We start from the raw sequence: 71,200 nt of genomic DNA on the forward strand, positions 1-71,200 counted from the left end.
AGGGTGACCAGATGTCCCATTTTTGGGGACTTTTTCTTATATAGGCACTTATACTCCCCACCCCGTCCCGTTTTTTCACAGTTGCTATCTGGTAACCCTACCACTAGCTCTTCTTCTACCTGCCTCTGTGGGTGTCAGGCCCAGGCAGGGATCCTGACCCTGGAGGCCTCCTCCCTGATCCTGGTCTTGACTTGCTAGGAAAGCAGTCTGGATGTGCCTGCTGAAGAAAGCCAGGCAGGAGGAACCATCTAGCCGGACTGATGTCTGCTGGTGGAGTCTCTCAGGAGACAGACTAGAGACTTGTAGGAGAAGACGGCTCATCTGCAAAGCACCCAGGACCACGAGGACTTCAGTGACAGGATGCATACAGAGACATCTGGGCTTGAGGAAGCGAGCCAGTGAGAGAGGACTGCAGCAGCAGGAGGGGAGGGAGAAGAACCCCCAGCTGCTCAGGAGGGGACTGGCTGCTGGCCACCTGGGGCAGTGGTGTTTGGAGATGCTCTTCTGTGGGGATGGAAGCATGCTGGCCTGGCCTGACCTGGAGATGTGCTGCCTGCCTAGAACCCAAATCGGACATAGCTCAGTGGTTTGAGCATTGGCCTGCTAAACCCAGGGTTATGAGTTCAATCCTTGAGGGGGCCATTTAGGGATGTGGGCCAAAAAAATTGGATGATTTAGTTGGGGTTGGTCCTGCTTTGAGCAGGGGGTTGGACTAGAACCTCCTGAGGTCCCTTCCAACCCTGATATTCTATGAGTCTATGACACATTAGCAAAAGCTGGCTGATTTTTCAGCCACTCTGGCCACTGCTCGCCCCCCCGGGGCCTGGCTCCATAGCTCAGGGGGTTGAAGGTCACCCACGGGGCACCCCGGCGCAGGCAGCTCCTTGGCCAGCCCACGAGCTGCCGCGCAGGACCCCTGCGTCTCCAAGGCGCCCGCGCTGGCTCACAAGGCGGGGCGGCGCCCTCTAGCCTGCTAGGCGGGGGAGGGGCTGGCGCGTGCGCCACAGACAGACGGCGCCGCGCACCAATGGGCGGCCAGGGCCGGCCGGCGGGAGGCCAATGGGGCGGGCGGGCAGGCCCACGTGGGAGGGGTGGGCGGCGCGCGCCAGCGGTTAACCTCTCGGTAGGCGGCGGGGCTGGGGCCGGGTCTGAGGCGGTGGGTGCGGGGGCGGGTTCCTGCCCGGGCGGGGCTTGGCGGCGGCGGGGCGCCTTGGTAACGGCGGCCGGACGTGGCCCGCCGGCTCGAGGGGCCCGCGCGGAGCCGGGGAGGCCGCGTGGTAACGGGCTCTGCGCTGCTCTCTCGCGCTAGGACGCCGCGCGGCTCGGCCGGGATGTTCCACCCGCTGCAGTGGAGGCCGCCCGCCAGCATCTATTCCTACTGCGCCCGCTCGGCCCCCTGGGAGGGCCGGCCGGGGCCCGCGCCGGCCCTGCGGAGCCGCTACCAGTGGCTGCTGGGCTGGTTCCAGAAGGAGCCCGGGAAATGCCCCGGCCCGAAGAGCCTCCTGTCGCTCCTGGCCAGTCAGTGCAGCTACGTGACCGGCCAGCGGGTGCGGCGGGCCCAGCAGATCGGGCAGCTCTACGGGAACATCTACTCGGAGCGGGCGCGCTGGAGCCTCTTCAGCGGCCTGTGGCGCAGGTTCCAGTCCCGGCACGCCAGCGCCTGTAAGCTGATGGCCGCCTTCACCGGGGTCTTCCTGTGGGAAGAGGAGCGGATCCAAGAGGAGGAGTTGCGAAGGTGGGTCTTTCTGGGGGTCCCCCCGGGGCACTAGCAGCCCCTGGTCCCGGGGGTGGGGTTACAGCGATCGGGAAGAGGAACCTGTGATCTCATGTTCCTTAGAATAAGTATCAACAGGAACCCTGCATTAATGCACCTTAATGTAGTGTTCCCCCCGTGCAGAGGCGTTTCAGGGGCTCCATCAACTGACCTAGAGATTTGCCAAGTTTTACAACAGGCCACATTAAAAGTGCTCGCGAAGTCCATACAAACTAAAATGTCAGACAATGACTTGTTTATTCTGCTCTATATACTATACACTGAAATGTGGTTACAATAGTTATATTCCAGTTGGTTTATTTTATAATTATGATAAAAATGAGGAAGTAAATTTTTGGTACTAGTGTGCTGTGACACTTTTTTGTATTTTTATGTCTGATTTTGTAAGCAAGTAGGTTTTAAGTGAGGTGAAACTTGGGGGTACACAAGACAAATCAGACTCCTGAAAGGGGGACAGTTGTCTGGAAAGGTTAAGAGCAAATGTCTTAATGCACTAGAAAATCAAGGCCATAATTCTGTGATGGATGGGTGAGATGGCTGGCTAGGGCCTTTCCATCTCTAGCCTCTGATCCAAAATATATCCATTATTTAATAACAAGAGTTGGGGCAGTTCATATTTTAAATATCTGATTAATGGTTTTGTGATTGGTTGGGCCTCAGAAACACAGATGAGAGGTGATATGTCATACTTTAGCTTGAAACTGCCTGTAGGATGAAGGATTTGAGGGAGGTACAGAGATTGTAGGCTATTCCTGTCTTGGTGCCGTCTTATCCAGATGTTTAAACTTGTTTGCATCTTTTCTTAGAGGTTAAACACATTATATTATGCAATCTATTAAATCACAGAAACTCTTAGAAGTGAAATAACCCTTGCATTTGCACCCATCTTTGCTACTTTATCTATTATAGGTTAAACAAAACCCTTCATGGCTTTGTATATATTTGAAATACCGAGAATGTTGTCTGTTTTTTCCTATTTCTTTTTGACGGGCTCAAGTGTGTATCATGAGTTCTCTTAGGACCCAATGTTGTAAACAGGTAGGCAGGTGGGGCCTGATCCAATGCCCAGTGAAGTAATAAGAATTTTTCCATTGACTTAGATGGGTGTTGGATCAGGCTTACCATCAAGGCTACTCATGGGACCGTACAGTAGTTATTAACATGCTTAAATATTTATGGGATTTGGCTTTTTAAAATTAATTGAAGGGCTGAGGCTGAATCTAACAGACAGATCCATTTTCATATTTATTAACAGATCCATTCTTTTGTATCAGAAAGCTCATGAAACTTTGTGTGTGTGTTTAAAAAAAATACGCAACTATAAATTAGCTTATGGAAGTCCCTAAAGCTGTATTGGTGAGACCAGCTACCACTCATTTTCTTCAGCTTTGTGGTATTAATCACACATTATGGTTGATGCTTTTCTACTCTGTCTTCCTCTTCTGTCTTGTCAGTTGAATTCTGTTATCACTTTTTTTTTTTTTTTTTTACATTTAGATGCATAACCTGTTGGCTCATTAAAACTCTGTGATAGTCAGCTTTTCTACTTCTACTTCATATCTATTTTCCTTATTTTAATATCTTAATATTTAGTTTAATGTTGATTGTTGAAGGGGCTTTTCCCTTCCTTAGTTTTAAAAACGTGGTTTTTTAACTACTATCAGGTGTGGTAGCAGGAAATAAACTGCTCCAGTAAACTCCAGAAAGTTCCACCACATTTCTAAGTAGTTATGTTTTTTCCTTCTCTGTAGAACTGACTTGATTAAGTTTTTTCTAGTACCAAAATTTCCCACCAGAGTGGATAAAAATCCATTATTTTGTTAAATAAAAAAATCTGTTTTTATTTTTTTTAAATTTTGTTTAAATTGTTTTCTTTTTAAAAATAAACCGGTTGAAAATAACATATTTTGTATTCAGATAAGGCCTAAATTTACTATAATTTCTTAACATTTAAATAAAAAATAAATATGCTGAGTCCATGAGCCTCTATCAAAAACTTTGAGTTAAAGGCGGCTTTTCTATATAAGGACAGATGTGTTTTCCCCCTGATTCTAACTTTTAAGGTCACGCTGTATAAATGTGGCACAGTAGGTCAGCCTAAGTAATTTAGGAGACTTCCATTTTCGAGAGACTTGGGCTCCAGTGACTTTCACGTAAGCATATTTGAAAAATTTCCCAGGCTAATCTAAAATAATCAGTTTAATTCACTAACTACAGTTTATCCCTCTGTTTAATAAATGATTTTTTGTCGATGTGAAACATGTTTTAGATACATAAATGTTTTGATAAGAGAAGTTTAAAGTTATTTTATTTAATAAAAATAAATTTTATATGCTGTTGTTGGCATATAGGTTTTGTTTTGTTTTTTTAATCCAGGGGATCTTGAGAAGTTTGATTCCACAAGTTTGATACTGTTAGCCAGTACATCAAGTTTTTAATGTGACTAGCTTGGTATAATAATGCTTAATGTCTGGTTAAGCCAAGCCTCCCTATTACCATGGCTCCCTTTGTAAAGTAGATTGCTTAAACCTTGAGTTTCTTATTTCCCCAAATGAATTGGTTTATCATGGATTGCCATTGACCCAAGAGGCTTCCTAGAACTAAAATGGGGAGTGTTTGGAAAAAGAAATTAATTCGGAGTCATATCTCCTTTTTAACTCTCTAGAGTGAGTTGAATATGTTGTTCAACGCTATTTGCGTTTGTTTAAAAAAAAATCTGCATTTCTCTCTATCATGGTTCAGTTGCTTGAGGTCTGTGATGTCATCTTTTTACTAGTTGTTGTAGATGAGGTAGACAAGACCTGAATTTTTAAGTGTAGAAAGAAATTGAAGTTTTTTTCACATCGTAAAGAAGTGCCAAAACAACGGAGTAGTGGGCAGGGCAAAAACCCTTTTTTGGGGTTCCTTTGCAGGCCACCTTTAAAGCCAGTTTCTAGTACTGTAAAAATTACTAATGGCTCTGCCCTTTCTTGTGGTGGGGGAGTAATTCTTCAATAAAATCAGCTGCATACAGACTTCCTTGCACAGTGTTTGTTTCACTTAATTTTAACTGGGAATTGTAGGAGCTTTAAAAAGCAGATTAAAAAACTAGCTTATTTAACTGTATGGTATCTACTTCTGAAATGCTGTTCAACCACCAGCACACACAGAGCTGGGATTTTTTCATCTGAGACCTCAAAGCACTTGACAATGGTGTGAATGTGTCATTCCCATTTTACAGATAAATTGAGGTCAAATAGGAAGGCTGACAAAATCAGGAGAGGAACCTGGGAATCAGGGTGCATTGACTTAAATCAAATGTGATTTATAATCATGGTTCAGCAAGAAGAGAACCTGGATTTAAATAATCAATTTTAATCTTCTTTTGCATTTGTAAATCTTAATTCTTTTCCTAAAGAAAGATTAATTCCCATTCATTGGTAACCATTAAAACCTGTTGTTTTTGCAACATAGTATAGTCTTCTGTAACTGGTTTATTAAACCAAGGAATATTATCTGTAGTAAATGAAATGAAGGAATTGTTTCTGGTCACCATGTCCTTCAAGATTTCAGAACTTGTACTTCTCATCCTCATGTCACATTTTTATTCATGCACTGGAAGAGGAGAACAAGCTCTCTTGCTTTTTCAACTCTATTCAAAGTTGAGAAACTGATTTCAACTATTAATTGACCTGAACTACTTGAATAAACTGAAATGAAGCAAACATTCACTTTGCATGTGCAGAAGAGTCTACTGCTGACAAAAGCTGGGTTAGCACGTCAAACTCTGGTTCCAAGTGCTTAGCCAGTGACTTGCACCAGCTCAGTAGTTTGACTTTCTTTAAAACTTCAGCAGCAAACATGTGCCATTCGAATATTTTTATTTAAATGATTATAATAAATTCAGACCTTAATATAAACAAATTTCAAATTAAATTTGATGTTATAAAAAAGAAAACTGCATTGGATTTAAATAAAAATCTGATTTAAATTAAAAAACAAAGCACTTTTTATTTGGCTCCCAGCAGCCCTCTTCTAGTTCTGTGCTGAGATTGCACTTTTACTAGCTGGTCCTACATGTACCCTTCCAAATGCTACAATTTTAACTCTCAGCCCTCTGTCAGTTGAATACTGTTATGTGAATGTGCTCCTCTGCATAATCCTGTTTTACTGTCACGTTTCTCATGAAGTTATAGAGCAGCTTAAATAAAGATCTATTCATTAGTAACTGATCTAAAACATTTAAATGCGTGTCTGACGTTATAGTATCAAATCTAAATAAAGATCTCGGACAATGTAGTTGCATTTTAAGACTGTTATCCTTTGGCAACTTCTGAAAAGGGTCAATTTAAGGGTCTCAATATGCAGTGATTATCATTTTAGGAAGAAATGTAAAGAACATAGGGGTTTATTCTGTGTACAGTACAGCACTAAGCTATATATAAAATTATTTTTAAATGAGCAAGCAATCCAAAATTACTACAAATTCTATAGGCAGAGGCAGATTAGAGATTTGTGGGGCCCTGGGCCAGAGCAAGTGGGGACCCCTCCCCACCCTTTCTGCCTGCAGACCCCCTCTCTGTGTGCCTCTTGCAGGTGCTCTGTGGACCGTCACTTGGGAACTGGTGGGCTAGAGTGGCAGGCTTCGTCCTGAGTGTCCTTGGTTCTAGAACTCCGCCTTTAATACTAACTTAGTACTGAATGTGAGGCCTTTTATAGAGAATAAATGACTGGCTGGAAAAGAGCCTGAGTTGAGGTGTTATATAAAAAAACTTAAGTAGATCTGTACTGAATATTCATTAGAAATCATGTTTCTCCTCCCTTCTACTCCCCTTCCCCCCCATGTTGTCCCTCTACAGTAGCATCTGATTATCTTCTTGCATACTTTTTCTAAATAGACTGTTTGGGAATAGTGACAGACCTTAGCCACAGCTGAGGATGTAATGGAGGGAGATGAACATGGCGTACAGATGATCTGATCTATATTCAGAGTGAAAGATGGTGAGAGTGACGTCATCTGCTACATACAGGGAATCCTCAGACTTACGACACAATTCGTTCCTCAGAATTGTGTTAAGTTGAAACCGCTTTTCTCATAGGAATCAATGGTATGAAGGGGCTGAACCAAGGCTTGATACACTATTTTCACCACGATAGCCCAGATTTTTGTACTAAATGAATTATAGATGACTAATGTTGGAACATCAATGTATTTACTGTACACTGTATTTTGTAAACAGCATTCAAATAAACATATAAACTCACATACGCTGCTCAGAATTCCAGCAACACAGGCTAAGAAAGCCGCAGCCAATCACTGTTCAAGCTTTCTGATTGGCTCCCGGTCCTGGGCTCAGCCAATCAAAAACAAGTGTCAATAAGCTACCCTGCTGTCTCGAAGCCAATCAGAAGCGACCCCTTCCATCTCAATACCAGTATAACTCAACCAGGAAGTGATTTCAAGCAAACTATGCAAATCGAGCGTCAAATCAAGTGTCGTAAGGGCAAAATGGGCAGTAAAATTGAAAAGCATCTGATATAAGTTGGGCATTGTAAGTCCGTAGACTCCCTATACTTGGGAGCTTCCACTGCTGAGTCTTCAGATACTTGAAGCATCAAGTCTTGAAACCTGACTAGCCCCAAGTTAGCTGCCCATCAGGTCATGTGGGATGTGCTGTAGGAAATACTATATGCTGGAGATGAGTGCTTCACTGATGGTACTATCTATGGAGTGATAGATGAAAAGTGTCTGCAAAAATTGTCCAGGGAATTTGTCGTCGTGTCTCCCCCTCCTCCCCCCACCACCAGGGGACCAGAAATTCCCAACCAAGCAATGCAGAACTCCTGGAATTTTTGTTTGGAAGCTCGTAAGATTTACATGTCTGCTGTACTCGTGGGTTTATTTTTAGGTTGTAAATGCTGCAATAGGGACTGGCTCATTCTGCGTCCTGTTTGCTGGGCACCTTAGCAATGCAGCCAGAGCATTTATTTGCCAACCAGAAGTTACTTTAGCACAGGTTCGGTATAGGGGAATGTAGGCAGCTGCCTCACGTTGGTAATTTGTGCACTTTGATTGACCTTTGCAGGTTGCTACAAGGCAAACAGTGATCTGGGGAGGGAGGGGCCTGGTTTGAGAACCTTCTAAACTGATTCTGCCAAGTTGCTTTTGTGGACTCTTTATCTGTTCCAGGTGCCTGCTGAAGTCTGGTGCCAAGGTCAGAAGTGACTTACATGATTATAGAAATACAAACTGCAGCCAGGCTTTTCCCCTCCCTCCAAAATAAAAAACAAATGAAAAGGGAATTTTTAAGGCAACTTAGTCTCCCTGCTGTCCTGGCTAAACTTTGTTCTGGGTAACTGCATCCTGCCTATCTACAACTCTCCCTTCAATTGAATAAGATTCATCGATTCCAAGCCAGGAGGGATCATTATGATCATCTAGTCTGACCTCCTGTATAACACAGGCCAGAGAGCTTCCCTGAATTAATTTCTAGAGCAGAACTCTTAGAAAAACATCCTGTCTTGATTTTAAAATTGTCAGAGATTGAAAATCTACTGCGACTCTTGGTGAATTGTTCCACTGGTTAATTACCTTCACTATTTAAAATGTACACCTTATTTCTAGTCTGTATTTGTCTAGCTTCAAATTCCAGCCATTGGAGTATCGTGTTATACCTTTCTCTGTTAGACTGAAGAGCCCATTATCAAATATTCATTCCTCATGTAGATACTTAAACTAATGACATCACCCCTTAACCTTCTCTTTGTTGAGCTAAACATACTGAGCTCTTCAAGACTATCACTTGTAAGGCAGGTTTTCTAATCCTTTCGTCATTCTTGTGGCTCTTCTCTCCAATTTGTCAACATCCTTCTTGAACTGTGGACACCAGAACTGGACACAGTATTCCAGCAGCAGTCATACCAGTGCCAAATGCAGAAGTGGAATAATCTGTCTACTCCTACTCAAGAGTCCCCTGTTTGTTGATTGCATTAGCTCTTCTGGCCACCACATAAGATTGGAAGCTCACGTTCAACTGATTATCCACCATGACCCCCAAATATTTTGCTAGTCGTTGCTTCCCAGGATAGTCCCCCGTCCTGTAAGTGTGGCCTACATTTTTTTGTTCCTAGATGTTCCATTGACATTTAGCCATATTAAAATGTGTATGGTTTGCTTGCACCCAGTTTACCAAGCAACGCTGAAACCGTTAGCTGTCGTCTTCATTACTTACCTCTCCCCTACGTTTTGTCATCTGCCAATTTTATCACTGATAATTTTGTTTTCTTCTAGGTCATTGATAAAAATTTAGTTAAACCATGCAGGAACTGATCCCTGCAGGACTCTACTGGAAATATATCCTTTTGAAGACAATTCCCCATTTAGATACATTTTTGAGACTTATCAGTTAGGCAGTTTTTAATCCATTTAATTTGTGTCAAGTTAATTTTATATCATTCAAGCTTTTTAATCAAAGTGTCATGGAGTACCAAGTCAAACACCTTACAGAAGGTCCATAAACACTAACCTTTTTCAGCCAAACTTGTAATCTCATCAAAAGATATCAAGTTAGTTTGTGATCTATTTTATATAAACTCATGTTGATTGGCATTAATTATGTTTCCTGTCTTTAATGCTTTATTAATCGTGGGTTGACGCCTTTGTCAAAACTGATATGTAGTGTCTGCTCTGCTTAGGTACTTGTATCGCACCAATCATCTGGGGAATCTGAGCATCTTCCAGAGGTACATAAATTCATGTGTCTGGCCTCTGTCGCACATGGTGCCTTTTCCATTCCTCTCCTCTCCCCAAGGGGAAAATTGAGTGTTGCACAATGCTTTTATTAGTCAAAGCAGGCAGTGTGTGCCTTGCTTTTACAATGGGAAGTGAGGCTTGCAATAGTTGTTAAATCAAGTGGCAGTGAGTTCCATAGTCTTGCACTGGTCTTTGAGATTGTGCAGGAGACTACCTCTCTCCTTGTAATGTGCAGGGCTACTGTGCCATGGGAGGGAGAGGATGACCATGGTCATGATCTGATTGTGACTATCCCATTCCCAAACTATTACGGCCTTTGAAGATAAGGACCAAGATCCTGAACCAGTGTATAGTGTACAGGACAGGTTTGATGTCACTATGTGATGTTAAACCCCAGAGCTGGCTGCCAGTTGATGTTGGAGTGAGGAATGGCGTGGAGCTGCGCCACAGCAGGTAGGGTAGCTGCCTTAGCAGCAGCCCCGCTACACTGCTGGAGATGGCAATCGACTGGGGGAGTCCCCAGGATCGACCAGTTGCTCGTGATCAATGGGTTGGTGACCACTGCCTTAGAAGAAGGTGCAAGGAACCCTAGGCCTTGTTTTCATTAGGGCTTTTTGCAAACATTTCACCCTGGTGTAGTAGCACTAGTAGCAGCAGTGCAAGTGTTGGCATTGATAGGGCCCACGTCACCTCAGGTTTAGAGCCGCTCTGAGCATAGTTAAGGGGTGAAAATGGTTCACTTGCAGGAAGTGACTGGATTAGTCAGACAGCTCGTGAGCTACTGGCATGGCAGACGCAGCTGAAATGACTCCTAGTGTGTACTTGAAGGAAATGGCAAGGTTGGCTGCACAGTACAGTGAATGGACCTTTGGAAGTGTTATTGTACCACTGCAGTAGTATGAATGTACCAAAATTAAACACTTAGTGCAACTTTAGCAGATAAGAGAGAGACAAACACTTCTGTAGTACACCTCTACCCCGATATAACACGAATCCGGATATAACGCGGTAAAGCAGTGCTCCGGGGGGGCAGGGCTGCACATTCCGGTGAATCAAAGCAAGTTCGATATAACGCGGTTTCACCTATAACGCGGTAAGACTTTTTTTGGCTCCCGAGGACAGCGTTATATCGGGGTAGAGGTGTATTTGGCTACCATAGACACTGCCATCAGGGAAGCACCATCCCCCTACTGCTGGCTCTAATAAGACAACTTGCAGGGGCCAGCCTGGGCAGCTTTCTGGTGGCTTTCTGCATAATGAATACATGAGGAGACTTAGGGCAAGTCTACACTGCAAAATTAAGTCAACCTAAGTACGTTGACATACAGCCACTGCAGTAATTAAAATCACTCTTGCATGTCTACATTACGCTTTTTGTGTCAGCAGTGCACATCCTCACTAGCAGCGCTTGCATCGATGCAAAGAGCAGTGCATTTTGGGTAGCTATCCCACTGTGTAACTTGCCACCACCTAGTGCAGGGTGTTTTGGGAAGAGTTTCCAATGCCTTATGGAGGCAAACGAGTCATGCAGGGTTGATTGAAACCATGTTCCCAATGTCCCTTGAGGCAATTTTCTCCCTCCCATAATTTTATCTGCATCCTGTAATGTTCTGTGCTTCTTTTCAATAGCCCCATATGTCCGCCATATCTGTGAGAAGCATGAATCTGACACAGCTTTGCACTATTGTGATGAGTGTTCCAAGCACAGTTTGTCCGACCCTCAGTATTTGCAGAGCTGCCAGAGAAGTCATGGGGAACAAGACGATTCCTTGAAGGTCAGATTGCTGTGGGACATAAAAAGATACAATTCAAGGTTATTGTTAACATTCACGGAGCAGCCACAGATGGTGGAGCGTCAGTTCTGGGCCTGAGAAACAAGCACTCATTGACTGGGATTGCATCATTGTGCAGGTATGGGGTGACGAACAGTGGCTGCAGAACTTCTGAATGCACAAGGCCACATTCCTGGAAGTGTGTGTGGAGCTTGCCCCAGCCCTCCAGCGTAGTGACACCAAAATGAAAGCTGCACTAACAATGGAGAAGCAAGTGACATCGCTGTGTGGAAGCTTGCAATGACAGATTGCTATCAATCGGTCAAGAATCAATTTGGTGTTGGGGAAATAGACCATGAGGGTTGCTGTGATACAAGTGTGCAAGGCCATTAATCACATTCTGCTATGAAGGACTGTGATTGTGGGCAGTGTGCAGGATATAGTGGATAGTATTACAGCAATGGGGTTCCCAAACTTGGGGCAGGAGGGGAAGGGAGGCAATAGATGGAATGCATATCCCTATTTTGGCACTGGACCACCTTGCCACAGAGTACATCAACAGAAAGGGCTACTTTTCTATGGTATCGCAAGTTTGGTGGATCACTGGGGACATTTTACCAATATCAACGCAGGCTGGTCAGGGAAGGTGCATGATGCACGATTTAAGAATACAGGCCTGTTCAGAAAGCTGCAAGCCAGGGACTTTCTTTCGAGACCAAAAGATTACCGTTGGGAATGTTGAAATGCCAATAGTGATCCTGGGAGACCCAGACTACCTCTTACTCGTGTGGCTCATCAAACTATCCACCTCGACAGCAGCAAGGAGTGTTTCAGCTACAGGCTCAGCAGGTGTAGAATGATAGTTGAATGTGCCTTTGCCGTTTGAAAGGCAGCTGGCGCGGTCTACTCACGAGACTAGACCTCATTTAAAAAAAAAAAAAAATCCCAATGGTTATAGCTGCCTGCTGTGTGCTTCATAGTATCTGTGAAGCAAAGGGGGAAACGTTCCCGTGGAGGTGGAACGTCTGTCTGCTGATTTTGAGCAGCCAGATACCAGGGCTATAAGAAGAGCTCAATGGGGAGCTATATGGCTCAGGGAGGCTTTGAAAGACCATTGTAATAGTGACCCAGAGTAGTGTGTGTGCTGTAGTGTGCTCTGCCTGGCATTTCCCCCCCCCCCCCCCGTATGAACCTTGTAATGGAGGGGGGGGGGGGGTGTGTTAATATAACATTGCAAATGCACCTATTGCTATTATCTGTGAATGATGTTGGCCCCAGCCAGCATATGCTGTGAATTAATAAAGATGAATTAGGTTTCCATAAACTTTTATTTCAAACCTATGCAAACAAAATATTTATAACTGAATGAAACTTCATTAATACAGGGAAAAGAACCTCTAAAGGGGAAAAGTCATTTTCATTTCACAAACACACTGACCTCTGAGAGAGAGGGTTGGCATATGTGTGGCTTTGATTATCTGTACTCTTACCCAGGGTGAAGTGTCAGGGGTAGTGCAGTGGCCGCAGATGCCACGTGGAATGGGGAGGGAGGGTTGTGTAGGGAGTTCCGGAATGCAATTCTTTATGGGCTACAGAGGGAGATGAGCATGGGTCTGTTGAATCTGAAGGTCAACAAGAGTCTCCAGCATGTCTGCTTACTGCTTGCAGTGCTAGCATCTCCTGCTGCACATCTCTCTCCTTTTCTTGTGCTTTTCTCCTCTCCACACTACCCCTGTCCGTTCTGTCCATGAGGGTGAGCCTCCAGGCCATGTGCTCGACAGCTGAAGCACCAGAGGCTTGCAGGATCTCTGGAAACGGGTCATCCCAAATCCTTTTTCTTCTCCTTATCTGGCTGAGCCGTGCCGCTGGCGTGGATGGAGTCTCATGAAGAGACCCTGCAGGCCACATTTCCAGCTGCAAAAGATACAGTGCACAGATGTACTATTGTGAGTGTATTCACAAACTAAATGGAAAGTTGGCATACTGAACTCACTCCCTTTCATCCACACAAGTTACAAGCACTGACTTCTGCTTGGGATTCCTAGACCATGGCGGCAGTCCCAGCCATGGTGAGTATGGTCCGGGGGAGAGGGCGAGTTGAGACAGTAAGCCGGGGGTAGCTCATGGGCAAGAGTATATGCAGATAGGGCAACTGAACTGAATACTGACACAGTTTTCCACAGGCGGTGGTGATTTTAGCTGAAAGGGAACCGCTTCTGCACAAGTCTGGCTGCAAACTGGGCCCCGTATGCTGCTAGCCTGGGTGCTGCAATTGTGCCTGCTGAAGTAATTGCTGAGTGGCATGGGAAAGTGTCCTAACGTGGCGGAAGAAATAAAGCAGCCCTCCCCAGAAACCTTTGGCAGAGGAATGCAGATTACCTTCAGGATCTCCATGGAGGATTTGCAGGACATCCCGGTGCACATGAGCAAACTGTTCTGCAGGGCCCCCTCTGCCTAAATGTACAGGGGAATGAGAAGCAGATAACCAACACAGGCAGAGTCACTATCTCATTTTCTTCTAGCATGATTAAAGAAGAGTAAATGAACAGATGTGTCCCTGCAATGTCGAAGCAAACTGCATACTTATCAGCAGTTCCTTCCCCTGTATCAGGCTCGCCAGTGCTGGACTGCAGAGACTGGCTCTACTGCTCCAGTGTCAGAAAGAGGTCCTGGCTAATCACGCCACTGGATCCCCTGGTCGCCTGCCCCCCTACTCTTCCTCCTCCTCTCTCTCCCCTAACACCACCTTTCTGTTCACTTAGGGGGCCTGGGACTCCAGCTCCCCCGAAGTATCCAGGGTGGTTGTGGGGTCTCTGCCGAGGATGGCATGCAGCTTTTTGTAAAAGCGCCATATCTGTGGCTCCGTACCAGAGAGATTGTTAGCCTCCTTTCCCTTCTGGTATGCCTGCTGCAGCTCCTTGGCTTTCACACAGCACTGCTGCAGGTCCCTCTTGTAGCCCTTCTCCCCCATGCCCCAAGCAATCTGCTTGTAGATATCGACGTTTCTGCAGCTGGATTGGAGCTGTGCCTGCATAGCCTCTTCTCACAGACCCATCACCTCCTGTGTACTCCAGGCAGGAGCGTGGAGCCAGCATGGTCAGCTGCACAGTTGCTAGGTGAGTTCTCCACGCTGAGCAAACAGGAAATAGAATTTCAAAAATGTGCAGGGCTTATATATCTAGCCACCGGGCAGCAGAGTTCAAAACGGTGACCAGAGCAGTCATGGCGGGGCATTGTGGGACACCTGGTTGCCACTAAAGTCCATGTAAATAATGCAGTGTCCTAACTCCGTCGACCTAAGTGCTACGCCTCTCAAGGAGGAGTAGTTATTAAGTCGGCGTAGCAGGTGCGTTATATCAGCGGGAGCGACATTTTAGTGTAAACGCTTACAGAGTTAGGCCAACGTAAGCTGCCTTGCAACGACCTAGCTCTGTAGTGTTTCAGTAATCAGTTTGGCTGTTAGTTACTGAACAGCCCAAGTACTTAACTCTGGAACTACATCGGTCATGTACAGGGCTATTGCTTGAAAAGTGTGGTGGTGGTATGGGACAGATTGTGATATGGGAAGCAGGGAGCCATCAAATTCTCATCTGCTATTTTAGCTTCACGTCTCTGGTCATTGTACAGGTTCATGTGTACTTTTGCAAACAAATCCATCCTCTAAAATAGGATGTGTGGAGACAAATCCAAAATATATATAAAAAATGGTCAAGTGTGGGTGTGACGGGTTGTCACCCCTGAGGTGCAATCTAGGAGCCCGTGGGAACAGCTGTGCCCCTTAACCTTCCAGCTGGGCTGGCACTCTCACACTGCTCCTCTTGTGATTCAGCCAGCCTCTCCAGGCCCTGTTATCACCCAGCACGACAGCAGGTGGCACCACACACCCAACTGAGATACCTGAGTGCTTTATCTAAGCCACTCAAGGACAGACAGACAAGACAGCAGCCATTTCCCAGCTCCCCAGCCTTGCACCCTTGCTGGAGTATAAACCCAGTATTATACCATCTTGCACTGCACAGGGATCTGTACAATGCAAGCTCATTAATATAGTTTGCTTTCCCCTCGCTGTGGGGAAGATATGCACAACATGCCTGTGTTAACCAAGCTGAGATTTTCCCAGGAACTTAATTTAAAGACACACTGGTTGTGATAAAATATAAAACAAGTTTATTAACTACAGAGAGATGAATTTTAAGTGATAGCAAACAGATCAAAGCAGGTTACCTAGCGAATAAACAAAAATGAACTGAGCCTGACATACTAGATTGATAGGATTTGAATTAGCAGTTTCTCAGCCTGACTGATACAAGCAGGCCTGCAGATTCTTAAGGCACAGACCCCAATTGCTGTGCAGCCTGGGTTCCCCTCCCCGGTCCAAGTCCTTTGTCTTTCAGAACATCTTTCAGGCGTTGAGTTATGGGGGAGTGAAGACAAATCATGATGTCACTCCCCACCTTATATAATCTCTTCATCTGGCGGGAACCCTTTGTTTCAAGCTAAGCTTCCTGCCCAGTTTGTGGAAGAATACAAGTACCAAAATGGAGCTCAGTATCATGTGGTCTGGTCACATGTCCTTGCGTGCCTTGCTCAGTCACAGCAGCCATTACTTATAGGCCGGCTGAAACATTCACAGAAAGGCTCAGCTCTTCCATGGTCCATTGTCTTTGTTGATGAGCCATCAGCACTGTCTAGCTTCTTCATTGTTGTACCTGAAAGGCTAACTGTGGGTGTTTTCACTTACCTATCAAAACTGTATAACTTCACATACAGTCCAACAGGATATTAATGTTCAACAGGTCAAGAATGATACCTTACAAGGCATACTTTGTACAAGGTGCTACATGATTATATCATCGTATTACTATGGTGAATGTGGGGTACAGTGTCACAGTGGGGATTAGTTCTTTGCTGCACTGTGGGATCTTATGGGGTCTCCGTTTTTACAAGGTGTGACAATGCGGAACCCAACTGAGAGTGCCAACTCAGGACAAATTGCTCAAAAAAGGCAGTTACAGTCCAAGGCTGGGGTTTTTTCCACCTCTAAGGCAAACCAAACCAGCCAGACTAAGAGGACTTCGGTCTCACCCCACTGGCTAACCGCAAGTCTCACAAGCAATCTCCTTAGACACTCCAGTTTCCCAGTATCACCACCAGTGCCTCTCATTATGGGGACAAATGGTTATGAAAACCAATACCCAAGTAAAAGAAAAAGGTTCTCCTGATCCCAAAGGACCAAGCCCCAGACCCAGGTTAATATACAAATCAGATCTTACCCACAAATCACGCTGTTGCCAATCCTTTAGAATCTAAAATCTAAAGGTTTATTCATAAAAGGAAAAAGATAGAGATGAGAGTTAGAATTGGTTAAATGGAATCAATTACATACAGTAATGGCCAAGTTCTTGGTTCAGGCTTGCAGCAGCGATAGAATAAACCGCAGGTTCAAATCAAGTCTCTGGAATACATCCCCCGCTGGGATGGGTCCTCAGTCCTTTGTTCAAAGCTTCAGCTTGTAGCAAAGTTCCTCCAGAGGTATGAAGCAGGATTGAAGACCAAATGGAGATGAGGCATCAGCCTTATATAGTCTTTTCCAGGTGTAAGAACACCTCTTTGTTCTTACTGTGGAAAATTACAGCAAAATGGAGTCTGGAGTCACATGGGCCAGTCCCTGCATACTTTGCTGAGTCTGAAGGCACATTGGCCTTCTCTCAGTGGGTCCATTGTATAGCTGATGGTCCTTAATGGGCCATCAAGCAGGCTAGGCAGAGCTAATCCCAGCTAGTCTGGGATGTCACTCAGAAGCATAGCATAAGTTTGCCATACAGACAGTATAGAACCAATATTCATAACTTCAACTACAAAACTGATACACACATATAGACAGCATAATAATAACCAGTAAACCATAACCTTGTCTTAGACACCCCATTCGACCCCCTTTATACAAGATTTGGGTGCCACTACAGGACCTTGGTTGCAACAATGATCTATGTGGTCCCAGTTTATGTCAATAACGTCACACAAGGCTAAACATCATACTAATAGAACAGGCACAGTCTGTCCTAGATTTTCGTGGGCAGCTACACTTCTCTGGCTTAGTGAGCACCCTGGCCCTAGTTCAATGCTGCAAGTGTCATCATTAGGAATGGGTTAGTCCCGAAGTTTCACCTTGTTCCAAAGAGCTTCTTTCCCTTGGCAAGTCTTTTTCCTTTAGCAATTCATTCCTTGCACATGAGCAATCTATTCTATCATCCGTTTACTAGGGATAACTGCTGGCTACCTCTGCTGTTACCTGGGGTTTTCAGAACCCCCAACAGGGACAACTTAACTATTTCACTCCAGGAAGTGTTAGGAATAAATCAACAGGAACACAGCAATTCCAGCTGATAAGATTCATGCAAGTAAGTGTGCTTTATCTAAAACTGCAGTTTATCAGATTTAAGCACATAACCAATAGGTTTAGAACATCTCAGATGTAACTAACAGCAGGTTCGCAGTGGCCAGTTGCTCACCCACTGGGGAGAAAGGGTGTCAGGAAAAACATTTCTCAAGATGTCTTCAGAGGACTGCTCCAAAGTACACTCTATTCACTAATCTTTTATAACTAACTTCTACAAAACACACAGGTCATAATGACCCCAACTGGATCATCACTTTTCCTAACTTTTTCAATAAGCTTTTAATATCAGAGCCGTCTAGATTCGAGCTTTTCGGTCTCAGTTGTTTGTTTGTCCCTTCCTCCCATTCTGATTAGCAGAAACTGCCAGCTAGATATGACCTTGCTTCTGAATACCTGTCTCCAAATTAACCCTTAACTATGTAGTGGTCTATTTCATTAATTCAGGATGGCTGAATGCATATAATATGGTTGCAATTAGCTTAATCACATTCTGGGCTATATAAACCCTCAAATCCAGGGCAACTCTGTAGCTTTTTACTGGAAGCTTCGTTTACAAGAGCTGAATGATCCATTTGAGCTCCCAGTGAAGTCTGACTTCCACCTCTGAACTTTTGAACCATCTCTGTACATGATATAGGGGCTCTCACCCTGCTTGAGGGACAAAAAATGCATAGAGCAGAGGTGGGCAAACTACGGCCCTCGGGCCACATCTGGCCCTCAGGCCCCTCCTGCCCGGCTCCTGGCCCAGGAGGCTAGCCTCCAGCCCCTCCCCTGCTGTTCCCCCTCCCCCACAGCCTCAGCTCACTGCGCTGCCGGCACAATGCTCTGGGCAGTGGGGCTGCGAGCTCCTGAGGCAGTGCAGCTGCAGAGCCTGGCCTGACCCGGTCTCTGTGCTGTGCCGGGGCGTGGCTGACTCCGCCAGCCACTAGTGCTCCAGGCAGCGCGGTAAGGGAGTGGGGTGGGGTTGGATAGATAGCAGGGGAGTTCGGGGGAGTGGTCGCGGCGGGGCTGTGGATGGGGGTAGGGCAGTCAGAGGGCAGGGAACGCGTTGAATGGGGGCAGGGGTACCAGGGGACAGTCAGGAAGGAGGGGGGGTTGGATGGGGTGGTGGGGGGCAGTCGGGACAGGGAGAAGGGGTGGTTGGATGGGGCAGTCAAGAATGAGAGGAGTGGTTGGATGGAACAGTGGGGGGGCAGTCGGGGTAGGGGTTACAGGGGTGTGTCGGGACAGGGAGTGGGGGTGTGTGTGTCCTGGATGGGGGGGGCAGCTGGGGGGTGGGAGTCCGGGGACGGACGGACTGGGCCACGCCTGGCTGTTTGAGGAGGCACAGCCGGCCCTCCATACAACTTCCGAAACCCGATGCGGCCCTCAGGCCAAATAGTTTGGTGGCCCACCCCCCTGGCGTAGAGAATGCTAGGAAATACTGCTTGCTGAGTCTATTCTTCTCGAGGGGAAAGTGTTTCTGATCTTGTGGAAAGCTTCAGTCCATCTGTACAAGGACCAGGCTCCTTTGCAGTTGCCTCCCCCTCCACGGGCAGTTTGGCTTCCTAAAGAGCAGCGCTGGCATTAATGGCTGCCCCACTGTGCCCCCTTTTCCCTTCTCTCCTCCCCTCCCCAAGAAAAGATCTTTGCAATCCCCATCAATGCTTTCACTTGGATTCCTGCCGAGCCTAGTGGGCAGCATGAAGAGCCCTTACCAGAGAGAAGGAAAGAGTATACAGTGGAGCTGCTGTCCTGTTCCCGGCCTGGCTTCTCTGAGTTTTGTTTCCTTGGCCAGGGAGTGTGGGGCCCATTGCTGGCACCTTTGGGGAATCCTATTGTAACATGGCTGCTGCTGGGATAAATGAAGCCAGAAAATGCTTTGCTGGCCTCGTAGGCTGTGTATGTAGCAAAATACTAGGTGGTCCTGGCCTCTTCTGTAGCAGGGCCTTGGCACTGACTAGCACAGTCTTTCCTCTGTTCCCACCCCAGGTCTGCAGAGGAGATGAAGCACATGGAGGAAGTCTCCAGGCTGTTCCATGGCAGCGGGGGAGAGCACCAGAAGCTGGGTCCCAAAACCCATGTGGATATAACAGCCACTCGCGAGGAGCATCCCTGGGAGATGGTGATGGACAAGAAACACTTCAAGCTGTGGAGGCGTCCAATAGAAGGGACCCACCTGTATCAGTACAGAGGTAATTCCTCCATCCCCCTTGCCTAACCATGTGTGTTGTCAGTCATGGTATGATGCCTGTTCAGATGCTGCACGGTGTGCCTGGCTCTCAAATGCTGAGCAGAAATTCAGCGTGGCCTGTCCTAAAACCTACTTCCTTCTTCCTCTCCTGACATCACGCTGCTCCCTCTCCCAGCTTCTCACTGGAATTCTCTATCCTCCCCCATATTGTCCCTCTTTCCGGTCACGGCCTCTCCTCCTCTCTGTAGTGTGATTCCAGCCCTGATAGCAGCTTCTGGAAAAGACCTTTCCCATGTGATCCCACTGAACTGAGATACAAACTGGCTTATACCTGTGGTCTCAAGACTTTCCCTTTATTGCAGTGTTTGGGACATATACAGATGTGACTCCCAGGCAGTTCTTCAATGTGCAGGTGAGTGTTTCTGGGCCCATCTCTCTAATTCCAGGATGCATGATGTGTTGGAAATAAAATACAACTCTCTACCCACAGCACTTAACATACCATCCGCAGAGAAGTGGCAGCCACTGCATGCAGGTCCCAGGGCTTTCTTTGTTGTGATGCCCACCGGGGGATGATTTGCTCTGTATTAACAATCCACCTGTAGTGCACCTGGCAGTGGGCCTATTTGGCTTTACAGATGTATACAGCTTCTGCTCACCTCCTGTTAGCTTTATGCCCTGTTTGGCTGGTAATCTCTTTAGGATCCGTCATTAAGTAAATCCCTCGTATGAACCTCATGCTCCCTCTTCACATTTATTACCTGGTATGTCTCTTCTGGTGAATCAAAAATACTTGGCAAAATAGAGCTGCTTAAACTAGTTGAGACTCTATTTTCCTCCATGGTAGCCATCCTGGTCCAACAGATAGGGCATGGCATTTGGATTCAGGAGACATGAATTCTGGATAAAAGATGCTTTTCCATGTAATGCATAATTAGACTGTGAAACCTGCTGTCATAGGATGTTGAGGCCAGAAACTCAGCAAGATTCAAAAAAGGATTGGACATTTTATATGGCTAGCAAGACTATCCAGAGTTGCAATTGTTAATGCTGCCAAACCCTTCCTTAAACCCACACTGCTCTCATATCCCACCTCACTGCTGGCACAACCTAGGATTAGAGAAACAAGGTGAGGGAAGTAATATCTTTTTTTGGACCAACTTCTGTTGGTGAAAGAGAGACGCTTTTGAGCTGCACAGAGCTCTTCTTTAGGTCTGGGAAAGGTACAAAGTGAAGTTGACCCGAGGTTACATTGACTTACAGCTACCACAGTAATTAAACTGCTTTTGCATGTCCACACTACGCTCCTTGTGTCAGCGGTGCGCATCTTCACCAGGAGCACTTGCACCGATTTAACTATCAGTGTGGGGCATTGTGGAACAGCTTCTGAAAGGCAGCAACAATCAATGCAAGCAACTCAGTGTCTACACTGGCACTGCATCGACTGAGGCCATTTCCACACTTACAAGCGTTCAGCAGCACAGCTGTACCGATGCAGCTGTGCCGCTGTAAGGGCGCTCGTGTAGCTGCATTATGCCGATGGGAGAGAGCTCTCCCGTCAACGTAATAAAAGCAGCTCAATGAACGGCAGTAACCATGTCAGCGGGAGAGCATCCAGAGGAGCTGTGAAATTGACAAGACAGCCAACAGCCGATGTGTTCATAACCACATGACCGCAACAGTAAACAGGGGCTGTTGAAAAATGCTGCAAAATACTGTCAGAAGACCATGGGAATACTGGGACACAAAATAATGCATTATGGGACGTTGCGCCCACACCCATGATGAGCTGCGATCCACTCCACCTTCCCACAAGTCCTAGCTGCAGAAGGTGGCGAGCAGCACAGTGCGAGAGCGCCAAGTGTGGACTTGCTCTGCTGACAGAGGGAGTGTAGTGGGAATGTGCAATAGCGATGTTGTTTAAAGCACTTTTTGATCATAGACATAAGTTTTGTTGACACTACTCTGTAGTGTAGACAAGGCCTTAGATTGACGTAAATTGCCTTACATCGACCTAACTAGTGTAGACCAGGGATTAGTGTCACAGTTAAATACAGGGTGGGACAGATTGTTTAGCATAAGTAGTTAACACAGATTGTAAGAAACAATTCAAAGTGAAGTGGCCTGTTAACACCTCTGCACTCACAGAACAAAAGGGGTGGGGGGGGTTAGTGGATTACAGCTTGTTGTAATAAACCATAAATCCAATGTATGTCTTCAGACTGTGATTTTTTTAATGTCTAGTAAAGTTATGAATTTAAGATCCCAAGCTCGTATTTTGAAGGCGTTGTGCAGGTTTTCTTTGAGGACAAGGACTGAGAGGTGAGATATGGAGTGATCATTTTGTGAAAAGTATTTGTCTACAAGTGATGCAGTGTTTTTTTTACCATTTTTCTGTGAGAGTGGAATGAGAGTGGGTCACCAAGAAGATTCTAGTATTTGCCTACAACTTTTTCTGTGTGATGGTCTGTCGTAGGCCTCTCAAGTCTGCCTCTAGGGCCTTCTATCCCCGGTCACCCTCGAGAGCGTCTGCTTCCCAAAGCAACGTTATAGAGGGGGAAAGCTATAAAGCCCTATGTCCCTGCTGCAGTAGCCATCCCCTCCACTGTGTGTTTCTTCCCAGCAAGAGTATCTTAGGGGTCATAACTTCCTGTAATACTGCCTGGCTCCCAAAAGCAGTGTTTATTTTTGGTGGGTAGAGCTTGGCTTTTCCACAATATAAGGAACTGCTCATTTGTCTGCCTTTATAGGGCGGGGAAGAGGGGTACCTCCTCCAGCCATAACCTCGACGATACAAGAAACGTGCTACAGCTTCACCCCATGACACAATTGTCATATATGTTCTTCCCTTGTTCCGTAGCTGGACACTGAGTACAGGAAGAAATGGGATTCACTGGTCATCAAACTGGATGTGGTTGAGAGAGACCTGACCACTGGCTCCGAGGTGGTTCACTGGGTAACTCACTTCCCGGTGAGTGTTCCTTTCTCCTCCCTCCCTCTCTCACCCCCCCCTTGCTTTCTTATGGCCTGTCTGGTGTTAGAAGGGACTGATTTGCATGTTTTTGTTCTTTTAGTACCCGATGTATTCACGGGACTACGTTTATGTTCGGCGGTACAACGTGGACCGGGAAAACAATCTGATGGTGCTGGTGTCACGGTATGGATCACTGACGCAATCTAGCTATTCCTGCCACACCTTGCGCCATAGTGTGAGGATGGGGTTGTCCTTAGACTCACTGTCACTCTGACAAAGATAGCATTGGCATTGTTTCTTTTGTAGGCCTTGCTCCTTTGCCATGCTTTTACCTGGGTCAGTAAGTTGTTATAGTTGCTGCCAGCCATGCCTATAAATCATTAAGTTTGTCTGACACTTCCCAGTATAAGACCTTGTTTTCAAATTTGCTGTGCTGGGTGTCTGCCTCAGAAACCGTACTGGTTCAGCTGTTTCTGAGAATGAGGCTTGGGGACAACATTTTGTAGTATTAAATTCTGATGACCTGTTCTTTGAAAAGCTCTTGTGCTCCTGCATCTTTGAAGAGGGACTTGAAATCTGTCAGGAAGGGTGGACTTTATATCAGGGATGTGCCTTTTCCGGAGCCTGTGAAAATCTGCCCTAATTTGGCCACGTTGTAACTCTTTGAAAAATCTTAGTTCACACATGCTCAGTAGAGAGAGACTTCTTCGATTTTTTGGTAAGCTAAAATCTCTGAAGATTTGATGTGCACTGCGCATGCTCCAGCATCTCTAGCTTGTAGTGCTGACCAGGCTCTACGTGTGCCATCTCCACAGTATGACTAAGCAATACCCAGTAGCCCTGGGCTGGAGGGAGTGAAGCTGGACTTTCCCTGTTATTGGCAGCTTTGTGCCACGGTAGGGCTGGGCACCAGAACTGAGAGCAAGGAGTCTCTCTCTCCTGATCTTTCAATGACCCTCGTGCCAGCACCCAGGCAGTGTGAAGGAGTAAGCCACATGACGCAAATGTGGTGGGGAGAGGGGAAGAGCTGGACCTGGGGGGGAAGGAAGTAGGCTGGAGCAAGAAGCTTTGAAGTGAAGGTGGGGAACAGACTGGGACTGGAGGCTGGCACAGGGGTGGGGACTGGGACTGCAGGGAGGAGACTGAATGAGAAATACAGGGAGGGGGACTGTGGGCCAGTGGGAATGAGAAATATGTGGGGGGGGTGGGGAGGGACTGGAGGCTGTAGGGGGGGAGAAGATGGGCCTGGGGAGAACTTTGAATAGCTGCGCAAGGAGACTGGGGATAGAGTCTGGAGGAGGTGAGGAGAATAGACCGAGACAAGGAGCCATGGGTAAGGACAGGCCTGGGAGGGGGACAGTGCAGAAAGGTTCAAACTTGGGTGCAGGGCAGGGAATGGGCAGAAGAGTGTTTCCATTAGAGCCTCAGTGCAGCCTTAATTCAGTCTCTTATGCTTATGCCCTAGCATATAGTCTCTAATTACATGGCTCTGTACCATCCTGCTTTTATACAGTGCTATTGACGTTTGCTGCATAGACCGTCAAACATGGTCCCTGCCCTGAGGCACGTCCAATCTAGGTTTGATGGCAGACAAGGGCATGGGAGTGAGGGAAGTTTAGATGCTTACAGATCAAGAGGTCACTCTTCGTTTTGCACTGTGTGCATCGTGTTCCACTTCTTCGTTATGTTGATGTGGGGGAGCTTGTTTGGAGGAAGTGGGCTTTAACGAGATAGTTGAAGAGGAGTGAGAAGGTCCTTTCAGGCTTAGGAGAGAGTGAGTGTGATGTTTGTGGGAGGAGAGCATGAAGGAATCTGGAACTGGCTGAGCACAAGGCCCAAGCCTGGTGCTCGGATTCTGCTATGGCTGCGCGAGCCTCCTGCCCAGCAGTCCATGGACGCCTCTGCTCTGCTGGCTGAAGGATGAGCGATGTTCTTGATCCAGTAGTGGAGGAAAGATTGAGAGCTTCACAGGGGGATGTGGCTCCAAAATTGGAAAGGCCGGGGCTTCTCAGGTCCCTTGTCAGAAGCCCTTCTGTCATATCTAGCGTGGTGAGGAAGAGCCCAGTGTCTGGATACCACTGGGTTAGGAGAGAATACTGGAGAGGGCTATCTGGTGTGTTACATATGTAGCGATACCTGGTTCATATACACACAGACACTATTTTAAAATGCCTTATCAATGGCAGGGGAGGCAGGGTGGATAATAGGGCAGGTCAGTTTCCTGTTCTTCCACAGACTGCCTGTGTGAACTTGGGCAAGTCACTTCATGTCCCTGCCTCAGTTTCCCCATTAGTAAAATGGGGATGATATTGCCCTCTTTTGTAAAACACTATGAGTTAGGCATTACTATAAATGGCCTGTTGGAGCCTCTCTAAATGACTGCAAAATGTCAAGAGGCTCTCTGAGAATAGCTTGGGTTCTCACCATTGCGGAGAGAGTCTATATTTTATCATATGTGATGACTAGTACAGGCTGTCAGCATCTGTCCATTTAGACCCAGGTCTGAAGCTAACCTCAGGAGGGGTTATAAATACCCTTTCCCATCTTACATATATTCCAGAGCGGTGGAGCACCCAGGCATCCCAGAAGATCCCGAGTTTGTGCGGGTCCGAACCTATGAATCCCAGATGGTTATCCGACCACACAAGACATTTGATGAGGTGAGTTCCTGGCCAGTCTGGAAAACCAGGGGAACAGTCACCTGTCATTAAGGCCTCCCCAGTGGAACCCGAGTCAGGACAGTAGCTCTTCTGAAAGGTGGTAACTGAATGTGCTGTCTAAAGCTCTGTGGTCTGCAGCAGCTGCACCAGGGATACCAGCTCTAAGTATCAAGGGGAGAGCTGTGTGGATTCGCCTAGCCCTAGTGACAAGAAACCACTCTGACGGGACCCAGGATTGTGAGGCCCTGCACAATTGCCTGCTTTTAGCATAAGGAAGTCTTGTCTGTGCTCGCTGAAACCACCAGCCTCTGGCAGCACAAGTACAGCCTTCTGGACCCCGCAAGTCTTGTGCTGTATGTACAGGTAGCAATAGGCACGCACCAACCCGAGTGCTCCAAGTGTTCCCTGCAGTGTCCAGCCCCTTATCCACTGGACACTCTCCGAATTCCCAAAGCAACAGGACACACCAGCTTGTCAGATTCAACTCAGCTCTTAGCTTAACACCGCAGGACTGAGTTATATTTATAGTGAAAACAAGAATAAAGAACAGAGAATCAAGTGATACTGAGTAAAAATTTTGGGAAAATGGTTACATAGAATATTATTTTTATTTCTGAAGACTAAACTTAAGTTACTGTCTTGTCTAAAGAAGCTTTTCACTCAAATTTCTCTCCAGCTTTTTCAGCCAAGCCTAGCTGAGATCCCACTTTCATGAAGCAAATTCGCTGTGCACTTATGTTGGAATCTGTCACCTAGGAAGTGTCGTCTTTGTCCCCCAAATACAGTAGAACAAACCTGTGATATGCACCTATAGATGGGGTGTGTATTCTCTCTCTCTCTCTCTCTCTCTCTCTCTCCCTGTTAGTTTCTTTTTGACATTTCTTACAATCCTTCATTAGCATTCAGTTCAGATTGGTGATAGGTGGCTCATTGTAAAACATTCAATTCTTAATTTGCATTTAAGCAGACAGGTAAACATCTCTTGTCTGACAGAAAACTTGTTTTTCACCTTTTGTTGGTGACCAGTGCCTAGCTATTCTTTGAGAACATATTTTCAGTATATATGGATACTGTGCAAGGAGTTATGTATACATACATTTTACAATTACATTGATGACCAGAGTGACATAGGCTTTTATTACATGATGCTCTCTTGGTGAGCTACCATGTACATTCCAGACTCAAGAGATTTCTGTATCCTCCTTGCCAGTTGGCACCAAGAGATTCCTGGGTCACAGCCGCAAAGCTGTGACTTCCTTGGTGTCACCTTGGTTTTGCTATTGAGCTAAGTACCCAAAGTCAAAGGTGACAGCTTAGCCAAGATTTTCATAGATTCCAAGGCCAGAAGAGACCACTGTGATCATGTCCTCTGATCTGCATAACACGGGCACTTTTTCAAAGTGTTGTGTTCTGTTCTGTTACTTTTGAAAATGACTGGTTTTTGGGTGCCCAAATTGAGACTCCTCCTAAGTGCTGAGCACACACCCTCTGAAAATCAGGCCCCTTTAAGGAGTCTCACCCAAAATCACTAGTCACTCTTGGAAATCTTGGCCCTTGTGCTTCAACCACCTGGGAGTAGCTTTTATGTGGTCTTAGCAGAATACACAGCAGCCTAGATCTGCCCCTTAGACTCTGGCTGGTCAACTTGTGTAGCAGCTAGCTGATTGGAACCAAGATTTGAGAGTAATTCCCTCCCATTTGTATTTTATGCTCTTATTTCTGAACCCAATATCTCTAATTTTATTGCTGTTAAGAAGCCTTTAGAACAATACATATCTGCTGCCTCTCTCAGATCCTCCTGCTCAGGGTTTTGTAGCGTGGTCAGGGTAAATGACACGTTTAACACTTCACAAACTAACCCTCAGCTCTCCTGGGAAGGAGCTGACTAAATATGCTGTCATCATATGGGTTCATATGGAAAAATGAAGCAACTCAAGACACTTGAAGCTGGGGTTAAATCTGATGATTTTCATACTCTGAGCCCTGTGCTTGCTTCCTCCATCTCGTGTCTGTCTTCTTGTTTTTGTGGGTCTCCATCAAAGCACTGCATGTCAGCCTTCTCTTGCCCCAATTGAAGAGAGACTGGAGGAGGAAAATGGTTCAGACTTAAAACATATAATGCCAATAGTATCTGCAGAGACTCTAGTCAGGATTCTGATGCATTTGCTTTCAATCCTCATGCTTCCTGGTTACAAGTGGTAGCCAGGAAGAAAGTTCCCTGTGTGGTATAGTGTTGTGCAACTAAAACACCTTCCTGTGAGTCATTCAGCACTGGAGGCTGGCTGAGATGGGGGCTTTATCTGCCCCGTTTAGGTAGTGGCTTTGTAAGATCAGCCCTGGTTGCTGAGAGGTTCCTGTGACAGGTCAGGTATCACTAAACTTATTTCTCTTGCAGAACGGCTTTGATTACCTGCTGACGTACAGCGACAATCCACAGACAGTGTTCCCGCGCTACTGTGTCAGCTGGATGGTCTCTAGTGGTGAGTTGCTGGCTCTAACCCTTCGCTATGGTGTAGGGATGTAAAATAGTAACCGGTTAACCAGTAAGCATTAGTCTTACCAGTTAACCCAGCCTAACCGTTAACCCCCAGCCCTTGGCGGGCCGGTGCAGCTGCAGGCCCGCCGCGCCAGCCAGAGCGGCCCCAGCCCTGTGTGCCCCTCTCCATTTAATCAGTTAACCAGTTAGCTTTTTAAACGATACTTACATCCCTATTCTGGTTTGGGAGTCTGGCTCCTTTGAGCAGCATGAGCCCTCTGGCCTCCTTGTTTCTGGAATGAAAGCAGTGGGAGGGTGTTTTGTGGAGAACCTTGCCTGTGTTGGTCAGATAGACCTCCTCTTTTGGGGGACTACAGACAGACTTCAGTACACAAACTAGAGATCTGGCATGGGGGATCTGGGGAATGCATGGTGAAGAGCCTCAGACTTTTCTGTTGGTTTCTCTATCCCTATGGCGGGGGGGGGTGCACTATGCAGGGGCTTCAGTTTGAAGAGCCTGAGAAAGATAACTGTATAGGAGAGCTGCCCAGCGGTGCCGATTCTCACTGATTTCCCTTGACCAGCAATCAAGGGGAAATGGGACTTGGGAAGCTCGTCCGTGACTTCTTGTCTGTCTGACACTTGAGGGGATTTACCTACTTTCCATCGTGGCCTTTGTACCTCCAATCCTTGCACTCTGGAATGGCGTTCCTTCCCCCTCGCACCAGGTGATCTGCCCACCCCAGGGGCAGTTAAAGGCACACTGCCAAGGTTGAGACCCACGGACTGGAACTTGCCATTAAAAAAATCACTACTTGTAAGATCAGGAAGAAGCTGAACAAACTCTCATCCCCTCTGAAACGCCTCCCAGGATGACCCTCAGAGCACTCGAATGTCTCCCCTCGAGAGTGGGTGAAAACATAGAAGCTGCCTGCTCCTGGGATTGGAGTGGGAGGGCTGTGCAACAGGTGACTTATCCCCGAACGCTCTGCTCTGCTCAGAACCTCTGAGACACAATCCATCCGTTCAGTAGCTTAATCAACCCACTGCCAATTAAAGGTCTTTAGTTTCGCACCCCCAGACTCTATCCACATAGGCCCGAAAGCCTGTGTAAAATGGTTGCTCTAAAGCTTGGGCTCTTTCAGACCACCAGCATGAGGGAGTGCTAGAGACAAGGACCTTAATTGAAAACACCTTGCCACCAGCTGGGTCCTGCTTACTCCAGGGTCTATTAGTTTGAGAACCTCTACTGACGTCATCTGCAGACCATGGCAGCGCATCTTCTCAGCAGCATGGGCTATAGTAAGCAGAGCAGGTCTGGCATCCACTCCCTATGGTGGCTTCCCATCAAATAGCAAGCTCAAGCTCTCCGTTCTTGCTTTCAAGTTGCTCAGTGGTCTGGGTCCAGCATATCTAACTGAGGCTAAAGCCCTGGCAGGGAAGACACTGGTCAGCAGCTGTGCATCTTGGGCACGATGGAAAACTCTTCCCTGGGGTGAAGCTCTTTTGTAGAGAAGACAGAGCTTTCTCAGGGGATGGTCTGCAGCTGTGGAATGAAATCTCTCACCAGCTTAAACCTCCTCCCCTTCCCCTCCAAGTGCCAGGTGCACTCCTCTGATCTGTACCGTGGGCACACAGCTCTCCGGGGGAGAGAACGAGCCACACATGATGCTTGTTAGTCACTTTACAATGTGCATGACTGAAAGCACTAGGATACTACAGTTATGAGGATGAGATAAGAACCTGTGTAGAAAGACATTAAACCATTACGATTGCAAAGTCAAGCGCTCAAGTAGGGAAATGCAGAATTAAGGTTGTCCAGGAGCCCTTAATTTGGCTCCCTTGGGCATCTGCACTATAATAAAATGAGATCATGTAATTAAATACTATTTCCCCACGGTACCCATCTCCTTCAGTTCAATGTTTCTCTTGATCCCCCTCATTCAATATATGCCCTCAGGCTTTGCTTACCACACACCATCCAAAACCTGCACTGGATGGACCCAGGACTTGGAATTTCCTCCTGGCTGTTTCTATGGTGCTCTTACTGTAGTATTTGAGTGTTTCACAAACGTTAATGAGTGTGCCTTCACCACCCCCTTGTGAGAGTAGGTGATGCTGGTATGCCCATTTTTGCAGCTGCGGCACAGAATAAGACCAAAATTGCCAAGTGTTCACTAATTTTGGGTGCCCAGCTTGTGATACCTAAGGTCTGGGTGTTTTTTTTTTTGCCCCCCCCCCCCCCCCCCGAAATACTTAGCATTTTTATAGCCCTCTGTCTGATCAAAGAACAACTCTGCTCCACTTCCATTGCAGTTCTGCCCATCTGGACCTATGTGTCTCCTAGCACCCAGAAAAGGAGGAGTAAACACACACCACCTGACTTTTGCAACAAGTGAGGCAGAGGTCCTACAGACAGCCTCTGTCACTACACAACCCTGATTCATTCCCAGAGCACAAGGTCTGGGTGCTCTGGGAAAAAATAGTATGTGATCATGTAACCAAAAACAATCCTAATACAGACACACAAGGGGGCAAATGGAGGTTTAGAAAAGCTATTTAGAAAAGCTGATGAGCACAAATCCATGGGGCCGGATGCGCTGCATCCGAGGGTGCTAAATGAGTTGGTGGATGTGATTGCAGAGCCATTGGCCATTATCTTTGAAAACTCATGGTGATCAGGGGAGGTCCCGGATGACTGGAAAAATGCTAATGTAGTGCCCATCTTTAAAAAAGGGAAGGAGGAGGATCTGGGAACTACAGGCCAGTCAGCCTCACCTCAGTCCTGGAAAAATCATGGAGCAGGTCCTCAAGGAATCAATTCTGAAGCACTTAGAGGAGAGGAAAGTGATCAGGAACAGTCAGCATGGATTCACCAAGGGCAAGTTATGCCTGACTAACCTAATTGCCTTCTATGACGAGATAACTGGCTCTGTGGATGAGGGGAAAAGCAGTGGACGTGTTATTCCTTGACTTTAGCAACGCTTTTGATATGGTCTCCCACAGTATTCTTGTCGGCAAGCTAAAGAAGTATGGGCTGGATGAATGGACTATAAGGTGGATAGAAAGCTGGCTAGATCGTCGGGCTCAACAGGTAGTGATCAATGGCTCCATGTCTGGTTGGCAGCCGGTATCAAGCGGAGTGCCCCAAGGGTCAGTCCTGGGGCCGGTTTTGTTCAATATCTTCATTAATGATCTGGAGGATGGCGTGCACTGCACCCTCAGCAAGTTTGCAGATGACACTAAACTGGGAGGAGTGGTAGATACGCTGGAGGGTAGGGATAGGATACAGAGGAACCTAGACAAATTAGAGGATTGAGCCAAAAGAAACCTGATGAGGTTCAACAAGGACAAGTGCAGAGTCCTGCACTTAGGACGGCAGAATCCCATGCACCCCTACAGACTAGGGACCGAATGGCTAGGCAGCAGTTCTGCAGAAAAGGACCTAGGGGTTACAGTGGACGAGAACCTGGATATGAGTCAACAGTGTGCCCTTGTTGCCAAGAAGGCTAACGGCATTTTGGGTTCTATAAGTAGGGGCATTGCCAGCAGATCGAGGGATGTGATCATTCCCCTCTATTTGGCATTGTTGAGGCCTCATCTGGAGTACTGTCCAGTTTTGGGCACCCCACTACAAGAAGGATGTGGAAAAATTGGAAGGAGTCCAGCGGAGGGCAACAAAAATGATTAGGGGGCTGGAGCACATGCCTTAAGAGGAGAGGCTGAGGGAACTGGGATTGTTTAGTCTGCAGAAGAGAAGAATGCGGGGGGATTTGATAGCTGCTTTCAACTACCTGAAAGGGGGTTCCAAAGAGGAAGGATCTAGACTGTTCTCAGTGGTACATAAGAATGGCTGTACTGGGTCAGACCAAAGGTCCATCTAGCCCAGTATCCTGTCTACTGACAGTGGCCAATGCCAGGTGCCCCAGAGGGAGTGAACCCAACAGGCAATGATCAAGTGATCTCTCTCCTGCCATTCATCTCCACCCTCTGACAAACCGAGGCTAGGGACACCCTTCCTTACCCATCCTGGCTAATATCCATTAACGGACTTAACCTCCAGGAATTTATCCAGTTCTCTTTTATACCCTGTTATAGTCCTAGCCTTCACAACCTCCTCAGGCTAGGAGTTCCACAAGTTGACTGTGCGCTGTGTGAAGAACTTCCCTTTATTTTAAATCTGCTGCCCATTAATTTGATTTGGTGGCCCCTAGTTCTTGTATTATGGGAACAAGTAAATAACTTTTCCTTATTTACTTTCTCTACATCACTCATGATTTTATATACCTCTATCATATCCCCCCTTAGTCTCCTCTTTTCCAAGCTGAAAAGTCCTAGCCTCTTTAATCTCTCCTCATATGGGACCTGTTCCAAACCCCTAATCATTTTAGTTGCCCTTCTCTGAACCTTTTCTTATGCCAGTATATCTTTTTTGAGATGAGACCACATCTGTACGCAGTATTCAAATATGGGTGTACAATGGATTTATACAAGGGCAATAAAATACTCTCAGTCTTATTTTCTATCCCCTTTTTAATGATTCCTAACATCCTGTTTGCTTTTTTGACCGTCGCTGCACGCTGCGTGGACGTCTTCAGAAAACTATCCACGATGATTCCAAGATCTTGATTCGTTGTAGCTAAATTAGCCCCCATCATATTGTATGTATAGTTGGGATTATTTCTTTCAATGTGCATTACTTTACATTTATCCACATTAAATTTCATTTGCCATTTTGTTGCCCAATCACTTAGTTTTGTGAGATCTTTTTGAAGTTCTTCACAGTCTGCTTTGATCTTAACTATCTTGAGCAGTTTACTATCATCTGCGAACTTGGCCACCTCACTGTTTACCCCTTTCTCCAGATCATTTATGAATAAGTTGAATAGGATTGGTCCTAGGACTGACCCTTGGAGGACACCACTAGTTACCCCTCTCCATTCTGCAAATTTACCATTTATTCCTATCCTTTGTTCCCTGTCTTTTAACCAGTTCTCAATCCATGAAAGGGCCTTCCCTCTTATCCCATGACAACTTAATTTACGTAAGAGCCTTTGGTGAGGGACCTTGTCAAAGGCTTTCTGGAAATCTAAGTACACTGTCTATTGGATCCCCCTTGTCCACATGTTTGTTTGACCCCTTCAAAGAACTCTATTAGATTAGTAAGACACGATTTCCCTTTACAGAAATCATGTTGACTTTTGCCCAACATTTATGTTCTTCTATGTCTCTGACAATTTTATTCTTTACTATTGTTTCAACTAATTTGCCCGGTACTGACGTTAGACTTACCGGTCTGTAATTGCTGGGATCACCTCTAGAGCCTTTTTTAAATATTGGCATTACATTAACTATCTTCCAGTCATTGGGTACAGAAGCCGATTTAAAGGACAGGTTACAAACCCTAGTTAATAGTTCCACAACTTCACATTTGAGTTCTTTCAGAACTCTTGGGTGAATGCCATCTGGTCCCGGTGACTTGTTACTGTTACGTTTATCAGTTAATTCCAAAATCTCCTCTAGTGACACCTCAGTCTGTGACAATTCCTCCAATTTGTCACCTACAAAAGCCGGCTCAGGTTTGGGAATCTCCCTAACATCCTCAGCCATGAAGACTGAAGCAAAGAATCCATTTAGTTTCTCCGCAATCACTTTATTGTCTTTAAGCACTCCCTTTTGTATCTCGATCGTCCAGGGGCCCCACTGGTTGTTTAGCAGGCTTCGTGCTTCTGATGTACTTTAAAAAACATTTTATTACCTTTTGAGTTTTTGGCTAGCCGTTCTTCAAACTCCTCTTTGGCTTTTCTTATTACATTTTTACACTTAATTTGGCAGTGTTTATGTTCCTTTCTATTTACCTCACTAGGATTTGACTTCCACTTTTTAAAAGATGCCTTTTTATCTCTCACTGCTTTTTACATGGTGGTTAAGCCACGGTGGCTCTCTTTTTTAGTTCTTTTACTGTGTTTTTTTAATTTGGGGTATACATTTAAGTTGGGCCTCTATTATGGTCTTTAAAAAGTGTCCACGTAGCTTGCGGGGATTTCACTTTAGTCACTGTACCTTTTAATTTCTATTTAACTAACCCCCTCACTTTTGCATAGTTCCCCTTTTTGAAATTAAATGCCACAGTGTTGGGCTGTTGAGGTGTTCTTCCCACCACAGGGATGTTAAATGTTATTATATTATGGTCACTATTTCCAAGCGGTCCGGTTATAGTTACCTCTTGGACCAGCTCCTGCGCTCCACTCAGGACTAAATCGAGAGTTGCCTCTCCCTTGTGGGTTCCCGTACCAGCTGCTCCAAGAAGCAGTCATTTCAAGTATCGAGAAATTTTGTCTCTGCATTTCATCCTGAGGTGACATGTTCCCAGGCAATATGGGGATAATTGAAATCACCCACTATTATTGAGTTCTTAATTTTGATAGCCTCTCTAATTTCCCTTAGCATTTCATCGTTACAATCACTGTCCTGGTCAGGTGGTCGATAATAGATCCCTAATGTTATATTCTTATTAGAGCATGAAATTACTATCCATAGAGATGACAGAACAAGGAGTAATGGTTTCAAGTTGTAGTGGGGGAGGTTTAGGTTGGATATTAGGAAAAACTTTTTCACTAGGAGGCTGGTGAAGCACTGGAATGGGTTACCTAGGGAGGTGGTGGAATCTCCTTCCTTAGAGATTTTTAAGGTCAGGCTTGACAAAGCCCTGGCTGGGATGATTTAGTTGGGGATTGGTCCTGCTTTGAGCAGGGGGTTGGACTAGATGACCTCCTTAGGTCCTTTCCAACCCTGATATTCTATTATTCTAAGGTTGCTTTAATTCTGTCATTTCCTAACTGTTGAGTGCTTGACTTTGCATCTTTCACATTCTTTCAGTGTAGCTTTTTTGGGAAGTAACTTCCAAATTAAAAAAAAAAAAAAAGGCTGAAGAAACAACTTCTCTCACTGTAGAATCAGACTGACCTGCCCATGGGCCATCAGCAGGATTCAGCCCTTTGCAAACCCAGCCCTGTCCCACTTGAGCTGGCAGAGGGGAACAGTACAATTACTACCTCTTACTCCACGTGGACCTGTGCTAAAGGGGGATGGCACTTTGCCAGTGGTTTCACAGAAATTTGCTGACAGCAGAGGAGTCTGGAGCCTGAGAACTCCATGGTCTGATACCAGGTTTTGGGGAGGTATACTCTAGTGGCTATAGACCATTCTGTTCCTGTACCCCAGCCTGCTTGTTCCCCCTCTGCTCCTTCGCACCCTCTGGTTCCCATAACACCACCACCATTTTCTCACTTGTCTATTTCCTGGGTACCAGAAGGGGGAGCCCTCAGCAAAGGAGAGACAGGCTCCCTGCCCTAGTTTCCAGTGGCATAGCAACAGTCAGGAGGAGCAATTTCAGGGCAAGTCCAGATCAGCCCCAGGATGGAGCAGACTCACTTGGGGATGACACATAGGGGTTGTGAGGGGATGGAGCGGTTCAGTGCAGATGGCATCTAGGGTGATTTAGTGAACTTCTCAAGTCTCTAAAGTGCAAACTGAGACTTCTTCAGATGCTTGCGATTTGGCCAAATTTGGATTAATTTTTCACAGGGACAGCACAAGTCACATCCCTAACACCACAGCATCTCCCCAGCCAAATTTCAAGACCCTGCTGCAAAGCATGGGCAGAGCTCCTCCATGAAATGTTTGGAAGACTGTTTTAACTAACCTCCTCCTCCGAAATGACTGAACAGTTTAGCTGAAACTTCCCAGACAAATTCAGCCGGAGGCAGACACCTGTCATGAGAAATTTCAACCCAAAGTGTTAATGTTTGGCAGATTTATACGCAACTGAAAAGAGGGTCTTGTAATGGAAAGTGTTGGGCAACCTTACTCTAGCTTCACATAGAACAGAATAGGAAGTTTACTGCCCCGTCAAGTCCTCCTTGATTTGATGGCATCTCTGCATACACCTTCCTGTGCGTGTTCTTGTGTGTGCTTTCCCTCGCCGCCCCGTTGGCCCTGCTGTAGAGGAGGAAACTCGGCAAGTCACCTCACCTCACTGTGCCTCGAGATCAGTGTGTCAGTGATCGAGTTGGGAGTTCCTGGCTCCCACACTTATTCCTGCCTCTTAATTAGTCAGGGGGCATTGAGGCGCCTAGGTTTTGCGGGGATGGATGCTCACTTTGTGTGCTACACACTGGATGGATTGTTTTGGCGGCTGTTTGTGTTGAGGTCTGAGCCTGTTTCTGGAGCAGTCCAGATGTCCCCTCCCTGCACTTCCTTGGTACTCACTGTCACTGCCTTTCCTGCCAGGCATGCCAGACTTCCTGGAGAAACTGCACACAGCAGCTCTGAAAGCGAAGCGAATGGAGATCGAAGTGCGGGACTACATCTCTGCCAAACCCATTGAGAACAGCAGCAGCAGCGGTGAGGGGAAGGCGAGCATGCCTGGTGCAGAGCACAAGAGCGAAGACACCCACAGCCCTGCGCAGCTCGAGTACGCCTAAGGGCTGGTTGTGCCTCCTGCGTCAGCACCCTAGCCTCTGCTCCTGGATCCACGCAGCAGGGCCGATGGGGTGCTGTGACGTCAGTGTAGCTACTGGACCCTAGTTCAGCTATTCTCCTTTGACTCCAAACCCCTCCTCGCCTCTGTCTTCTGCTGCATGTGGGAAGAGGAGTCTCTCCCCTGTGTGAGCCTTGTTCTGAGCGAGGCCTGGCCATTGAAACACAACGTTGTGTAATATCCTCTCTGTGCTGGTGGTCTGTCCCTGGTGAGGGGATGTCCTAGAAAAACACCTAGTCTCTGTCACAGTATGGACAACATCTCTCCCTCCTTCCCCCCTCCCCTTTGAGCTAGTGTTGGGCACAGATGCCACTGGCTCCTGAAGCTCCAGGGCAGTTCAGCTCTGCAGTGTCCGGGGCGGTGTGTAGAGAACCTTAGCCACAGGGTTGGTGTGCTGGTCTGCAGCCAGCCCTGAACAGGTCACGTGGGTGGGGGCAGGGGGGTGGGATCTGTGTTCAGTGACACTAAGTGTGTACTGCAGTGTGCCTCTGCCACATGAGAGGAGTGTTCCTCTGCTGGCCAAGTGCCTTTCCCCTGGAGCTGCCCTGGCCTCAGCTGGAAGTGGAGAGCCGTGCCTGGCAGGGGTGTGGCCGTGCTCCGTGTTGCCCACTGAAACAGGATGATGCCTCTTGGGGAACCAGCACTGCTGCACCTGTCACCATATTTTTGCCTGTGGTTTCCTGGTGGGAAGAATGAAGGACTTTTGGCTGCATTACTACCTGTAGCTCTGCGGGCTGGCGTGGGAGAGGGCCTTGGTATCGCTTGGGCAGGGAGCATGGATTAGGAGGCCTGGTTCAGCTGCCTTCTTACCTCAGTGGCTTTTTATTTTGATTTTTCCCTGGGAGGGCACAGCTCCTGCTGCTGTGAATGCCTGTGCTACCATAACTAACAAGAGAACAGAAAACTGCCAGCTGCTGCCTCTTGTGCTGAGTTAGCCGCACCTCTGTCTTGTTGGATCAGACACACTCCTGCAATCATGGCCCCTACCCAGCTTCCCTTGTGTTGGGAGAGGGGAAGCTGTCAGGATGTAGCCAGGGTGAGGGTCACTGGCAGCACTTGCTTTGGTAGGGAGGGGTCTGGAGCAATCTAGGAAAATGGTTAAACCTTAACAAATGAATAAGCTCTTGTAGCAATGACCGAACTGCATATTGGGTCAGGCTAATTGCATGTGTTCACCCCAGAGGTTCCCGTTCTGCAATGTAGTCCTGGTTTGGATCTAGAGGAGAGACCAAGAGCGCTCCCTGTCCTGTGTATTTCTTGTTACCCAGAGTGTACTAGCCAGTGTGTTTCAGCCTGGTTCTCCTCATGATAAGCAGAGCTTGGGAGAGGGGCTTCTCCCCCTGTCCAGTCCCCACCCGGGGGGGGGCGCCACACAGTCCAAATGCTCTTCCAGGGGGCTGAAGCCTCATGCTTTAACAGCCCTAACTGCACCATTACAGGGAAGGACTCCATGAATTCTCCTGTGCTGTAGGGAGCTGCTGCTTATGGCACTTGCCTAGTGGGGCTCCCCTCTCAGTGCAGGAGTTGGGGGGCTAGGGCCAGAGCTTTCTGCCACTTCCCGTTTGGGATATACCTGGTCCCAGAGGAAACAGAATTCTGTGCTAATAGCCCCCAGTGGTCAGGTTCCCCCACCCCACTCCCTTATAACATGCAGTTTGAAGTCCCATGTAGGACAGATAGCATGAGCCAGGTTGGCTCCCACAAACAGATCCTGCTGTGGTGCCAAAAAGCAACTCTTCCCACCTTCCCTTTCCTTCAAGGGCCTGGCTACCACGTCGTACAGTGTGTGAGTGGGAGGGGGCTCGACCCTCAGCTGAGTGCAATCGAGGGCTGCTGTGTGTTGGAGGCCTCCTGGCTCCTCAGTTCCTGTTTGTGACTATTGGGGTCCATTAACATAGTCACTCTGGATTTGTTACAGCTTCACTCAAACCGGGCATTTCTATGAAAACGGATGTGTGAATAAACTTACACTGGGGCAAACCCCAATGGAGTTGCAGCGTCCTTGGGCTGAGAGGGGGAGTGTAGAGCTGGTGATGGGGTTGGCAGAGCAGAGCTCTCACCATGCCTCTGAGAGCAGCTGGAAGGAGTCAGTCGCCTCTGGCTCTGGCCAGCTGTTTCTCAAAGGTATGCAGGGCCCAGCTGAGGACGGGGAATGTGTCCTCCATGGCAGGACACGTGAGCATGGGGAACAACAGCAATTGGTTCACCCCGCTTGCCAGGAGTTCTAGATACAGCCTCGTACGTGGATGGCACATGTTCTTGCATGCCAGGTGGGTGGTGTCAGTTCAGGGCAACTGCACCTATATTCCCTCTCCAGGATCTGGAAGGGTACCCATTCTAGGGTCCCAGCTCCCCAGCTGTCCCCTCTTGGGCAGAGACCTGCCTATCTCTCCCTCCTGAGTGGGGTTTTTCCAGCCAGCACAGTTCCCTGCCTACACTGCATTCTACAGAAAGCCAGATGGCCTAAGCAGGCCTGCATTGCTTTTCTCATCAGAGGCTGTAAACCGCAAAATTGCCCCAGACAAGTTACCACAGGGCTGTCTCTAAGCAAGTAGACTTATTCTTAAGGTAAAAACTACCGAGAAAACATGAAAAACAATAAAGAACCTATACACATGCTAATAAGCTTACTGGAAATTCCTCCCCCCCCCATCTCCACAAGGGCTCTGGTCAGTGTCAAACTTTCCAACTCTTCTAGAAGGGTTGGGGCCCCTTGGGCAGAATGTCCTGCCCTTTTGCTGGATCAGAAAGAAGGCCTTGAGTCAGTTTAAACACAGGCTATTTATTCAAAAAATAAATCCAGGTTGAATCCTAGGACTGTAAGGGACCTCAAGAGGTCATCTAGTCCAGTCCCTTACACATAGCAGGACTAAATATTATCTAGACCATTCCTGACAGGTATTTGTCTGGCCCGCTCTTAAAAATCTCCAATGATGGAGACCACAACCTCCCTGGGCAATTTATTTCAGTGCTTAACGGAAAGCAGGCTCAGCAAAATGTGGTGGGTGGGACATGTGGCCCAACTCAGTGACAACAGATGGACTGCAGCTATATCTGAGTGGTATCCGCGAGAACTGAAACGACCACGCGGTCGGCCTCCAAAGAGGTGGGATGATTTCTTAGCAAGGAGATATGGACAAGCATGGCGAAGGATGGCCAGAGCGAGAGAAGATTGGAAGATGTGTTGTGATCGGCTCAGTCTTAATTGATGAAGGACTGACAGTCTACGCTTAACCACCCTGACAGGAAGGTTTTCTTAATGTCCAACCTAAACCTCCCTTGCTGCAATTTAAGCCCATTCCTTCTTGTCCTATCCTCAGAGGTTAAGAAAAACAATTTTTCCTCCTCCTTGTAACAACCTTTTACATACTTGAAAACTGTTATCCTGTCCCCTCTGTCTTCTCTTTTCCAGACTAAACAAACCCAGTATTTTCAATCTTCCCTCATAGGTCATGTTTTCTAGACCTTTAATCATATATTTATTTATTGCTCTTCTCTGGACTTTCTCTAATTTGTCCACATCTTTCCTGAGTACTCCAGTTGAGGCCTAATCAGTGCGGAGTAGAGCAGAAGAATTGCTTCTCGTGTCTTGCTTACAACACTCCTGCTAATACATCCCAGAATGTTTGCTTTTTTTGCAACCATGTTACACTGTTGACTTTTATTTAGCTTGAGGTCCACTATGACCCCCAGATCCTTTTCCACAGTACTCCTTCCTAGGCAGTCATTTCCCATTTTGTATGTGTGCAACTGATTGTTCCTTCCAAAGTGGAGTACTTTGCATTTGTCCTTTATTTTATTTCATTCTATCGATTTAAGACCATTTCTCCAGTTTGTCCAGATCCAAGCAGGGCTGCCACCTAGTATCCCGGCTTGGGTTGCCACCTGGGCTCTCTGCTGGGAGCCCTGCTGCCCCCAGGGTTATGGCTCCCGCCTGAGAGTCTGGCTGGCCCCCAGGCTCTTTGCTCCCTGCTTTCCATCAGATGCAAGAAGCCCCGGGCAGCTGCCCACCCGCTCCTGGCTGGGAGCAGGGAGATATAGGTGAAGGGGAGGGAAACGGACTCCCAGTGAGGAGCTGCGCAGAGCGGAGAGACCTGGATCTCAGCCACCCACACCCACACACACTGCCCCTCTTCAGTCGGTGGAAGCAGCACCGACAGAAGGAGGCTGTAAATCGACCTAACAGGTCAATTTAAGATTGTGGTGCAGACGTGCCCTAAATGGGTCATTGGAAAAAGACTGGCTGAGCCAGACCCCATCTTAGTGGAGAATCTATGAAGACAATGGCAAAGCCAATCAGCAGGACACTGGCACCTAGCAAACAAGGAGCCAGAGGCAGATGGATTTTCACCGCCTCTCAGGAGGGAGGCTGAGCAACATTCCTCAGCTGGAGAACAAAGGATGGGAGGTGGGGGATAAGAGCGGGGTGCTGGAAGGAATCCAGGCTCTCAGCTGGAGTCTGACTAAGGAAGTCAGACTGAGAGATGCACAGAGCTTGAACAATGTGGTTCACTACACCTTGGCTGGGCTGTGGGCTGACCAGAATGGTCTATGCTTTACCCTTCAGTTCTCGGTGCTACCCTAAGGACTGCCTAGGCTGGATTCCAGTTGATTAATAAACCCAGTTCTGACAACGCTATGTGAGTGTCACTGCAACTGCTAGGCGAGGTGCATTAGTCCCTGAGGAGTGGACAAGTCTCCACCAGGGTCTATCTCAGCTAAACCCACTGACTGGAGCTCATGGTGTGAAGCAGGAGTGCTGGAGGTCCAGCTTAAGCAGGCAGTGAAGCCTCATGGCTTACCCTGGAGGAAGAGCGAGACCTCTCAGGGATTTGGCACACTCAAGTGTTCTGCCTAGAGACTGTTCCAACGCTGGGTGTGTAGCACCAACCCTGTGGATCACACTGTGATACTCTCAACCCCCTTAGTTCCTGGAGCCCTGTGGATTCCCTCCCCCAGGAATTACAATCCCAGGCCCACAGTGATACATAAACTTACCGTAATATCTCACAGCGCTATGGCAGGGAATTGCCATGTCTGCCACATCTTCCCCTAGGGAAGGGAATGCAACTTGGCTGGTTGACAGGCATCCTAGGGGAACCCATAGGCTTACTGGACACATTTATTCCCTGGATGGTGTTTTGGTTGTGATCTTTCATCATTTCAACCATTCAGATAATAAACATTCTGCTGGCAAGCCAGCACCCATCCTTCAAAACTCTGCAGAGTCGCTTGACAGCTGTCCTGGGGAAGTTCTCTTTTTGGAACCTGGAGGGTGGAGTTCCAACACCCCCCTTGCTGCCCCCAAACCACTGGGCAGCGTGAATTAAAATGGTTGGGTTTTTTTTAATTTAAATTAAGTTAAGGTTTTCTAAAAATAACCTGTTCAAAATGAATTTTGAATTTAATACAAAATATGCTAAGGCCTAAATTTATTATAATCTCTTAAAACATTTAAATAAAAAATAAATATGCTGAGTCCATGAGCCTCTATCAAAAACTTTGAGTTAAAGTTTTCTAGATAAAGAATGAATCGGGGAAAGCATCTAACTTTTAAGGTCAAGCTTTATAACTATGGCACAATAGGTCATATTCTGTATTAAGGGCTGGATCCTGGGGCGGATCCCAGGGCTGTGCTAGTGGGAACAAGAGACTGGCAAAGTCATCACAGGCATTGGGACCCAACCTCTGCCTCCAGGATACACCATCATGTATCTCCTCAGGATTGTTCACTGAGATATATGCCAATTTTAGAGCTGCTTCCTACTTCAGCTCAGATTGGCTCAAATTATGGATATTTATGACTCCACCCGCCATGGAAACTTACTTTCCCGCTCATGGAAACACACTGAAGGTTTTGTTTAATAAAAATAAATTTTACAGGCAGCTTGGTACAAATCATGAGCAAACAGTTAAGGCATTGTCAGAACTGGGTTTATTAATCAACTGGAACCCAGCCTAGGCAGTCCTTAGGGTAGCACCTAGAACTGAAGGGTAAAGCACAGACCAGCCAAGTAAGCGAGTAAACAAGCCATAGCTCATTCCCTATTTTCTAACATACTAGAAATGTACAGTTAATAAGAATTTGAAAATATTAAGCTATATAATTGCTTAAATACATGTATATAGTTATAGTGTGCCCTTCGAGCAAAGATGTACCAAATCTAGTGTAATGCAGTTCAGGGTCCTGGAAGCAACCAGGAGTGGGACCTGCTGCTGGCCGCTTCCGGGGCGCAGCGCAGTCCGTGATGCCAGGACAGGCGGGAAGCCTGCCTCTGCACCCGCGCTGTGCTGCTGACTGAGGCGCTGGAGGTAAGTCTGCACCCCAACCCTGTGCCCCAATCCCCTGCCCTAGCCCTGACCCCCCCCCAACCTGGAAACCCTGCACCTCAAACCCCTCATCCCTGGCCCCAGTCCCCATTTCGTCCCTTTCTGAAAAGCCAAAAGCTCTTCTCTGAGAGGCACCGGTGCCCTAAGGGCTATGCTGCTGCCTTCAGGCTACCTGGGATGCTACCAACCTGAACCACAAAGTGCCTTGTTCCAGGATGGGCAGCTGACTAGGGAAAGGACTGGGTACACTGCATGGTGGGGGAAGGGGGAGCTTTAAAAGGCAGACCTCGGGTACTCTATGGCTCAGGGGCTCCCCACAAAGCTAGCTCCAAATTCATTTCTAATAAAACTTTTATAAGGGAAGCAACAAGTGCGAGGTTCCTCCCACTACTACAATGTCCAGGTTGCCATCTCTGGCTCATTTAACCAAAGTGCCCTGTGTTGTCCCGTGTGCCTAGAATGTTACTTTATACATTTGTCACGGCTGTGCCACGGCTACTCCAGCAGGTGGCAGAGCCACACTGCAGGTATTTGGGGACCGGCCCACATTTCCTTGCTGCTGCAGAGGGTTCCAGGACGGCAAATGGTGCGTGAACTTTCCCAGCTCCTCTAGTCAGCACAGGGGCCAGTGTTGCCAACTCTGCGTAGCAGGAAGTCACCAGACCAACCTGGAAAAGTTGATTCCAAAAGGAAAAATGTCACTAAACAAGATTTCCAGAGCATTATATCTACGTGTGTGCGCCCAGGCAACTGTCGTCACACAATCATTCACAATCAGCTCAATCGTGTTATAAAATCCATTCCATGCGCTCAGTCTTTTGCACATCAAGTCTATGTCATTACGCCTCAACTGAGCATGTCCTCGGAATCGCATTCCAGGGCTCTCAGGCTGAGATCACTATAATCTGCAGGCGAGGAAAAGAAGTTGGTGGAGGCTAATTAAATACTTGGCTAAAGCCAGGCGCACTTTGGAGAGAGTAGCACATTAGCCAGGGCTTTTTTTTTACCCAAATGTTCTTCCTCGCCGCTCCATAGTAGGTAGCACAGCCTGTGATGCAGGGGAAGATGTCTAAGGAAGCAGACTGGGTGGGGGAGGCAGGTTAGCCAGCGAGGAGAGCCACACGGATGGAAGGTGGGGTGGGAGGAGACAGGGCCATGTGCCCCAGTGGGGCAGGGGGCACCGGGCCTCCAGTGATGAAGCCGTTTCTACAGGATCAAAGGTGGAGCTAGTTTGATTTCAGCTCCCCTTTACTCCTTCCCCAGGCTTGGCCTGGGATTAGCTGCCCAGCTGCTTTCAGAAATGAAACCCTGGAAGTGGGGGGATTGGGAAGGGGTCCGGCTAGCGGATTTTTGTTTTTAAATCTACATTCTTGGCTCCCCCAAGCGCCGAGCTCAAGTCAGGCGAATGCCTCCTTCCCCCCGCCTCTGGGCTCTGCCTTTCACTCACCTGTTGGCTCAAATCCAGGCTGGCAAGAAAGGGAGGCTTGGCTGAAATTAACCAAGCCCAGCTGTACTGCGGTGTACAGAGTGTGCCTAGCCCCTTCTCACCCTAAGGGCCTTCCCAGCCATGGTTCAGGGGCATGGGCTGACCGTTCCTCTTGTGCAGCGTTGCTGCTGTGTGTCATTGCAAGCAGAGGGGCCAGAACTAGGGGTGCAGGGGGTGCTGACGCACCCCCTGGCTGGAAGTGGTTTCCATCACATACAGAGTTCACAGTTGGTTCCATGGCTGTCAGCACCCCCAATTGCAAGGGGGAGGTGCTCTGCTGGGCCAGATGTCTAAGAACAGGTCATGGCCCACAGGAGAGCAGTAAAGCAGAATGTGGCTGTGTCCGGACTAAACCGTGTGTGATACCGAAGATGTATTTGGAGCGGCTGCATCAAGGGCTGAGTCACCAGTAGAGGTGTGTCAAGGCTCCTTCCCCACTCTGAACTTTAGGGTACAGATGTGGGGGCCTGCATGAAAACTTCTAAGCTTAACTACCAGCTTAGATCTGGTCCACTGCCACCACTCCCAATGGGCTAACTCCCTTCCCTGGGTAGCCTTGAGAGACTCTTCCACCAACTCCCTGATGAACACAGATCTAACCCCTTGGATCTTAAAACAAGGAGAAATTAACCATCCCCCCTCCTTTCTCCCACCAACTCCTGGTGGATCCAGATCCAATCCCCTTGGATCTAAAAACAAGGAAAAATCAATCAGATTATTAAAAAAGGCTTTTAATTAAAGAAAAAGGTCAAAATCATCTCTGTAAAATCAGGATGAAAATTAACTTTACAGGATAATCAAACTTAAAGAGCCCAGAGGAACCCCCTCTAGCCTTAGGTTCAAAGTTACAGCAAACAGAGGTAAACACCCTAGCAAAAGGTACATTTACAAGTTGAGAAAACAAAGATAAAATTAACACGCCTTGCCTGGCTGTACTTACAAGTTTAAAATATGAGAGACTTGTTCAGAAAGATTTGGAGAGCCTGGATTGATGTCTGGTCCCTCTCAGTCCCAAGAGTGAACTCCCCCCAAAACAAAGAGCACAAACAAAAGCCTTCCCCCCACCAAGATTTGAAAGTATCTTGTCCCCTTATTGGTCCTTTGGGTCAGGTGTCAGCCAGGTTACCTGAGCTTCTTAACCCTTTACAGGTAAAAGGATTTTGGAGTCTCTGGCCAGGAGGGATTTTATAGTATTGTACACAGGAGGGCTGTTACCCTTCCCTTTATAGTTATGACAAGGTGGAAGCAGGTTTTCTGTCCGACCTCTCTGCCGGGAATGAAACGAAGCATTGTGGGCTGTTTACATGGAGGCCAAGGGAGAGATGTGAAGTCCTCTCCCCAGTAATTCTTGGTCTAATTTGGGGGCACTCCAGCTGTTTCCATTCTGTGGGGAGATCCCAACTCCCACGGCTTGCAGCTCAACGTTTTGTCATGGACAGACCCTGGTGGTACACACCGGACTACAAGAACATCGGGCATCCCTCTTGACAGACAGGCACTTCCCCTTTCCCCCCAGCAGATGCTTGTAGGCAGCCTCTGGGAGTGGCCCAGAAGAGTCCCAGGGGGTTGCAGTGCAGAGGTGGCATCTACCCTGCTGTGATCTACGTCTGAAGGTCGACGGGTCATGGCACAAATGAGTAATATGACAAGGTTGAGAGCCTTAGCGTCTCAGGGCACAGCTGCTGAGCAATGGAAACAGGAAGGCGAACAATGGTGGGGAGGGGACGTGGGCAGGTTACATTTCCTCTGTGTGCTGTTGTGGTTTCTAAACCAAGCTGTGTTCTCGGCTCTAACAAAGGACTTGAGTGCGACAGTTAGAATGCAGGGTGCTGGTCGTGCCCGTGTGGGATGGCATTGAGGGCCCAACTTCAACTCGGGATATTAGGTAAAACTTTCAAAAGCGCCTACGTCCCATTTTCAAACGTGAGCCTAAATCATGTCTGAGAATAAGACTTAGTTGCATCTGAAAATGTTCCCCCTGGTCTGTAAGGGAAAGCTATGCTGGTTTCATTAAAATTCACTTTAAACCCTGATTTAGTTCAACTACTGAAACCTCCTAATGTAGATGCACTTAAATCAGTTTAATCCCTGCTGCTGTGTCTGCATCAGGGTTTTGCACCCAGTGGATTAGAGTGATTTTACAGTGAAACCAGAGACACTTCCCAGTATAAGCAGGGCCCGAGACAAGGCTTTCTTCTCTGCTCCAAGCTGCACCCCCTGCCCCTGTCCCTGCACCATCTGCTGAGCATTGTTAAGAACACTTGGCAGGTATCAGGAGCGGAGCCTGTCGTCTGGGGCTCAGCATCTGGCCCCAGTGTTTGTGGCTTTGCACAGGGACAGCCTATTGTGAGGAGCTTTCACTTGTGCCGTTCAGATGGGAAGCAGCAACTGTAACTGTTTGTGTGTGGACAGTACAGCCAAGCTGGAGCTTTAGGGTCTCACACCCTGTGACCCAGAACCTCTCATTGCCCCGGCAGGGGGGAGACAGACACACTCTGATTGTAGCAGGTGCATTGTGGAACGGTGGGTGAGCTGTGTCACACTGGCCGCCATCAACAGCGCCGCGAAAAGTACGAACGGATCCTGTGTGTGATACCGAAGATGTATTCGGAGCGGCTGCATCAAGGTCTGAGTCACCAGCAGAGGTGGAAGCAGGTTTTCTGTCAGACCTCTCTGCCGGGAATGAAATGAAGTACTGTGGGCTGTTTACATGGAGGCCAAGGGAGAGATGTGAAGGCAGCAGGAAAGGAGCACAGAGGCGAGCACAAAGGAGCACAGAGAGTGAACTTGGAGGGTGTTTCTAGCCAGCCCGGGATTTCTAGCCAGCCCAGTGGCTAGAGGTCTGGACCCTGCAGGGACCACTTGGCGAAGGCCCAGGGGCCAGGGGCAGGGAGCCATTCACCAGCCAGCACCAGGCCTGTACTTGTGCTGCCAGAGGCTGGTGGGTTCAGGGAGCTGATCCACAGCAGGCCCAGACAAGCCTCCTTCATGCTAAGGGCAGGTGGTGTGAGCACCTCTGGCCCAGGCCCCGCCCCCACTCCACCCCTTCCCCCAACCCCTGCCCCACCTCTTCCTGCCCCTGCTCCACTCCCTCCCCACCCCCATTTCACCCCTTCCCCAAAGCCCCCACCCTGCCTCTTTCCGGCTTCTGCCCCCTCCCCCGAGTGACGCCAGGAGCCGGCGGGGCGGAGCGGAGTGGGGCGGGTTGGGGCAGGGTCGCTCACTGCTGCCGCCGGTACCAGGCCCCCCACTAGTCCCCCAGGCTGCCCTGGACCCTGTGTCCCAAAGCATGGGGCCCCCCAAAGCGTGGGGCCCGGGGGGGTTGCCCCGGTCTGTCCTAGGTCCATCCCAGGTCCCCTTGGGAGTGTCACATGTGACCAAGCTAGGGAAGAGCAGACAACATGCTCCCGAAAGTCACAAGCAGCCAGGCCTTTGAGAAAAACCGTAACAATCACCAGAGACGGCACCACGGACAAGCCTGTTTAAAGTCCTTCTAAGGCCTCTCTAGTTCATTGGGGTGGTGAAAACGGCTGGTCTTTGCTGACCGAGCCCTAGTGCCTTTTTGAAGGAGAAGCTCTGTGCGATGAATTCTGTGCTTAAGCTAAAGGGGACCTTTTTTCTCTGAACCCGGAGGCTCAAGCCGGGGGGATATGAGGAGTGGTTAGGGCGCTGTGTCCCCTGCCCCCCGCACATTGCTAAATGAGAATGCATGACAGACGGGTGGGCCGCTGAAATCCAGGGGCCTGCCTCAGAGGCCTATGCTGACGCTAAGCACAGGCTTACCTGCTCTGCTGCCTCGGGGTTTTGGGACACAGAAATGTCCAACATAAGACGTGACAATTTCACATCACCTTGGGGAAGCTGGTGGAAAGTTCCCAGGGGCGAGTGCTCCAAAATGAGCCATGAGATGGGGACCGGGGTGGTTCTCTGCCCTGCTAGGCAGGGCCAGGTTGGAGGATGTAATGGGCCCTTCTGGGAATCTGTGGTGGAGGAGTCTGACAGTGCTGGGCAGGGCAGCACCCTCAGCTCCCCCTGAATTGGAGAGGGGGCTGCTTGGCTCCTGGTACTGGAAATGGGTCTTTCCTTGCCCTAGTGTAACTCCAGACAGGCAGCCACATTTGTGCAAACTCCTGCTGTAATCATACTGCCCCAATGCAACTGACCCTACCCAGCTCACCAACCCCCTCTGGCCTTTGGGCAGTCCCTGGCCTCTGCTAGAAAGATACATACACTATGTGGATTAAAAACTGGGTAACAGATTGTTCTCAAAGTGTAAATGGGGAATTAGGGGTGTTTCTGGTGGGCTCAATTCTCGGCCCTGTGCTCATTTTTATCAATGATATGCAAGAAAACATAAACTCATCCCTGATAAAGTTTGCAGATGTCACAAAACTTGGGGAGTGATAAATAGTGAAGAGGACAGGTCACTGCTACAGCGTGGTCTGGATCACTCGGTAAGCTGGGCACAAGCATGCAATATGCATTTTAATAAAGTTATACATCTAGGAACAAAGAAATAAGCCAGACCTACAGGCTGGGGGACTCTGTCTTGGGAAGCCGTGTCTCAGAAAAGATTTGGGGGGTCATGGTGGATAAGCTGCTGAACATGAGCTCCCAGTGTGAAGCTGTTCCCAAAAGAGTTACTGTGATCCTGGGCTGCATAAACAGGGCAATATTGAGTATGAGCAGAGAGGTAATTTCCCCTCTGTATTTGGCACTGCTGCCATCATTGCTGGAATCCCGTGTCCAGTTCTGGTGCCCACAATTCAAGCAGGATGTTGACAAATTGGAGAGGGGTCAGAGAAGAGCCACGAAAATGATTAAAGGATTAGAAAACCTGCCTGAGAGTGACAGACTCCAGGAGCTCCATGTATTTGGCTTAACAAAGAGAAGGTCAAGGGGTGACCTGATCACAGTCTATAAATACCTACATGGGGAACAAATACTTAATGATGGGCTCTTCGGCCTAGCAGAGAAAAGTCTAACACGACTCAACAGCTGGAAGCTGAAGCTGAAGCTAGACAAATCCAGACTGGCAATGAGATGTACATTTGTAGCAGAGAGAGAACAGACAAAGGACAGTCGCGCAGTGGGTGTGAACTGCCAACATCTTAGCTGGGAGCCAGTGGCGGGATTGAAAGGGGGCTATCCCCGCAGGGTTGGGGGATGGGGACGGGCGTCTGCCCTTCTCTTGGGCTATGCCAAGGCCTTGAGCCCCCAGGGGCTGGCTGCAGCCAGGAGGTGCATTTGGCTTTGGAGGGCCCAGGATGCAGCTGTCCCTTAGAAAGGTGACAGGGGAGAGAATGTCCCGCCAGGACATGAGGGGGGATTGGCTCCTGCCTGCGCAGAAGGGGGTTAGTGGCCTCTCCAGGGTGGTGCATCACCTAATTAAGGTGACCATACGTCCCGCTTTGGCTGGGACAGTCCCTTTTTTAAGCCCTGTCTTGGCCGTCCCGACTTTTTAGGCAAAACTGATCATCCGTTGGTGAGAGCCAACAGGACAAATGCCCAGTTTTGCAAAAAAAGTGGGGTGCAAACCCTAGCGGGGCGCAGAGGAACGTGCAGGTGGAGGTTGGAGAGTGGCATCGCCAGCCCTGAGCGGAACAGAGGGAGGGCTCAGGAGAGCAGCTCCCATGTGGGCAGGTGGCAGGGGGCTTCGGGCCGGCCCTGCGTGGGATGCCATTTTCCCTTTGGGAAAATATGGTCACCCTAGACCTAACGGCAGGGGCTGTGCCCAGAACAATGGCTGCAGCTGTTCCCCCACCCCGCCAGGGGCAGCTGTCTCCGTGCTGCCAGCGAGCTGCAGGGGTAGTACCGCGTCAGGGCCGGGGCTCCATTCCCTGGGATTCTCCTGCAGGCATGCTGGGAGAAGGGACCCCCTGCCTGCTGGAGGAACTCAGCAGTGAGGCTGCTAGCCAGCTCTCCTGGCTCCTCCAACTCTCCTCCACCCCACCAGGAATCCTGACCTCAGGCCCTGGGGAGGGGGAGAACCCAAGTTTCCCATGTACTTATTGCTATGGCAGTGGTGTCTATGGTTAGAGCAGGGCCTGCCTAGGCGCTATTTCTGCCTGTGGGAGGGGAGTGAGAATCCAGGGAGGGCTGCTAAGGAGTGTGGTCCATGGGGAGGGCAGGTGATGGGAGGTCTGTGCTCCAGAGATCTAGTCATGGATCAGGAAGGAGAGACTGGGGGTCAGGACTCCTGTGTCCATTTCTCCCCCCTGGCTTACTCTGCGCCTCCATCTGCCTGATGTCACAGCCCTGCACTTGTGGAGGTGCTGTGGGACCACGGCTGAGGGGTTACAGTCCAGGCTGAAGCTGTTAACAGCCTGGCCGATCTATAACAACCCCCCCACCCTTCCCTTCCAGCCCCGGACCCCCTCTGTAATGTGCAAACACCCCACTGCTCGCCTCCAGCTGACACGAGGCGCTGGCCCTTTAAGGTCACCACTGGTGCTCAGCAGCACAAGGGTTAACAGGGCTAGCAAGTCCTGTGGTCCATGGCTGCAGGTTGCCAATAAAGGAGAAGAGAATTCCTCCTTCCCCACCCCATTAGAAAACGATGGCCTGAGTGCTGGAGCCAGGGCCTGGGCCCCTGCTAGGTGTGGGGACAGACACCCCCTCCCCCAGCAGAGCCATCCACGTAACCCAAGATACACACAGCCCCGCTGCAACAGAGCCCCATGGGGCTGGTGGCAGCAGCCGGGTGGCCAGGGGTGTTATTGGCCATAAGGTCCAGGGCGTCCGGCTGAAAGGTCCCACTGGAGCTCTGCTCTGCTTTCTCCCCTGGGGAGTTAAACCAGTGCGGGTGGGAGGAGGTACTGGAGCCACAGGCCCAGGTCACAGATGCTGCTGGTCTTTAGCGTGAGCTTGCAGGCTGACTCCTGGCTCCCAAGCACAGGAACTCAGCGCATTGAACCTCTCCAGTCAGCAATGTTTAGCCTGGCCCTGATGGGCCAGGGCCTCCCCGCTGCGGGGGGTACAGGGTCAGAGTCAGCAGGGCTTACGCATGAGGAAATCCCATATCTTGGTGGGCAGAGCTCAGCTGGTTCCGGAGTGTCCCGCCAGCAGCGGCTCCTGATTGCCAGATTCAGGCTGGATAAGTGGCATTAACGCTCCCATCCCAGGATGCAGGTCTGCACCATCCTCACTGTACAGCTGGGGAAACCGAGGCACAAAGCGGTGGCGGGACTTGTACACGGTCACACTGCATCAGTAGCAGAGGCAGGAATAGCACCCAGGAGTCCTGATTTCGGCTCATTTCCTAGGCTCATAGTTACTCCAAACCCCTGTTGTGGGCTTCCATGGGGCCAGTAGCGTATCTAGCAGAGTGCAGGGGAAGCAGCCGCTTCCCCTCAGCACATTTTCCAAAAGCCGCGCCTTAGTTAGGGGTTACCATGGCGCCAGCGGGCGGGGCCCAAGCTCCGCTCTGAAGCTTGGCCTGCCGGGCCGGCGCTGGGCTCCTGCAGGCAAGGGGGGCAGCATGCCTGGAGGAGCCATGGGGAGGGGGCGGCACAGCCGGAGGAGAGAGGGAGGGCGCAGCATGGCGGACGGCGGCAGCCAATGGGGGGGCGGTGGGTGCGGCCGGAGGAGCGAGGCGGGGGGGGGGGCGCGCAGGCTGGTGGCCCGCAGCATGGCCGGCAGCCATGGGGGAGCGGCGGGCGCGACCGGAGGAGCGAGGGGGGGCCGCGGGGGTGGCACGGCGGGGGGGGCCAGGGGGGGGGGGGGGGGGGGGGGGGGGGGGGGGGGGGGGGGGGGGGGGCGGGGCGGCCGGAGGAGGAGCCAAGGGGGGCGTGGCCAGAGGAGGAGCCAAGGGGCGCACCTTTTTTATGTTTGCTCCCCCTCCTCTTAGAACCTGGCTATGCCACTGCATGGGGCCCCCTCCTGCCCTGGCAGCAGAGCGCATGGCACCTGGCCTGCCGAGCAGCCTCCTGGCCCAGCACTGCTGCCCTAATGAGCTCTGGCCAGTTCGCTGGGCGGTGCCTGGCCTAGTCTCGGGTTCCTGTGTGGCCGGCTGAGCTCAGACTTGTCCTTGCTAGTGGCACGGGGCTGGGGAGGGAGCCGGCTGGTTTGCTGCAGCTGGGAACCTGCCTGACAGTTCGCACCACCTGGGAGCGTCCCCAGGCAGAGGCGAGGGCTGGGAGTGCTGCAGGTGCTCAGGTGCCGTCGGACTGGTCTGGGAGGCACTGGCAGCTCCTGCCTGAGCACAGTGACTGACCCCAGGGATCTGGGGGTCAGGCTGGTATCTCCCCTGCCCCACCGGGCTGGGCGGACGAGCCTTGCTGAGCTGCTGCAGAGCAAGGGCAGGGGGGCAATTGGATACTGGCGCCAGCCCCGCTTTGCTGGCTGTTCTCCCCTCCCCCGCTGGCCCAACTTTCAGACCCACCCCCAGGATCATGCGTGGGGGGGGAGCTCCTCTCAATGACCACCCCTGCCCCCATGGTCAGGAGGAGGAAGAACAGGACAGCCTCGCTCCTCCTGCCCCCCACATGCCAATCATGGCCCTGGGCAGATTGCACTGCCCCAGCTCAGTGTGGGGCTGACCCACAGTTGGGGGCCTGAGTAGGTAGGGATCCTCCTTGGCCAGGCTGGGCAGGTTTCTTGGGCAGTGGGGCTGATCTAGGCCAACTGGGCCCCTCTGCAGGGCGCTTTGCCCCCCGAGGCCCGGCTGGGTGCAGAGCTGGGTGTGGTGTTGCTGGCTTGTTTTCCTCTCCCTCTGACTGAGTGGAGCAGTGCCCCGTTCCCAGGCTGGCCTCGCCCTGTCCTCTCCCACTCTCTGCCCCAAAGTGGGACGCCCAGTCACCTGCAGTGCCATGAGCGGCCTCGCCCAGTGGGGGGGTGGGGGGAGGAGTAGGGCGCCTCGCCCCGGTACTGAGCCCTGGCCATCACGTCCCTGCCAGCTCGTCCTCACCCAGGCTCCTGCTCCTTGTGTTCCGGGCTGGCGGCTGGCACGTGGGGTGCTGGGGCACTGCCACCCTTCAGCTCCCTGTGTGTGGGGCTGGGCTAGATCTGGGCTGCAGGAATGTCAGACAGCCTGGCAAGATCAGAATCAGCCCCCGCCTCCCTGCACACCAGTTTGTGATGGGCAGAAGAGCTGGGCCAGGCCAGTGTTGCCCACTACCCTGTCACTACGTCAGCATGTAACGATCCTGCTCTGAGCTGAATGTATTTCCACAGGGGGCCCGGAACTGCTACTTACCGGTCAGGTGCAAAGGTCCTGCCTGGGCAGCCGCACGCCCCACCTCCAGCCCTGCCCTCTAGCTGTGTAAGGGGGGTGGGCTCCAGGAACCGCTCATCCCAGGAGAGCCATCTTGCTAGACTCAGGGTGCTGCACAGTCCCACGCTGGTGGGAAATCCAGGCCACGAGGATGCTGGGAATCAAGGAGGTAGGAGGAGGGCACTGGGGGTGATAGGAAGCAAAGGGACAGGCCAGGGTTTGTGGGGGTGGGAAGGCTGGACTGAAGGGTGATATCAACTTGTTGGTGAATGAAGGGATGGGTCAGGCACCAATGGTCCATGGAAGATCAGGAGCCAGCGCTGGACGTAGAGAGGAAAACAAAGCCCTCGTGTCTCTAAGGGCCAAGCCAGCCAGCCAAAGGGAGCAGCACTGCTCAGGTGCCCATGATCAGGAGGGCTCGGGTGGGTGTGGGCAGCCCAGCAAGCTGTGGAGAGCTGCAGAGATTAACCCGGAAAGACATTAGCCCACAGCCTGGAGAGCCAATGAAATCCCATGGAAGGGACAAGGGTGACCCCTCTCCTCAGTAAGATCGGCTGGTTTGCTTTCTTGGGGTATGCCAGACACTGCAGTGCCGAGCACCATGTAAACACCGGGACGGATGTTACAGTGCACATGCCTGTCCTCCACTCTGTGTAATGAACCCCCATTTCTAGGGCTGAGACGGGTGTCAGTCGTCAAGCTCCATTCATTCCTGGGCTTCCCTGCTGATGCTGCCAGTGCAAGGCCAACTAATACCGATTGTGGGGAAAGAACTGAGGCCCACCAAACTCATTTCATGCAGGCCACCAAACAGCTGTCAGGAAGTTATCTGTTCCTGCCATTTAAAATGGCCCTGCAGTCCATTCTCCTGATCCCTCTAGAGCCAGCCAGTCCCTTCACCTGGGGCCAGAGCAGAGCCAGTGCCCCAGAGGGGCAAGGCCCTGATCCCATTCCCCATCCCATGAGCCAACCAATCCCCGTTCCTGGGGCTGGATCACAGTCAGTGCCCCCTAGAGGGGAAAGGCCCCAGATCCCATTCCCCACCTCTGTGATCCTGCCAGCCCCCTTCAGATCACTAGCAATTTAAAATGTCTTATCTTTTCACTTCCCAGGCTTTTTGGCTAGGCGACCCTGGCTGTGGAGTCACTGGGCTGACTCCAGTCCAAACAGGGGGCTTTGCCCATCCATCTTCCTCATGGGCACACACCAGATGGCTGCAGCTTGGTGCCAGGCCTATGGGGCAAGAGGATGGGAGGTTGGGGCGAAGGTACCCTGTCTGAGCTGCTCAGGGATTCCCCATGCAGCGGGATCTAGATGAGAGATATGGAATGCCCCTGGCCCTCACTCCCAGTGGGAACTAGGGCCACCTCACTTGGGTCTGAGAGTAGTGGTCTTAGGCCTGGTCTGCACTTAAAATTTAAGTCGCCACAGCAATGGAGCTCTGGAGTGTGAAAAATCCATCTATCTGAGCGCCATAGCTACAGAATCATAGAATTGTCAGGCTGGACGGGACCTCGAGAAGTCATCCAGTCAACCTAGACCAGCCCTGACAGACGTTTGTCCGACTTGTTTTCAAAAGCTTCCAATGACGAGGAGATTCTACAACCTCCCTTGGAAGCCTGTTCCAGAGCTTAACTCCCTGTAGAGTTAGAAAGCTTTCCCAATATCTATCCTAAATCTCCCTTGCTGCAGATTAAGCCCATTGCTTCTAGTCCTACATCCAGTGGACATAGAGAACAATTGATCCGTGTCTTCTTTATAACAGCCCTTAATGTATTGGAAGACTGTTCTCAGGTCCCCCTTCAGTCTGCTTTTCTCGGGACTAAACGTGCCCAGTTTTTTGTAACCTTTTCCTCACAGGGCAGGTTTTCTAAACCTTAGATCATTCTGTTGCTCTCCTCTGGACTCTCTCCACTTTGTCCACATCCTTCCTAGATTGTGGTGCTCAGGATTGGACACAGGACTCCAGCTGAGGCCTCACCAATGCTGAATAGAGCGGGACAATTGCCTCTTGTGGCTTACATACAACGTGCCTGTTAATACACCCCAGAATGACAGTAGCTTTTTTTCACAGCTACATCACACATTGTTGACTTGTTTTCATTTTGTGATCCACTCTAACCCCCAGATCCTTCTCTGCAGTACGACGGCCTCGCCCAGTTAGTCCCCGTTTCATAGCGGTGCATTTGATTCTTCCTCCCTATGTGAAGGACTTTGCCTTTGTCTGTATTGAATTTCATCTTGTTGAATTCAGACCAATTCACCAAGTTGTCAAGGTGATTTTGAATGTTAAACCTGCCTTGTGCTTGCAACCCCTCCCAGCTTGGTCTCATCTGCAAATTTAGTAAGCAAACTCATTACTCCATTATCCAAGTCATTAATAAAAATATTGGATAGTACCAGATCCGGGACTGACCCCTTTGGCATGCCACTAGAGACGCCCTCCCAGTTGGACAGCAAACCGTTGATAACTACCGTGCCGTAACCATGCTGACCTAAACCCGGTGTAGTCAATCCACCCCCATCAGCGCTGTCGCTATGCCAACCTAACCTTGGGGTAGCCACTCCACCCCCATCAGCACTGTCACTATGCCGACCTAACCCTTGGGATAGCCACTCCACCCCTGTCAGCACTGTCGCTATGCCGACCTAATCCCGATGTAGACAATCCACCCCCCCGAGTGCCGTAGCTGTGTTGATCTAACCCCGGTGTAGACACAGTTAGGTTGATGGAAGAAGGCTTCCTTGGACCTAGCTACACTCGCTCTGGGAGTGGGTGTTCCCACACTGATGGACAGCCCCCTTCTGTCACGGCAGGCTGTGTCTACATCATGGGGTGATGCCAGCAGAGCTACGCTGCTGTGGTGTAGCCATGGCAGGGCCCTCGTGGTTGTGTGCGGTGGTGCATTCCCCAGGGACAAGCTGAGCTGCAGACCCACGGTGAGAGCTGGGAGTAGCCATGAGTCACAGTCTGTTTCTCCCCACCCCACCTGGCGCACGGGGCAGCCTCCCCTTGCCAATGTCTCCTGCGCCCGTCTCAGCTCCCGGAGTCCCGAGCTGCCCATGGACAGTCTGAGGGCAGGTGTCAGTGCGCAGCGTGCTGCGGAGGAACAACGGGGCTGACCGTTCAGATCGGCCTCCTGCACAGCAGCATTTTGTTCCCGGGTCCATCCCCTTGCAGTGGCACTTCTGGACTGTCCTGGCTGGCCCTGCCCTAGGGCTGCCGCAGCTGAGGTACAGAAACTGAGCACCTGGGCAGGTTTTCTGGGACAGGTGTGTCAGAAAAGGGCCGATCCTGGGAGAAGCGGGCCGGGTGGCCGCCCCTCCTCCCCCCACACTCTGGGCGGGCGGCTGTTCTGGGGGGGAGGTCAGCAGGGGCAGTGTCAGGAGGAGGAGCGATGAACACCTGTGAAGCACACTGGGGCTCTGAGTTGCCTCTTCCCTCAGGCCTAGCTGCTTTGGGGGAGCACCTACAGCCTGAGCCTCCACGGCACACAACGCAGCCCAGGCTCCCTGCCCTGAGGTGCCCCTCCCTGCTCCCGCCACACGGACTGTCCTGAAAGGCCTTGTCAGCCGGCAGATCTGGCCTGTGTGGGGGCTGACCCTGCCCTCTGGCTTGGGCACAGGCTGTGCCCTCCTGATCCTCCCCCCACAGCCCATCACAGCCAAATCAGCTGCATCCAGATCCCCAGCATTCACCCTGCAGAGGCCAGGAATCCCCTGAGTCTCCAGCCAGGCCCGACACCCCCACCCCGCCCCCTTGGCGTGAGGCCGGGGCTGCAGCCCGTGAGGCCAGAGGGAGGCTTGTGCCCTGGTGCCTGGGGACAGGAAGAGGCTGGGAGGCGGCACGGCTGGAGCATCGGACACCTCTGGCTGGGGCCCAGCTGCCTGCCCCACATTCACCCAAACTGGGGCAGCAGCAGGGAGGAGGCACAGAGGAGGCAAACAGAGAGGAAGGGAAGCGAGGGAGCCGGGGGGGTTCTGTCCCCCATGCACTGAGTCAGCCTGTCCGCAGCGTGCTGGGTGCTGCTCCCTCCCCCCGCCCTCCCCCCCCGAGCCTGTCCTTATGACTCCTTCACTGGGTTCATGGTAGCTTGAGAGGGCAATTCAAGGGGCCCCTGCCTCTCCCCCCAGCCCTGAAGATGTAAACGATTTGGTTGGGATACAGAAAAAATGGATTTAGTCAGTTTCAATCATTTCTGAATTGAAATGCAGACAAAGAAATGGGTGAGGGCAAGGGCAGCTTGTACCGGGGTACCCCCCAGTGCCACAGCGTGGTGGGCCAGGGTCATTATCCTCATTTTATAGAAGGGGAAACCGAGGCACAGTCTCCAAAGTCACACAGCAAGTCAGTGGCCGAACCCAGCAGCCATGATTGCCTGTCCCCACCCCCCATATACACTAGATCCCCACTCTTCTCCCAGAGCTGGGAACAGACCTCAGGAGTCCCGGCTGCCAGTCCCCCACTCTGGTCTAAACAGCTGAGGTCAGCCCTATGCCGGTGAATCTTTCCTAGTTTATCTTGTGGGCCTTGGCTCCATTGTGTTTGCCCCTTGGAACAGCTCATGTGTGTTAGTTACACAAGGTAAAAAACACAGCTTTCGTAGTAGTGAAGATAAGGCCTATAGGAAGTGACATTAGCTATCTATCTATGGCATCCAGCACCATGGTATCTCTTTAAGCTGATTGTTAGTGTACATGTGAAGGGACCATATATCTGTGGTGTGGGAAAGAACTCCTTGGAAGCCATTAAGATTTGTGTCATGCCCTCAGGGTACACCCCGCCAATGAGAGTTTGCCCTGATGATGCAAACTCTCCTTCCCATTAGGTGAGTGTGTTTTCACTGAGCATCCTGCCAGAGCGCTGCAAGGGTGGGGTGGGTGGAACACAACAGGCCCGGGTGTCTCTTACTCTGGGGGGAATTCAGTGCCTAAAAAGTATGCACACAATCATTTAAAATTCTGCATATTTTATTTGTCAAAATAACACAATATAATCAGGCCATTTTCAAGTCTTTGCTGACAAGTCTTTTGAAATAAATGACTAAATCACTTTCAGGTAGAAACCAGTCCCCCTGCACCGGGAATTTTCCTCTCTGCGGCATGGAACAGCTGTGTCCTCTCATCCCTCTGCAGCCCCACGGTGACGTTGCCCCGTCTCTCCAGGTTTCACCTGGAGGCCATGAAGGGTTTCGACCCTCTGTGTGAAACTCCCTCCCTAAGGCTGGTCATCAGAGAACATATTGTCTTCAATATCTGCTGCAAGGCCATTTGACTTGGGTGGGTTCCTCTCGAAGCCACCTTGGCCCTGCCTACCTGCCCATGCCCCTTGTCAGCTTCCGACGGCCTCCTCCTTCCCTCCCTCCAGTCAGAATGGGAGTGGCCACGTTGGCAGCAGGGGCGGGGGCTGAGGCCCAGTGAGACACCTGGGGATATACGGTAAGTGGAGGTTGGAATGACTCAGGTTGTTTTGCTTTGCTTGATTTAAATCCGCCCCAGTAAAGGTGACTCCCCTGCTTTTCCCACCAGGCCTAGCAAGTGAAAACCACGGCCTGGGCCTGTAATTAAAAAACTCATCATCATCATGCCAAGGTAAATGCTACAATCACCAGCTCCAAAGCAGCTGCTACCCCTGGGGGCCTTGAACTGCTGGCCAGGAGCCCAGGAGTCTGTTGCTGGGGCTGCTCCCTGGAGCCGTGGTGTGGAACAGGCCCATGGTTCCCATTGCTGCAGCACCTGTGGGGGCGGGAGCCAGCGCACATGGACATGCAGGATAACAACCGAGTCCTCCCTCCTAGCCAGCGTGTGGCTGTGTTCTTCCCCCACACCGGGTTGCCGGCCAATTCCCCCACCCACGCGCCTTTAGGCAGCTGATTAGGAACCTGATCCTGATGCTCTTAGTCACTCCTGCAGAATGGGTCCCCTACATTGACTAGGGCAGTGGTTCCCAAAGTGGGGACCCCAGGCCCCTGGGGGGCTGCTGTGGGTAGGGTGACCATACATCCTGTTTTGGCCAGGACAGTCCCTTTATTAGACCCTGTCCCGGCCGTCCCAACTCGTCATCAGTTGGCAAGAGCAAACGGGACAATGGCCCAGTTTTGTCAAACAAGTGGGGTGGGACCCCTAGCAGGGCACAGAGGAACAGGTGGGGTGGGGTCCTGTGCTGGATGGAGGGCTAGGGAGAGCCGCTTGGGCCAGCCGCCCCGTCCCACGTGCAGGAGGGCAGGGAGCCTCGGGGGGTCCCGTGAGCAGGTGGCAGGTGGGCTTGGACTACCAGCCCCGTAGACAGTGGGGGGGCTCAGACCACCAGCCACGCACTTGGATAGAAAGGGGGCCATGGAGGTGGGAGGGGGCTTACGGGCAGCATGGGGGCTCGGAGGCCTGCCGGCACGCCAGGTGTGTGTGTGTGTGCCCTCAGGCCAGCCCCAGGTGCCAGTTGTGAGGGGGACCTCAGCCTGGCCCTGTGTGGGTGGGAGGCAGGGAGGGCTTGGGCCAGGCCCATGGGGGGTGGTCAGGGGGGAGAGCTCAGGCCGGCCTGGGGATATCCTGTTTCCCCTTTGGGAAAATATGATACCCCTAGTTGTGGGTTATGCGGGGGTCTGTCCCTGGAGCCAGGGCCATGTTCCGGCACTTTTGCTGCACGGAGGATGCTGTTTTGTTCTCAGAACGGTGTCCTCCTCCTCCGAGCATGACCTTGCACACACTGTGCGTGAGCGATCACCTTGCTGGCTGGGGAGTTGGGTAGCACCAGGAACGAAAGGGAGCTGGGACAGTCAGTCAGATGCCAAAGATGTGGAGAGCAGTTTGGGAAGCTCTGGGCTAGGAAATTCCTGTCTCCATGAGAGGTGCCAGTGGCCAGGTCAGCGTCCTTTTGGGGGTGTGCGCCATGGTGGTGGGGGTAGAAGTTATTTGTTGTACTTGGGGGACCATTAGGTCACCTAGTTGGACCTGCTTATAGCCCAGGTCTTAGATTTCAGCCCGTGACCCCTGCACCCTGCCCAATCATGGCTGAGCTAGCGCAGAGTGATGTTGGGGGCATGTGCAGAGACCCAGAAATCCAAGCGCGCCTGATGCTTGGCTGCCTGGGGCCTGGGCCACCTATTCCCATGGAAAGTCCCAGAAGACAATTGCTTGGACATTTGGTACCTAGCAAATGATGACTCTGGATGGCCGAGCCTCTGCAACAAGCCAGCTGGGTATGAGCAGCTGGAGAACAAAGGGCTGAGAAGGAGGCCAGGTGGAGCTGCTGGAAGCAAGGAGGTTTCTGGACTTGGGGACTGACCCAGATGGACCATGCTGTGCCCTGCTATTCGCCATGGTAACTGAGGTCTTTCTATGCTGTGCTCCAAACATCTAATAATCCCGACTGCTGTTCCAACGCTGGCCAAAAGTCACTCCAGATTAAGGAAACTGGGGGTGCATTGCTCCCTTTCAACGTGCAAGTCTCCCTCTGGTGTCCGATCCAGGTGGACTCACTGCAGGGAACTCATGGCGTGACATGGCATGCTGAAGGCTCTGAGAGTCGGTCCCAGGAGGTTGTGAAGCCAAAGGGCTTACCCCAGTGAGAGAGTTTGACCCTAAGGGGGCTGACACACTGAACGGGGTCCTCCCAGGGACTATTTCAGAGCAAGGGCACCAGAACAGGGGGATAGGGGGCCATGGTCCCCCACTTTTTACCAGCTGTAAGAGCGAGTGACAGGGGGTGGGGGCAGAGAGGAGCAAGCAGGGTTCTGGGGGGAAGAGGTAGCTTGGGAGGGGGGCCTGGGGGGAAGGGACAGTGTGGGGGCAGCACCAGACCTGGGGGTCTGTGACAGGGCCTGTGTTCTGTCTCCCCATTGCTCTGCTCTTGGGGCCTCTCAGTTTCTTGACATGCTGCCTATTGTTCTAAGTGATGTTAAAGGCACTGGACGTGGGGGCTGAAGGATCATGAGGATTATAATCTCTCTAGGCAGTAGAGAAGCATTTACATTTGTGTTGCCAGCAGACCAGCCAGAGTCACATTTTCTAATGTGTCTCTAACCAGCCGCTAAAAAACACCTGAAATTTTTCATCTCCCCTGGGTTTTTGCATGTGTGGAAGTTCAGCTGTGTGTGTGCAGAGCCAGCACTGTGGAGACCGTGGATGACCTCGGTGGTTAGTAACAGGCTAGGGAGCATCTTGCTTCCTGGCTGCCATCTTGAGTCTAACACCGATTAGTAGGGACTGAAAACAGTTTACATCCCAAGACTTTTCGGTGATGGGTGATGAGTTTGGTGGATCTCAGCCCACCTCCTAGTGCACACAATATAAATTTGCCACCCCTGATGGCTCATGGGGTGCCCAGGACTGTGAGTTACCTTGTTATCCCCATGAGTCCAGCGAGAGGGAGTCTTGCTTGTGCTTAACTGGGTGTCAGCTCCCTGACTCCACCAGCCCATTAGCCACCCGGGCACTCTCCTCTGGGCTCTGCCAGCCCTTGATTTGCCTTGCAGGTTAACAATAGGTGCAATCCCTGAGCCTCTTTGAAGCATTTCCCTGTTGTGGCCAGCCCTTTATCCCCTGAACTCTCACAGAAATACCAGGGATGGACCAGTGTACACACCCGCCTGTCTGATTCAGCTCAGAATCAGCATCTTGCTTAATATCACAGCACTGAGATATATTAATAGTGACAACAAGAATAAGTTTATTACCAAAGATTCAAGAGCTAGTGAGTGAGGATCATGGAAACTAGAGGGCTACATATAAAACAAAATAATAACACACAGTCTAGAGACTTAACAGGCCAATCTTCTATGTAAAGAAGTTCATCTCATCCCAAATGTCTTTTGCAACATTTCAGCTAAGGCTGGTTGTAATCCCATTGTCATGAATGTAATCGCACTGCCCGCTTACTTTCTAGGTGGAGGATAAAGAGGGGTTGTCCTTGCCTTCTCCTTATATTGCCCCAAAGTTCATTGTCTGTTCCCAGAGTCAGACTAACCCCTCCGCCCCCCGACCCACCACCGTGTCTGATTCTCCGGAGTGCTGGCTCCCTGTTGATTTTGTATCCCAGTGACTCTCCATTGTGTTAATGTACAGTGCTTCATTTACACGCCAGAGGGATAGGAGAATAAACATCTTCTGTCTGGCAGAAAACCTGCTTGTTGAGTCTGCCTTGATGCAGACGCTAAGAACATATTTCCAGTACCCATACGTAACTCCTTACACAGTATCTGCATATACATTTCACAATGCTAGTAATGACCAGTGTGGCTCTGGTTTCCATTTAAGACGGCACACAACATTCTTTGGTGAACCAGAATATACATACACGATCAGGATATTCTTGTAACCCCCTTTCTAGCTGGCATTGAGGGGTTCAGGGGTCACACCACCCCAATAATAATACAACACAGCCCCTTTCAGCCATGGAGCTCAGGAGAATTCCACCCCTGCAGAAGCAGCTGGTGGGGGAAGGGATTTGCCCATGGTGACAATGGCTGGCTCCGCTCGGGAGAGGCGATCTTTTGGCTCAAAGTGTTGAGCTTGGGAGGAGCCTGTTGATTTCTATCCCACCCCTGGAGACTCATGCGGGCACAGTGGCTGCTCACATGCAGTGTGGGGATAATTACAGGTAGGGACAGCGGGGTTTGTGCCGTATATTAATACTTTGATTGTTTGCTTGGGGCATTTTGGGGATCGTTCTATGGGTTAGGTGCTATAGACTGGCTGATGAAACAGTCTGGCTTGGCTGTCTGCTCACAGAGTACGGGCAGTGTCCCACTCCTGTGCCCTGCTCCTAACTAAAGGGGAGCAAGAGAGCAGAGGTGCTGGAACTTCGGGGGCTCGGGGGGGGGCTGCCTCACCCACTGGCTGGAAGTGGTTTTCATCATATCCAGGGTTTACAGTTTGGTTCAATGTCTCTCAGCACCCCCACTGTACAAATTGTTCCAGCCCCCCTGCAAAAGGGGCACGCAGTTCAGTGCTTGGCCTCTCAGCTGAGCACACATCGTGGGGTTAAATCAATGCCCACTGTGGTGGCGGCTTTAGAGATGAGGACACACGTCCACCAGGCACTGGACTGAGACCCAGAAAACTCATCGCACAGAAGCCACCCCACAGCTGCCAGCCAGCAGGACTTTTAAGTGTTAATGGTGGAGAAGCTCCATATGGGTTGAAAACAAAACCTGGGCTCTGGCTCAGTTCAGACTTGGATCTGGGAGCAAATCTCACTGTGGCTCCTATTTGTATGATTGACCAAACCGATCCCCTGGATGCGAATGCCCCAGCTGAGGTGGTGTCCTTGGTAAACCCCTGTGTTTGCTAGGAACTGGCTGAGACCCACCAGAGGTTCCCACCGCGTGCCAAGCTCTAGACAAGATGTATGTTTCAGTGGGAATGGGCAGGAGCTGGGCGTCATCACCTCCCCTCTAAAGTCAGTCCTCAGCAGGGTATTTTGGCTTCTTGCCTGTATCATGCCAGGTCACCGTGGTTTCCCCACCTTAAAGCAGAGCAATTAAAGACCTTTGGCTCTCAGTGCAAAAGGCACACAGAGGCAGAATTAGGAGGCTCCCAGTACGTCTCATGCTGCAGCCACATGGGTGGGAGGTGCTGATAATTAGTAGCTGGAACACTTGGCTGGTGGCTCCGATCTGAATGCCGTGGCTGGTCCCACGGGATGTCTCCAGGCTGGCTGGGTGGCTCATGCCCTGTGTGCTGATTTGTTTGTAGGTGAGTTTTGTGCTCGGGATGGGTGCCTGATCGGAAGCCCCAGAGGGCAAAGGCCTACATTCCTAGATCCATGCATATCCCACACTGCCCCTGCCAATGTGTCTCAGCCCCGCCTGGAAGAGTGAACTGTTTATCTCCAGTACAGCACGCGCAGCAGTAGCACCATATTCCTGCACCTGCAGCCATATCCCTCAATCCTGCACTTGAGTCAAATCCTTGAATTATCCCCCAGTCATGGGCAGTGGCAGCACAAACTCCCTGCTGTGGAGAGGACACTTCCGGGGCCATCAGAGAGTTAAAGAGTCCTGCAAGAGTTGGCCGAGGAGATCTCTGGCCTGCTGTTGTTACTTTTTAATAAAACGAGGGTAATCCCAGAAGATTGAAAGAATGCTAACGTTGGGCCTGTATTTAAGAAGGGCGAGTGGAATGGCCCATGAACTTATAAGCCAGTTAGCCAGAACTCAATCCTGGGAAAAATAATAGAAAAGCTAATATGGGATTCACTCAAAAAAGAATTAAAGGATGGGGATATAATTAATGCCAATCAACATCGTTTTATGGAAAATAGGTCTTGTGAAGTCAACCCTGATTTCATTTCTGATGAGCTCGTGAGTTTGGCTGATAATGGTAATTGCGTAGCTGTACTGTACCTACACTTTGGTAAGATGTTTGACTTAGTGAGGCACAACATTGTCATTCTCATACTGTCACTACACAGCATCAATAGAGCACACCTTGCATGGATTAAGAACTGGCTGATCTCAACCAAAAGCAGTGTATGGGGAATTGTCACTGAATGGGGATATTTTTAATGGGGTTCTGCAGAGCTTGGTTCTATGCCTAGGGGAGTCAGTGTTTTCATCTATGATCTGAAAATGCGCCTGATAAAATTTGCAGCTGACACAAAGATTGGTGGTGTGGTAAATAGTGCTGAGGACAGGGCAGTCTTACAGGGCGATCTGGATCACCTGGTGGACTGGGACCATTCAAAGAAAATGTGTTTTTATATAGCCTAATGCAAGGTCAGACATGTAGTAACGGAAGGCAGGCCATGCCTACAGAGTGGGGCTGTACCCTGGAAGGCAGGGATGGAAAAGGAGTTAGGGGTTATAAATGGACAAGCCACTCATTGTATGACCTGCCAGGGCGATGTTGTGGCAAACAGAGCTAGTGCAATCCTTGGATATAAACCAGGGGCGGAGGAGGACAGCACTGGGGGGACTGATACTGGGAAACTGCATCCTGTTCTGGTGTCCACATTTCAAAAAGGACACCGACAGATCGGAGAGGGTGCAGAGAAAAGCCACAAAAACGATTTGAAGGCTGGAGAAATTGCCTTTGAGGGAGAGACTTAAAGCACTCAATGGGTTTAGTTTATGAAAAAAGATTGAGGGGTGACTTGATCATGGTGTATAATTACTTTAATGGGGAGAAAATCCTGGGCACTAAAGGGCTCTTTAAGCTTGCTGAGAAAGGCAGGAGAGGAACCACTGGCTGGCCCTCAGATCAATTCAAATGAAAAGCACTCACCCATTTTTAACAGGGAGGGTGATTAAGCACTGGAACAAGCTACCAGGAAAGTGGTGGATTCTCCATCTCTTGAAGGCTTCAGATCCAGACTGTCTGGCTTTCTGGAAGATGCTTTAGTCAAACACAAAGGCTAACTGGGTGAAATTCTCTGGCCAGTTGTGACCAACAGGGAGCTGTCTGTGTTCCCTTTAGGAATATTCCATGTCCATGTGTATTTGATGGTTGTTGCATTGCTTGCTACGTGATGACCAAAGAGTTAATTTCTGCCAGGACTGGCTGCACTTAGGTTTCAGATAAGTCCTATTATCAGTACTCAGCCAGACTATGCAGTTGTCATTGCCTTTGAAGTCTGACCTCCCCTCAGCTCTGGCTGGCAGTGCAGGGGATGGGGAGAGATCATAGAATCATAGAATATCTGGGTTGGAAGGGACCTCAGGAGGTATCTAGTCCAACCTCCTGCTCAAAGCAGGATCAATCCTGGCAGGACACTATGTCCACACTGGGATGAAACACCTGCAGCTGCCCACGTCAGCTGATTTGGGCTCCAGGAGCTTGGGCTGTGGGGCTGTAAAATTGCGGTGTAGACATTCGGGCTAGGGACTCTCCTTCTTCATGGGGATCCAGCGCCAGGATTCCAGCCTGAGCCAGATGTCTACACTCCACAGCTGAGAAGCACCAGCCAGGGGGGTTAATAGATCTGAAAACAAAGAGCTTGGTTCTGATAAAAGCGGCCTGGCAAACAGACAGAGGGTTTCTGGGAGACACAGCGTAGCTGCTGATCCTCAGCCTCAGAAAAGGACTCTGGGCTCTGGAATAAGCCAGTGCCTCTCAAACTTGCTAGGAAACATTCAGAGTTAGGTAAGAGGAAATACGCCGAGAGGCATTTATTGTTTTAACCCTGGGTCTCTCTACTTGGTAAGTTTCTATGAACCGTTAAATCATGCTTGTTCTGGCACAGACTGTCCTGAGTCACTGCATTTCATACGGGTCCAAGCTCCCAGAGAGGGCTCTATAACCAGACCCAGACCGAGTGGACTTGGCTGAGGTACAGCTGGTGAATCGGGCGGGGGGTGGTAGCCTGGTGATACAGTCTAAAGTGGGCTGAGCCACGGGGCTGAACTCTGGGAAAAGTTTAGCTGTCCCTTTGAAAGAGAGCTCATGGAGGGCAATCCCAGGTGCAGCACCTGCACCATAACACCTGGGCTATGCAGGAGCTCAGACTGGATTTGCTAATGGTCCCGTCTTGTCTTAAAGGCTATGAATCAGGCAGAGCTGGTGCTGGGTTTTGCAAGTGTGATCTTGGAGTCATTGTGGAGAGTTCTCTGAGAACATCCAGTCGATGTGCAGCAGCAGTCAAAAAAGCAAACAGAATGTTGGGACTCATTAGGAAAGGGATAGATAAGACAGAAAATATCATATTACCTCTGTATAAATCCATGGTACGCCCACATATTGAGTACTGCGTGCAGATGTGGTCGTCCCATCTCAAAAAAGATATATTGGAATTGGAAAAGGTTCAGAAAAGGGCAACAAAAATGATTAGGGGTACGGAACGGCTTCCGTATGAGGAGAGATTAACAAGACTGGGACTTTTCAGCTTGGAAAAGAGATGACTAAGAGGGGATATGATTGAGGTGTATAAAGTCATGACTGGTATAGAGAAAGTAAATAAGGAAGTGTTATTTACTCCTTCTCATAACAGAAGAAAGAACTAGGGGTCACCAAATGAAATTAATAGGCAGCAGGTTTAAAACAAACAAAAGGAAGTATTTCTTCACACAACGCACAGTCAACCTGTGGAACTCTTTGCCAGAGGATGTTGTTAAGGCCAAGACTATAACAGGGTTCAAAAAAGAACTAGATACATTCATGGAGGATAGGTCCATCAATGGCTATTAACCAGGATGGGCAAGAATGGTGTCCCTAGTCTCTGTTTGCCAGAAGCTGGGAATGATCAACAGGGGATGGATCACTTGCTGATTACCTGTTCTGTTCATTCCCTCTGGCGCACCTGGCATTGGTCACTGTCGGTAGACAGGATACTGGACTAGATGGACCTTTGGTCTGACCCAGTATGGCTGTTCGTATGTTCTTATGTTCTTATGTGATGCTTTTTCAGGGTGTCCAGAACTATAAGTCACCTGGTTACCTCTCTGCCTCGGCATGAAAGGGATCTGTGGTGCTACCCTGAGTGACAACTCTCTGTAACTCTGAGCTGCTGACCAGCCCCACAGATTCCTCAGGACTCTGCTAGTCCTAACTTTGCTTCTCAGTTTAATCTTTGGTGCACATCAGTTCCCGAACTCCCCAGAAGCATCTCCCTGCAGCATCTGGCCCCTGATGAGTGGATACTCACAGAAATTACCAAGTCTGCTGTCTCTAAAGAGACAGTGTACACACTCTGCTTAATATAAGAACACTGAGCTATACTTATGGTAAAACAAAGAGAAGTCTATTAACCAAGAACTGAGATTTAGCTGATACTATGCAGGGTCGGCTCCAGGCACCAGCTTGTCAAGCAGGTGCTTGAGGCGGCCGCTCCGGAGAGGGGCGGCACGTCCAGGTATTCGGCGGCAATTCGGCGGACGGTCCCTCACTTCGCCTAGGAGCGAAGGACCTCCCGCCGAATTGCCGCCACAGATCGCGATTGTGATCGCGGCTTTTTTTCTTTTTTTGGCTGCTTGGGGCGGCCAAAACCCTGGAGCCGGCCTTGATACTATGCAAGAATAATAGAGACAGAAATGATTCCAAATACAACAAAAGTATAACACACTTCTAAGTGACTAAAACTTACCAGGCTACAATTCATGGCTAAGATGCGTTTCTTACCTTCTGCGTCACCCACCCACATGACAGGGGATCCACCATTCAAAGATACAGAGAGCACTGGCCTCTTTCTCTCCTCAGGGATGGATCACCAACATGCCCTTTTGATTCTCTTTATATTCCCCAAAGCTACTGTCTTTGTCACCAGACCCCGGGGATTCAGACTCCACTGTTTTCCTTTGCTGATTTCACATCCTCATGTTAATTTGTCTCTTCGATTTATCTCCGATGCAAATGAACTGCCCACTGTCTCTGGCATCACCCTGCTCACTTTACATTAGAGACGGGGAGAGAGCTGGCCTACCTCTTGTCTGGAAGATAACCTGTTTCTCCCTTTGTTTGGTTATAGACATTAAAGCATAATATCAGTGAGAAGCCACAATTCCTCAGATAGTGTTAATACAGACATTTCACAATGATATTAACCCCAATGCATCACCAGCTTTCATATGAAATCTCGCATGATTGATAAACCTAATGACAGCAATGTGTTAGGTGTCATGAGTTTGTCAGGCTCGATAGGAGTTGCTGTAACATGGCAGTGAACCCTTTGCCACTGAGCACTGAGAGGCTCTTAGGGTCCCAGCAGGGCCCTGGACAAAGTCAGCCATTTAGCTCCTTCTGAAGCTGCGGCTGGGCCCCCAGTCTCCATTTATCCATGACTGCCCTCCCACCCTCTGCGGATGTGCGTGAGCACCAAGGCTGCTGGGTCTGAGGCCGGCTGGAGCCAGTCAGGGAAGGTCTTTGGTGCGGAGCCATTGGCAGACCTTGGTTGGATGGGGATGGAACTGAGGCCAAGCCAGGAGCAGCAGGGGCAGGAGTTCAGGCGCATCCCTGAAGTGGAAGGTTGATCTGACAGTTCAGGTGTTGCTAAGGGACTCAGGAGCCCTGTGTAATGGCCGTCAGTTTCTCTGGGCAATGGGGCTATTGTGGGGAGCTTGGATATTATGCTACGGAGGACCAGACGAGTGCCTAGATCAGTGCTATTATGGGAGATGTCAGCTAGCTGGAGGTGGCCGCTGCGATAGAATTAGTAGAGACGTCATGAGCTTGTCCTGGGGATATGTGCTCTTTGTATGGCAGAGACCCTGTAGATCTTGCAGGCCATCTATCTAGATCTACCATGGCCTCTTGTACCACAATGTCCTCTAGCCCTGTCCCAATGCATTGGTTCGGCGTTTCCCTGGAGGTCTCCCAGCGATATGCCTGCTCAGTGATATGCCACAGGAGATGACCAGAGTGGGCTAAAATCCTGTCCACCGTTGGCAACGCTAAAGATGATCAATACTTAGGCCAATGGAGGATCTGTACAATACAAATGCTGTTGTCATGTCCAAGGATTGTTCCTTTCAGGGTGTAACATCCACCTCTGCACTCGCCAAACCCCCCAGGAATTCATTGGCTCTGGAATGTGTGTCAGAGATAATAATAATGCATGGCACTTGCCTCGTGCCTTTCAGGTGTGGACCGCCCAGCCCAGTGCAAGCGTTAATTAATGGAGCCGCACAGCACTCCTGAAAAGGCAGGGCAGTATCATTACCCACACTGTACAGGGGAAAAGCGAGACACAGAGCGATTAAGTGATTTCCCAAGGTCGCATCATGAGTCAGAGGCTGAGATGGGACTAGAACCCAAACTGTTTAATCCAAAGATCTGAGCACCACACCAGGCTTTCTGCAACTCTTTCATAGCATGGACCACATCTTAAAACAGACATTGTCTCAGGGCCCTCCCATTCACCTTAGCCCTGGCCCCACCTTTCCTCCCCTCCTGGCCCCACCTCTCCTCCTGTTCCCCTCATCTGGTCCCACCTCCCTTTCTGTTCCCCCTCACCTGGCCCAGCCTCCCCTCCTGCTCCCCCTCACCTGGCCCTGCCTCCCCTCCTGTTCCCCTTATCTGGTCCCACCTCACCTTTCCTCCCCTCCTGGCCCCATCTCCCCTCCTGTTCCCCCTCACCTGACCCCACCTCCCCTCCTGTTCCCCCTCGCCTAGCCCAGCCTCCCTTCCTGCTCCCCCTCACCTGGCCCCACCTTCCCTCCTGTTCCCCTTTGCTGGCCCATCCTCCCCTCCTGTTCGCCGTCATCTGCCGCTGCCTATTGCCCATCCTCTCCTCCCTTTCTATCCCCCCTCACCCAGCCCCACCTCTCCTCTTACTCCCTTTCTCCTGGCCCTGCCTCCCCTCCTGTTCCCCTTCGCCTGGCCCAGCCTTCCCTCCTGTTCCCCCTCACCTGCCACCACCTCCCTCTCCTCCTCTTTATCCTCTCCTGGATGTCCTTGCCCTTCCACTCCCCATCCTGTGGGCCATTTTCCTTCCAGTTCCTGTTCCAGGGCTCCTTTGTGGCAATGACATACTGCTGACATTGATGGGTAACGTTCGGGGAGTGGTTGATTGAGCTCTTTCTAATGTGATTTAGCAGCTGGGAACAAGGAGAAGGAGCCAGAACAATATGACCAGTCAGCTCCCTGCATCCCAGTAGCAAATGCTCCATGGAGTTATGATGCTCCACAGACCAGCCATTGGGACTGTCTACACTGGGCCATGCTCCCTCCTAGACCAGAGTCCTTTCCCCGCAGCTACTGCTTGAACCCTGAGTGTCCAGAGAGTCTTGCCTGGGGCAG

General features: G+C 49.9%; 1 protein-coding gene across 1 annotated transcript; it reads left to right on the plus strand.

Moving 5' to 3' along the window:
* The first annotated feature begins 1,228 nt into the window (after positions 1-1,228).
* Positions 1,229-36,602, plus strand: LOC112114570 (stAR-related lipid transfer protein 7, mitochondrial). Its single transcript, XM_026656902.2, has 8 exons — positions 1,229-1,735; positions 19,650-19,852; positions 20,214-20,263; positions 22,712-22,822; positions 22,926-23,008; positions 25,386-25,485; positions 27,881-27,965; positions 36,254-36,602. The coding sequence occupies exons 1-8, from the start codon at positions 1,332-1,334 to the stop codon at positions 36,445-36,447; spliced, it is 1,230 nt and encodes a 409-aa protein (XP_026512687.1). The 5' UTR covers positions 1,229-1,331; the 3' UTR covers positions 36,448-36,602.
* Positions 36,603-71,200: the final 34,598 nt, after the last annotated feature.

This window comes from Terrapene carolina, unplaced genomic scaffold (assembly GCF_002925995.2).
Source record: "Terrapene carolina triunguis isolate 2854851 unplaced genomic scaffold, T_m_triunguis-2.0 Scaffold51, whole genome shotgun sequence".
NCBI classification, from domain to species: Eukaryota; Metazoa; Chordata; order Testudines; family Emydidae; genus Terrapene; species Terrapene triunguis.

Coding starts and splice junctions, on each gene's coding strand:
- LOC112114570 (XM_026656902.2), top strand. CDS start 1,332: ATGTTCCACCCGCTGCAGTGGAGGCCGCCCGCCAGCATCTATTCCTAC. Junction 1,736..19,649: donor CAAGAGGAGGAGTTGCGAAG/GTGGGTCTTTCT, acceptor TTCCCACCCCAG/GTCTGCAGAGGAGATGAAGC. Junction 23,009..25,385: donor CTGATGGTGCTGGTGTCACG/GTATGGATCACT, acceptor CATATATTCCAG/AGCGGTGGAGCACCCAGGCA.